General features: G+C 45.5%; 1 protein-coding gene across 2 annotated transcripts; it reads left to right on the top strand.

Annotated features, from left to right (window-relative positions):
- Positions 1 to 32,356: 32,356 nt before the first annotated feature.
- On the top strand, positions 32,357 to 48,979 carry Zfp90 (ZFP90 zinc finger protein). Of its 2 annotated transcripts, XM_045143566.1 has the most exons (5): positions 32,437 to 32,474; positions 41,468 to 41,560; positions 41,705 to 41,831; positions 42,152 to 42,247; positions 46,695 to 48,979. In XM_045143566.1, exons 3-5 carry the CDS (start codon positions 41,711 to 41,713, stop codon positions 48,332 to 48,334), a joined length of 1,857 nt encoding a protein of 618 aa, XP_044999501.1. In that variant the 5' UTR covers positions 32,437 to 32,474; positions 41,468 to 41,560; positions 41,705 to 41,710; the 3' UTR covers positions 48,335 to 48,979. The 2 variants fall into 2 exon arrangements, with proteins under 2 accessions (XP_004661718.2, XP_044999501.1); XM_004661661.2 differs by lacking the exon at positions 41,468 to 41,560 and having other exon boundaries at positions 32,357 to 32,474.
- Positions 48,980 to 71,527: the final 22,548 nt, after the last annotated feature.

The raw sequence follows: 71,527 nt of genomic DNA, 5'->3' as shown, positions 1-71,527 counted from the left end.
CTCCAAGATCTTGTCAGCCTATAGGAAAATCTTGACAATATGATAAACATCTCTAATAGACACTCATGCCAGGCAGCAATCCACTTTCTCAAATAAATACAACCCTCCACAGCCAAAATTTGCAAGATCCCACATTATAAGAAATGTCCCTGTTATAACCCGGTGGTTAAGGTTGTGGACATCAAGTTCCCAAGTCCTACTGATACTTCTCTTGTTTACTGGCTGTGAGAGCTTAACAAGTCATGGAATATTTTAAAACCTCGGCTTTCCTATCTTTAAAATAGTGTCTGCTGTACTACTGGTTTTTTTTCCTCTAAAATCTATGTAGCAGGAATGATGCCCAGTGTTCACACTCTGATCACACTCCAGCCCCATCTACTTTTCTTTTCTCTTCCTTTCCTTCCTTCCTTTGTTAACATATTTGTTTACAGGCTGGAGAGATGGTTTGGTGGTTAAGGCAGTTGCCTGCAAAAACCCAAGGACCCAGGTTAGAGTCCCCAAAACCCGCATAAGCCAGATCTGCACATGGTGGTACATGCATCTGCAGTGGCTAGAGGCCCTGGCATGCCCATTCTCTTTCTCTTTCGCCCTCCCTCCCTCTCTCTTTCTAATAAGTAAATGAATTAAAATAAAATATAAAATATATTTATTCATTTAAGAGAGAGAGCAAAAGAGAGAAGGAGTGAGAATGGATACACCAGGGCCTCTCATCCCTTCAAACAAACTCCAGATACATGAGCTGCTTTGTACCTCTGGCTGTATGTGGGTGCTAGGGGCAGTTGGAAGTCATGGCTATGCACATTTCTGGGGCAGTGGTTTCTTTATTTATTTTAAAACTTTTTTGTTGTTCATTTTTTATTTATTTATTTGAGAGCGACAGACATAGAGAGAAAGACAGATAGAGGGAGGGAGAGAGAATGGGCGCACCAGGGCTTCCAGCCTCTGCAAACGAACTCCAGATGCGTGTGCCCCCTTGTGCATCTGGCTAACGTGGGACCTGGGGAACCGAGCCTCAAACCGGGGTCCTTAGGCTTCACAGGCAAGCGCTTAACCGCTAAGCCATCTCTCCAGCCCTTTATTTATTTTAATAATGTGTGTGTGTGTGTGTGTGTGTGTGTGTGTGTTTGTATGGGTATCCATGCCACAGCAGCACATGTACAGAGGTCAGAGAACAACTTTTGAGGTATCTGTGTTCTACATATTTTATTTTTCTCTTCAAATTCTTTGTTTACCTTTTTATTTTATTTATTTATTTGCTAGAGAGAGAAAGAGGCAGAGAGAGAGAGAGAAAGAGAACGGAGGAAAAAGAGAATGAATATGGGTGCACCAGGGCTTCCAGCCACTGCCAATGAACTCCAGATGCATGCGCCACCTTGTACATCTTGCTCATGTGAGTACTAGGGAATGGGACCTGGGTCCTTAAAGGGCTTCACAGGCAAGTACCTTAACTGTTAAGCCATCTTTCCAGGCCCCTGAGAATATATTTTTAAAAGTAAAGAAACTGGGCTGGAGAGATGGCTTAGTGGTTAAGATGCTTGCCTGTATATACATACAATTGTTTTAAGCACACACCTTTAATCCCGGCACTAGGGAGGCAGATTGTTACAGTCACCTAAGGTTATGGGGAACACCTGAGTCAAACCACCACATTCCACCCCTGGCCTCCATAAACCAATATCCATACATGATGTAAAATACAATGCATTCAGTCCAACTTAAAAGCCCCATATTTTTTTATCAATCCCAATGATGTTCAAACATCCCCATAGTCCAAGATCTTTTACCTGGGCCATAATACCAAAAAGTCCCCCAAAAAACCATAGTGGCACAGAATAAACATTCACACTGCGAAAGATGGCATTTGGCATAGCAAAGAAATACTAAACCAATACAAGATTTAAAACAGGGCAAATACCAAACTCTGTAGCTCTAAGTCCAATAACTCTAGCCAGTGACAACTCTCCAAGTCCAATAATCCTAACCAGAAACAAGTCTCTGGCATTCCAATTCCACCCTCCAGCTAGGCTACTCACACTCCTGGAAAACTTCACTGGGGCTGGCAGCTTTCCTTAGCAGCCATCTCATGGTCTCATCTCAGGCATCTCCACTGGGTCTCCACTGCAAGCCACAGTTCATCCTCATGGCCCCATGGGGTCTCCATGCAGGCATCCAGCAAACCTGCTTCACACTGCCCATGGCCATTTCCAAAATACAAGACCATGTTGCAAGCTCAATGGCCCTCTTTCCAGCATTTCTTTTACTCCATGATACCAGGTAGGGTGCCAATTTGTTAATCCAGGGGGGAATAAAGCAGACTTTGAAGAACAGGACACTCCTTGAGCACTCAGGCCCCTTTAAAAGAATTGATATTCTTCCTGTTACCCCAGCTCAGGTCAGCTAGCCCCGTCTCAAAGGTTGTAATCTCTCAGTTGCAGCTGAACAGGCAACAGTTCACCCAGAGCTTTTTCTTTCTGTGCCATATTCCTCTGCTCACACCAGTTCATTTCTATGCAAAACAACCCTGCACAACTTCTCAGGACACAGGCATAATAGCAAGCTTTTTACACACACTGCTAGCCCAGTCCAAGCAAAGTTCTTTCTCACCCTCATAAGCCAAACCTCACAGTCCATAGTTCTTACTACATTCAAGTCTTTCAACTCTGACCAGAATAGTCCATCAAACTATACTTACAGCACTACAAGGCATTTCTTAGGCCAAGGTTTCAAATCCTTCCACATTCCCCTTGAAAATCAGCTCTAAAAGGCCAAAAGCACACAGTCAGGTGTCTAGCAGCAACCCCACTCCTTGGTGCCACTTTACTATTGCAGTCAGGTCCACATTACTGGTAGAAATCACCCAACCAAGAGCAGCTTGTGGGAAAAAAAGATTTATTTTGGCTTCCAGGCTCGAGGGGAAGCTCCATGATGGCATGGGAAAACGATGGCATGAGCAGAGGGTGGATATCACCCCTTGGCCCACATAAGGAGGACAACAGGAACAGGAGAGTGTGCCAAACACTGGCATGAGGAAACTGGCTATAACACCCATAAGCCCGCCCCCAACAACACACCACCTCCAGGAGACGTTAATTCCCAAATCTCCATCAGCTGGGAACCTAGCATTCAGCACACCAAAGGTTATGGGTGACACCTGAATTAAACCATCACACAGAGGTAGGAGGGTCGCTATGAGTTTGAGACCTGCCGGAGGCTACATAGTGAATTACAGGTTAGCCTGGGCTAGAGCAAGACCCTACCTCAAAAAACAAAAACAAAACAATTATTTATTTATTTGAAAGCAGATCAAGAGAGAGAGAGAATTAGAAAGGGAATGGCATACCAGGACCTCTTGCCCCTGCAAATTAACTCCAGATGCATTTTGTGCATCTGGCTTTATGTGGGTACTGGGGAATTGAACACAGGCCGCCAGGCTTTGCAAGTAAGCACCTTTCACTGCTGAGTCATCTCTCCAGCCCTGGTTGCTTTTAAAATAGGGTCTCACAGTAGCCCAGGCTGACCTGGAGCTCACTCGATAGTCCAAGCTGTCTTCAAATTCACAGTGGTCCTCGTACCTCAGCCTCCTCAGTACTGGAATTAAAGGCGTGTGCCACCATGCCCAGAATTTTTCTTATTCTTAGACATGGAAATACAACTTTATATACCCTCAGGGTATGAGTTTAGGGTGCCAAGTGTAGTTCTTGTACTCCAATCCAACCGCAGAAGTGATCCTAGGTGTTGAGTTTGCCTGCTATCCAAGTATTCTAGTGGGCTGGGAGGAACAATTTACTGGCAAATTCTAAAATTCAACTGAGCAATATACACTTTCAATAAAAACCAGCACAGAGTATGCAAGTTTGGGGATTAAAACAAACAGATAACCTTATAAGGCCAAAATTCCTAAGGGTGTGTGTTGTTCTACACCCTTAATCCTATCAGCTGGGAGGTTGAGATTTCTGTTCTGAAATGGGTTTCAAGTCAGCCTGGGACTGAATCAGACTCTGCCCCCAGTAATGGCAGAAGAAAAAGACAAAGGTCATATGAATCTGAAAGCATCAAAGGCAACAATAGTCAACCCCCAAATAAAGCTCAATTGAGCATGGTAAAGCCAACCAAGAATATGTAACCCATAACCTGCCCTGACATGGAAAGAGAGATTTAGCACTTTCAGTGCAGGCCTATGTACCTGCTTTTTTGTCAGTCGGCCTAGTTACCTTTTGGGGTGGCTTCCAGTCTCACCAATGCTCAGTGGCCACCTCGCACCCTCCGTGTTGTGCTGTGGAGCTGGTGCCCTGATGAGCTGTGTGGGATGTCCTGCCACGGGGGGCTGAACGTGTTCTCAGTTCTGATGGTTGGCGGATGAGAAAGTGCAGGAAGCCTGGAGCTGTACTGGAACTGCTCAGCTGGTCTCGCCTGTCTCCCCTTCAGGTTTCTTGACTTTGCAAGGAGTCTGATGAGGTTGGAAAATCCCCTTGTTTGTTCTCTGCTCCTGTAGCTTGGCACTGGGCCAGGCAGGCACGTCGATCCACAGAGCAGGCTGCAAGTGCCTTGGTGAGATTCAGGCCAGTTTCCACTCTTCTGGTAGATCTTGGTCTCTCCTGCTTCTACTCTGTGGCAGATAATAACCTATCCACCTTCACTTCACTTTTCAGAAGAAGAGTGTATATTTTTGTTTTTGTTTGTTTCCAGGTCAGCCTGGGCTAGAGTGAGACCCTACCTCAAAAATAAATAAATAAATAGAAGAAGAAGAAGAAGAAGAATGTATTTTGCTTAAATCCCTCCCTAAGCTGTTTTGGCATGATTCCTATGCTATCATCTTACTTGACTCTTTTTCTTTTTATTTGTTATTTTCCAGGTAGGGTCTCACTCTAGCTCAGGCTGACCCGGGACTCACTCTGTAGGCCCAGGCTGGCCTTGAACTTACAGTGATCCTCCTACGTCTGCCTCTCAAGTGCTGGGATTAAAGGAATGCACCACCATGATCATCTTTTGTTTTGTTTTGTTTTAACTTTAATTTATTTATACATCTGTGTGTGTATGTATGTGTGAGGGTTCACCAGAGTCTCTTGTCACTGTAATTGAGCACCCATCTAGCTTCACATGGGTGGCTAGGGAACTGAGCCCAGATGGGAGGCTTTGCAAGCAAGACCTTTAACCACTGAGCAATCTCCTCAGCCCTTCCACCCTCTTTGTTCAAACAGGGGCACACGCTGCAGCAAACAAACAGGTAGGCTGGCTGGCCTGTGAGCTTCCGATTCTCCCAGTGTGGACTTCCATTGTTGTAGGTACACTGAGATCCCAGATGCACACACCACTTTGCAGCCAGTTCACATGGGTGCTAGGGAATTAAACCCTGGACAGCCTTTGCAAGCAAGTGCCTTAAACACACTAAACCATCTTTCCAGCCTTTCTTTTTCTCTTAAAAAATATAGGCTTTCCCTATGGAGCCCAGGCTGGCCTTGAACTTATGATCCTCCCAACTCAGCCTCCTAAGTGCTAGGATAACAGATGTGTACCACCACATCTGGCCTAGGGTGATGATCTTTAGAAGCTCTGGTATCTCTTTGTCAATGAGCTTTTTTTTTTTTTTTTCCCCAGACTGATCTCTTGGTTCTAAGTTGAAAGAACCCTCTGGGAGTCAGAAAAAAGCCTCGGGTTGGCCAGCAAGGCTCAGCTCAGCATGCACCTGCATCACCAAGGCAGAGGCAGATTCGTGTGACACCCAGGTGAGTTCCCAAGGACGTCACAGGCATTGTTGGATGGTTCATTTGCAAGGGAGGCCAAATCTGGCCAGATGTGGCAAGGAGTCCCGGCCTCTCAAGAGGACACAGACAGTAAAGCAGGTAGTATACCCGTTTGCAAAAATGTGGAGCAACTGATTTTTTTTTTTTTTTGAAGAAAAAAAAAAAGTATTCCTCTCACTAAAAGGAGTTCTCAAGGGAAAAGAACATTGTGTCCAAGGTACCAAGTTCTTTGTCAGGAAAACGTGGGAGAGACTCTTTCTTTCAAGTCTTCACATCGAAGAGGGAAACATGCAGGCTTGGATTGATTTGTCACAAAGCATTTGTAAAAGGAAAGTGTCTGGCCTACCTCACCGTTCTGGAAAGCACCTACGGGCTCACTCTGACTGCCAGGAGAGGCTGACAGAGATGCTGAGGGGCGGGGAGGGGCTGCTCTCACTCCTGATGGCAGGGTCCTCTGGTTTTCACTCTGGCTCTGTTGTCCTATCAGCCTGCAGGATGTGCTGCTTCGGGACTCATAGTGCTTGGCCCTGTAGGCTGGCAATGACCATCCCAGGGCCCGCCAGAAATAGTTGTTCTACTAATACTTTCAGAATGTCATTCAATTGTCCCTGCAGCCCCGTGATATAAAACATGGGCATGACAAGCACCCACCGTTGTGTTGGTGAGAGTGTTCCTCTCTGGTGACCTCAGAAGGAAGGCCTGTGGGACAGGATGTGTCACTGAAGTCTCCAGTCCACTTTGTCCAGGAGGCTCAACTGATCCCAGGGTTTTCTGTGTCTATTGATTCACCCAGAGCCCCACGGACACTAAGGGCCAAACTGGCTCTCCGTGTTGCTTTCTCTGATTCCCTCCGCTCATACCGAGGGGAGCATGAGTGAGGAGCCACGCTAAAGGTGCTCAGAACAGTGCATGGGACAGGTGAGCCCCTGCTTGGAAAGCTTTTCACTGACATGCCCAGAGGAAGAGATGGATCTTTACTCTTTGGAGAGAAAAGAGAAAGGGCGTCTACAGTGACTCGTGGGGGTCTTCAGACGTCCACTTCTGCCTTGTTTTATGTGGAGATCTGCCCTTGCTCCATGCAGTACAAAACTTCCCACTCTTCCACAGCTTTGGGACTAGACCTCAACTAACTTTTGCTCCTCAGTGGATCCCATTCACCTGGCTGTATTGATCAGGGAAGGGATGGACTGATCCTAATCAACTCAACGAGTCCAGAAAGGAATTTTTCTTTTCTTTTGATTTCTCAAGGTAGGGTTTCACTCTAGCCCAGGTTAACCTGGAATTCACTATGTAGTTTCAGGATGGCCTTCAACTCACAGCAATCCTCCTACCACTGCCTCCCAAGAGGCATGGCCAGAAAGGAATTTTGATGGGCACCCAGGAAGCGACTTCCTTATCTGTGCAAAACAGCTAGAGGGCTGGGGAGATGGTTCAGTTGGTAAAAGGCTGCTGCACAAGAGGACCTAGGTTTGGATTCCTGGCCCCCATGTAAGAGTCTGACACAGCAAAACACACCTATAATTCCAGTGGTGGGGGGCAGTGACAGAAGAATCCCTGGGGCTTGGTGGTTAGCTAGTCTAGCTTAATTGGTGAACTCTGGGTTCAAGGGAAAGACCTTGTTTCAAAAATATAAACTGCAGAGCTGTGAGCAGCAAGTGAGGTCATTTGCATTTTCTTTATATACTGTTTTGCATCCATAAATTAAAGAATTAAAAATAAATAGGAGAGAGATTGAGGAAGATAGCCAATATGGACATCTAGCCTCTGCATACACACACACACACACACACACACACACACACACACACACATAACACACATGGAGCCACGTAGAGCAAAAGCTGCTGAGTCTTCAGATGGTCAGAATGTGGACCTAGGTCTGGAGCACCTTTGAGCCTTTGCTGTGTTGAGCTTGGTCAGGCTGAAGAAAAAGCTCATTGCCAAAGGCAGGCGAGAGGGGAACATTCCAGAGCAAGAAAGACAATGTCCTGCCTGAACTTTGGCTCGACCCTCAATGTCCTCTGGACTCTGATTACAAAGGCCAACCCCCCTGTATTGTGTGTGCTAGTTTGGGCTGGGTTCTCCAGAGGAGTGCCAGCTCGATGATCTCACTAAAAAGGACTTTCTTCTGCGCTCCAGCGTCATGACTGAGACAGCCTGGGTCCAACGGGAGGAGGACCAGGCAGCTGGCTAGTGGCCTTTCCTGAGAAACAGCCTTGCTTCCCCAACCCAGGCTCAATGGGGAGGTGGTGACCTCAAGTGAGCATCCTCAGAGAAACAGCAGGTCTGGGGAGAGAGTTGGGGTGGTGCCCAGGGTCTTCCCAGCTAGAGGTGCCTTTAATTAATTGCACCGTGTAAGTGTGGAGTGTGGTCCACTTGAAGAAATCCGAGCAGATGCCACTTGGTGCAGGAAAGATGTGTGTAGGTGGGTGGGGAGGAGGCGGGTAATTGTGCAGGAAAAAAAATCGTTTTCTTGATATTCTTTTGGAAATATGCGCAGAGCAGAGAGAGTAATGAGAAAGACGACAGGGAGAGTGTCTTAGCAGAGGCTGTACACTGTGCCTTGCAAGGGCGCATGTGGGCACATGCCTGCCTGACCACTACATCCTTTTGGGAGCATCAGGTACTCCATGGAACCCCCCCCCCTTGAAGAACTTCTATATGTAGGCCTTCATCTATAGATTGACTTAAGGATTTGGGGGGAATGCCTGAGTGGTGTGTGTGTGCGTGCGTGTTTATACCACACACTGGCTCTTCCTCCCCCAAGACCAAGCATAGCTGTCACTATGGTGTTTCATGTTTAGATTTCTCATGCCCTGAGGAAAGGAAGAGAATTTACATCGAGCAGGGGAGGGGGCTGTAATGTGCCAGAGAGAGCCCCACACGCCATCCCCTTGCCCCCTTAAGATCTGTCTACATATTCTGCGTACACTGCATGCCCTAAGTGGCAAAGGGGCACCCCGAACTCTTGAGAAGCAGCTCTGATCTGAGGTGGTGAACATTAGATGTGGATAATTATCCAGCTGTGAGTAATCCGAGCATTTCTTAGGGCCATTTCTGCATAATTATAAATATTTGAGGATATTAAGCTCCCAGGTTACACATTGAGGCTATTATTTGAACGGTGGTTAGCTGCAGAGCTGGAAACGCAAACATCTTTTCATTCCTCCCTCCCAGAGCACTTACAATGCTTTATGGGATTCAAAAGGGAAAAAAGTTTCAGTTGAGAAAACAACAACAACCTGGAGGCAAAGTCGGTTGCTAATATTTCTAAATGGCACTAAATAAAAAGAGAGAGAGGGAGAGAAAAATGTGACCACTTTAGTTAATTGTGGTGGATTTGTGATGCATTTTTCTCTAAGGGTTAGGAAAGCACTTAACCATGAAACAACCTACTTGTGCCTCCATTGTGATAAAATGCCTCCTCTAATGGGATCCACATGCCAAACAGCAGGTCTTTCCAGTACTCAGTGCTTCTGGAAGCATTCTTACATGGGGTGGGGGGGGGGCTCCTTTGCATGCAGTGAGAGTCGTGACTCCTGCTCTAAGCACCTGTCATGGCATATGGGGTTCTTAATAGGAGCTGGGTCTTTCCAAGCAGGGGATTGTAGCTGGGGCATCATGGAGGTTTCTGCTGCCCTGTCTTTGCCCCGTGGTCCATGTGGTGATCTGGGTCCTGTCCAGCCTCCTGCCCTTGGTCATCCCATCCTGTCCTCCCTCTCACTGGCGTCTCACTCCTCCTCACTCCCTCTCTACTTGCCATCCTCCCATCATGAAAAACAGGGACCATCTGCTACAGACTTGTCATCTGTCTCCCTTGCCATTCAAAGCTGACTCCTGATGACCACAGCTTCCCCGGAGCCTAATGGGAGTTGCTCTCTAGACCCTCCTGCACTATGCCTGGAGGCCATTGCTTCTGTTCTTAGAAACCCCCCACACATACAGCTTTTGAGGCTCCTGCATACTGCTTCCCTTTCATGGCCTTTATTCTGGCCTTAGGTAACTTCGGGGTGAATTTCCAATCTCACTCTTCCGACCACAATGGTCTCCGTTTCCTGCCCCATTAGGCCTAAGCCCCGTACAGTCTTGGCCCCTAGAGTGTCATCCCGTCGCAAGCACCCAGTTAGCTCAAAGAGACTGTTCCACAGCTCAGAGCTGGGGGTCTGTGGCCACCCTTTTGCCTCTCTCTCAACCCTGGACCCCATCTTTCCATCTTTCCTCCCCCCCCCACACACACACACAGCATTGCATCTAAGGCCTCAGTCGCTCCCCTGGTTCCATTAGCTGGCCCCATGCCCCAAAACAAACATTAAACCCCTTTCCTAGAACTTTATCACCCTGTCCCCCTGACCCCCACAGAGGGCAGCGGGCACGTGGGCGCTGTCTGGAACTTTCCAGAGAACGTTGCCTGTTTGACTCAGGCAAGTTTGCCCGCAGAAAAAAAAGGTTACAATGGCAAAGGATCAAACATCTTGTTTGAAAGCCCAAGGTCCCAAATAATGGTGAATAGACCAGGAACACATCGCAGTGGCGCTCCTCATGCAAGCGTCCAGCCTAGAGTGCCTGGCCTTTCTTTCTCCGTCTTGGGGTAGGAGTGTGGGGAGAGGACCCAGGGCCCACCGAACCAGCCAGCGTGGACCAGGTGAATCCAGAGCGCCCAGTCCGCCGCCCACAGCCTGCTAGCCGCCGGCACATCGCGGGCTCGGCGCGCCCCCTGGAGGCTGTGCGTACAACAGCAGACGGGCCACCGACTCAGGAGGGCCCTGGCATTGAGAACTTCCTGCCTGTCAACTAAATAATTAAAAAAAAAAAATACCCCTATAAAAATGGGCAAGGATAGAACAGAAACGTTTGGCATGAAACACAAATGCCTAATAAAACATCAAGCCAACGTTTGCATAGGTAGGATCTGTTGCAAGCCTTCGCGTGTATGAACTCCTTTAAATTTCACAATGCAGGTCCCAGGGAGGGAACAGGTTAGAGAGAGAGACACTAAGAGGAGAAATGACTCCATCAAGACCACAGAGTGTCAGAGCCAGCAACTGACCCAGCAGTGGGCACTAGAGTCTATGGCTTTACTACATGAGACAGTTCCCAGCAGATGAAAGAACCAAAATGTGAATTAAAATCATTCAATAAACCGAGGGAAGCCGGGCGTGGTGGCGCATGCCTTTAATCCCAGCACTCGGGAGGCAGAGGTAGGAGGATTGCCGTGAGTTCTAGGCCACCCTGAGACTCCATGGTGAATTCCAGGTCAGCCTGGGCTACAGTGAGACCCTACCTTGAAAAATAAAAATAAATAAATAAATAAATAAATAAATAAATAAATAAATAAATAAATAAACAAACAAACCGAGGGAAGCCTGGATAAGTGCACCCTGTGCCTACCAGCGGGTCAGGCGGCATTCTAGACGCCCTTGCACTTGCTCCTTGCCCAAGTCCAGAGGCTCGCTATCCTTTTTTGTGGTTTTTCGAGGTAGTTTCTTGCTCCAGCCCAGGCTGATCGGAATTTACTATGTATTCTCAGGGAGGTATCGAACTCACAGCAATCCTCCTACCTCTGCTTCCCAAATCCTGGGATTAAAGGCATGCGCAGCCCTGCCCGGCTCTTATTTTTTATTTATTTAATTTATTTAGAAGCTTGGTACCTGGCATTTGAAGTGAGCTCCCTGTCTGTGGGCTCTGGTTAGGAAAGCCTGGCTTCGAACTGTGTTTTGCACAGCCTCCTTTTCTCCAGGGACAGAAGCAAGGCCATGAGATGAGGTGAGCCCGGATTCTTTCACAGTGCTGTCCACCCTCGCCTGACCGCAGTCAGAGGTCATTCCCTTCCCATGGCTTTGGTCTCCTCAAATCCCTTAGAGACTGGCTAAACTGCTTCCCTGAATGCAGTGCATGTGCAACAAGTAGGGAGCTGTTCTGTTGTGTAGTGCTGACAAATGCCTGTTGATTCTGAGGCCAGCTAGACTCCTCAGAGACCTCTTAAGGCCACCTTAAGCAGGGAAGCACTTTATCCAGCTGGACTCTTTTGAAACTTCTTAAGGCCACGTTAAGCATGGGAACACTTGTTTGCAGGATGGATCCAAACTGGGCAGAACCTGGAATAGGAAGGAGGCAGCCTGGGATAAGGGCCATCCAACATAGCCCCAGATTCTCTTTACAAATATTTTCTCTATTAGCTGGGCATGGTGGCACATGACTTTAGTCCCAGCAATCAGGAGGCTGTGGTAGGTGGATTGCCATGAGTTTGGGGCCAGCTTGGGGCTACAAAGTAAGTTCCAGGTCAACCTGAACTACAGTGAGGACCTGCCTTGAAAAATAAAACAAACAGGGCTGGAGAGATGGCTTAGCGGTTAAGCGCTTGCCTGTGAAGCCTAAGGACCCCGGTTCGAGGCTCGGTTCCCCAGGTCCCACGTTAGCCAGATGCACAAGGGGGCGCACGCGTCTGGAGTTCGTTTGCAGAGGCTGGAAGCCCTGGCGTGCCCATTCTCTCTCTCTCCCTCTATCTGTCTTTCTCTCTGTGTCTGTCGCTCTCAAATAAATAAATAAATAATTTAAAAAATAAAAAATAAAAAAAATAAAACAAACAAAGCACGTTTTCCCTATTGGGGTTGGGGGAAAGGCTCAGTGGTTACAGGTGCTGGCTTGCACAGCTGCTGGCCAGGGTTTGATTCCCCAGAACCTACATAAAAAGTCAGACACAAAAAGTAATGCAAGCATCTGACATTTGTTTGCAGTAGCAAGAGAACTTTGTGCCTCCGTACACACACACACACACACACACACACACGCACACACATGTGCAAATAAGCACATAAATTTTCCCTGTTTATTCCTGCTTGTAGTTTATTTGCTTACTTTTGTTATTACTGCCTAGAGGCCTTTTAGGATCTTTGAGTTTCTCTCAGGCATCTAGCCTAGTACCTTGTGGGGGATTCTACCCAGAGCCTGGCAGAAGAGGTTGTTTACAATTAAACAATAACCCATTTCCTTCTCCTTCTTTAAAAAATATTCTTACTTATTTGTGCAGAGAGAGGGAGTGAGAGATTGAGAGTGGCCACAGCAGAGCCTCCTGCCACTGCAAACGAAGTCCAGATGCATGCACCACTTTGTGCATTTGGCTTTACATGGGTACTGAGAAATCAAACCCAGGCTGTCAGGCTTTACATGCAAGTGCCTTTAACCTCTGGGCCATCTCTCCAGCCCTCTTTCTCCCTCTTTAAAAACATTTTACTGACAACTTCCATAAGTGTAGACAATAAACCATGATAATTCCCTTCCACCACCCCAATTGTCCCCTCCTCCCAAATTCACACACCATTGAACCCCTTCTTTCCAATTATCTCTCTTCCATTTTGATGGCATCATTTCCCCCTCCCATTATGAAGGTTCTTCCTCCCTCTTTAGTCTCACCTTTCACTAAAGGAACAGGGGGGTGATATTTAATAAACACTATCCATTAGATTAGACCAACAGTCTTTGAATATTGCATTTCTTCCAGAAGCAGCATCGCTCCTGCCCTCACAGAAGAACATGTGGTCAGAAGGAAATTGAATAAAGTCCTTTAATCAGCCACAGTAGTATTTGAATCATTTAATTTAGGATTTGACAACCACAAATTACTTTATTTTTCAGGCCAATTTTAGCCAACCAGGAGGGCTGGCCCAGTTCAGCTCAGGTTTAATAAATGCCTGATGGTAGCAAGTTTGTGGGAGAGATTTTGTTGAGAGGGGGGATTTTAAAATATAAACAAAACCAAACACCCATGATGTGTGCACCCGCCATGAGTTCTTGGACAGGCTTCCTTCCCAGTTCTCTGTGGCTGAGCGTGAACCCTCAGGGAAGAGACGCCAGGACACCAGGCAGTAAGCTATCATTTCTGCAGCCTGGTGCTTTTTTTTATTCTTGGCTCTGAGAGCTCATGGTCAGGAAAACAAGTCAAATCATATTAGATGCCAGACGCACATTGTCTATGGCAACTTACCCTCTGCTGCTTCAGACTTCTCAGCACCTTCTAGGGCCTCTTCATTGGAAATAATGAAAGAGAAGCTCTGGTTCAAAATAGCATCCCCTGGACATGCTCAATGTGGCCTCTGCCAGTCAGGGTAACAAGGAAAATGCCAGATCTCTTCTTCAGAACCAGTTTAACATCAGCTGCCTCGCATCCCCTAGCAGATGACTCCCCTAACAACAGGCAGATATGGTTGGACCTAGAAAAAAAACCATGAGACTTCTGAGACTTCATTCTGCCCTTACTGAAAATGACAGCCATGGGTCTGTGCCAAGGGGTTGCTTTTAGGCTGATCCAGCCATTTTCTCCATCAAGTCCAAGGTGTCAGTCTTTTCTGTTGCTATAACAGTACCTGAGACTGGATAGCTTATAATGAAGAAAGGTGTTCAGATCACAGTTCTGGAGACTTGAAGGTCTAAGGCTGAAGGGCTTCATTTGCTAAGGTTCATTTTGGTGATAGGGACTGTCCTCAGAGTCCCAAAGTAGCACAGGATATCACATGGCAAGGACATATACAAGGTCCAGAGAGCCAAACTGATATAGCAAATGTATCCTTAAAATAATCTATTAACCACTAATCCACTAATCTGTGAATGGATTACTCTGCTAATGAGAGGAGAGCCCTTGTGCTCTAATCATCTTTAAAGACCCTATTTGGTCTCACCTCTTTGGGGAGAGTGAGATCCCACATCTATAATACTTCTCAGTGGGGATTAGATCTCAACATGAAAGCTGGGCATGGTAGCTTGTGTCTGTAATTTCAGCACTAGGAAACTGGAGTCATGAGGGTCAGGAGTCCAAGGCCTGCCTGTACTACATGTGATTCTACTTTAAAACAACAAGGACCAGGCAAGGTGGCTCACACCTTTAATCCCAGCACTCCAGAGGCAGAGATAGGAGAATTGTGCTATGAGTTTGAGGCCAGCCTGGAACTACATAGTGAATTCCAGGGCAGCCTGGGATAGGGATAGAGAGAGACCCCTGCAGAGACAGCTTACTGGTTAAAAGCCCTTGCTTGTATAGCTTGATGGTGGCCAGGGTTCAATTCCCCAGGACCCACATAAAAGCAGATACACAAAGAGGCACATGTATCTGGAGTTCATTTGCAGTGGCAAAAGGCCTAGCTCACCCATACTCTCTCTCTACCTCCCCTCTCTAATAAATAATTAATTAAAAAAAGTTTAAAAAGTGGGCTGGAGAGATGGCTTAGTGGTTAAGACACTTGCCTGAAAAGCCAAAGGACTCAGGTTCAATTCCACAGGACCCACATAAGCCAGATGCACAAGTTGGTGCATGCATCTGGAGTTCATTCGCAGCAGCTGGAGCTGGAGCACTCATTCTCTCTCTCGCTCGCTCTCAAATAAATGAATAAAAATAAAATGTTTCAAAAATATTTTAAAAGTTAAAAACAGGGCTGGAGAGATGGCTTAGTGGTTAAGCGCTTGCCTATGAAGCCTAAGGACCCCGGTTCGAGGCTCGGCTCCCCAGGTCCCACGTTAGCCAGATGCACAAGGGGGCGCACGCGTCTGGAGTTCGTTTGCAGAGGCTGGAAGCCCTGGCGCGCCCATTCTCTCTCTCTCCCTCTATCTGTCTTTCTCTCTGTGTCTGTCGCTCTCAAATAAATAAATAAAAAAAATTTTTTAAAAGTTAAAAACAGTAACAATCTCATTATGAGTTCTAAACTAGAGAACAGCAGTGTCAGAAGGAGTCTGGGGCACAAGTCAGGGCCTGTGGGCTTCTTGGGGACATATTGCATTCTTGGAGTTAAAGCACTCCTAAATAGATGGCACTGGGAAAAGAAGGATCTGGTACGTGCAAGGAATTGTAAATTTTTCTTTGGAATTCCAGCACCTGGAAGGCTGAAGCAGGAGAATCTTAAGTTCAAGGCCAACTTGCAATACATAGTAAGTTCCAGATCTGCCTGGGTTTTATAGTGAGAGCTTACCTCAGTGGGGCTGGAGAGATGGCTCAGCAGTTAAGAGTGCTTCCTAGGATTATGAAAACAGAACTATGAACAGCCACGTTTATTTACTTTTATTTGTTTGTTTGTTTGATTCGAGGTAGGGTCTCATTCTAGCCCAGGCTGACCTGGAATTCACTCTGTAGTCTCAGGCTGGCCTTGAACTCACAGCAATCCTCCTACGTCTGCCGCCCGAGTGCTGGGATAAAAGGTATGCGCCACCACACCATTATCAGTGAAGTTTCTAGGGATTAGTATTTCACAGCAAACAGCTACAGGAAGCGCTGAGAGACAGCCAGATGTGAGATCCCTGCCAGGCCCCTAGGAACTGTCTAGTCATAGGCAGTGTCTTCCTGGCACTGGACTTGGGCTGCTCACTTATCTCCTGGCTCTGAAAATGGAGATTTGCTTCCTGGTCCTCTTTTAAACTTGAGCTCATGCCAGTGATGTTCTGGTTCATTAATTCTGGTCATGACATTTGGGCCAAGTCATTCGAGAGCCATTATCAACAAGGCCTCCTCCAGGCCCCTTCATGGGGGACTCCAGGAGGCAGTGAATCATACAGTCTTCTTAAATGCACAGAACCACTGGCCTACAGGTACTTGTCAGGAGGCCCTGCTCAGGGCCTCCTTGGAGGGTGCTATGGCTTGAACGCGACACATTCCTTCACAAGCTCATGTGTTTGAACACTTGGTCCCCAGCTGGTGACATTGTTTTGGAAGGTTGTGGAACCTTTAAGAGGTAGAGCCTCTGTGAAGGAAGTGGGATTACTGAGTACATGCCTTGAAGTTTCTTTGCCAGGCACCACTTCCTGTCTGCTCTCTGCTTACAGTGAGGGGTAAGGAGTCCAGATGCATACTCCTGTGATCACCATGCCTTTGCTACCTTGGCAAACTGTAGCTCCTCAAACTCTGAGCCAAATAAACCCTTTCTCCCTTAAGTTGCTTCTTATCAGGTCACAGTAATGAGAAAAAGAAACAAAAAAAGGAAAAAGAAAGAGGAAAGCAGGGAGGGAAAAAAGGGGAAAGGAGAAGAGAAAAGAGGAGAGGAAAGGGAAGATGGAAGGAGGGAAAAGAGAAGGAAGGAAGGAAGGAAGGAAGGAAGGAAGGGAGGGAGGGAGGGAGGGAGGGAGGAAAGTAACTGAGCTGGGTATGGTGGCGCATACCTTTAATCCCAGCACTTGGGAAGCATTGGCAGGAGGATCTTCGTGAGTTGGAGGCCCCTGAGACTCCATAGTGAATTCCAGGTCAGCCTGGCTAGAGTGAGACCCTACCTTGAAAATCCAAAAAAAAAGTAACAATTTCCCATACTGAACAAGGAGGAGTGGTAGAGCCAGGCATGGTGGTACAGTATCGTAATTCCAGCACCTGGAAGGCTGAAGCAGGCAGATCTTAAATTCAAGGCCAAGCTGCAATACACAGTAAGTTCCAGATCTGCCTGGGTTTTATAGTGAGAGCTTGCCTCAGTGGAGCTGGAGAGATAAGAGTGCATCCTACACAAGCATGAGAGTGAGGGGCCCAAATGAAGGAGAAGCAGGAGCAAGGTAGCTTCTTACAGGCAGGCATCAGGGACAGAGGCCTAAGGAGACCACAGATGTCACCTTGCCTGCCCTGGCAGGACTAGAACCCATGTCTGATCCATTCTCATTCAAGATGGCTACACGTAATTCCTCGGTACCAGAGCTTTCTGTTCCTTCCTCAGCTTGGCACACCTGTGGGCTGGCCCCTCCTGAGTCTGCCACTTGAGTCCATCAACCAATCAGGTTGCTCCCATACACACCAGAGTCTAATAACGAGGCTCATCCCGCTTGAATGATTAATGCATACAAAGGAGCCTAACCACGTGTGTAAATCCATACATCTGAACACCAGTGTGCAAGTCTCTCCCCCCACCACTTCCCAGCCTGGCTCCTTGTCTTGGGGTGCTTTCTCACTTTGTTACATGCATGGTCTTTCTTTAAGTTTTAAGCCTTTTTTTTTAAATCTCATAATCCTCTCTGATCTCTTGGGGTCCCTTGGCTTGGGCTCTCCCACTTCTTCCGCATGGGTGTGTGACTATGCCCCGGCTTCTTCCCTGGAGATCCCTCTGTGTGAAGGAGGTTTTCTCCACCTCCCCTCCCCCTGTCCATCTGAGGAAGGGGTGGGGGGTTTCTTTGTGGGTTGAGCAATTCAGCTAGCTTTCCCTCTGCATCCTAGTCCTCTCTAAAATAAACCTCGTCATTCATAATTTACCCTTCTTGGAGTCCATATTTTTAGTTCATTGCTAACTTGGATAAGAACCAAAAGGTTGGGGTCCACAAGCCTGAGATCTCCCGTATCTCTATGGAATTGAATTCTCCCTGGACCCCAAATCCTGCATTACTGAGACCTCCTGAGATCAATTCCTCAGCACCCATGTAAATAGTTGGGAATGGCCACTCAGTCTGTAACCCCACTGCTGCAGGGAACAGGGACCAAAGAATCGCCGGGACAAACTCCAGAATAAGTGAGAGACTCCATCTGAAGGAAACAAGCAGCAGAGCCATAGGTGGAGACACTCAGCATCCTCTTCTGGCCTCTGAAGGAGCATACAGAACACCACATCTGCACATCCATGAACATATACCACACACACCACACTACACATACTACACACATGAACACACAGGAAGGAAGGAAAGAAGGAAGGAAGGAAGGAAGGAAGGAAGGAAGGAAGGAAGGAAGGAAGGAAGGAAGGAAATGAGAAAGGAAAGGAAAGAGGGGCTAGGGAGATGTCTCAGCAGTTGAGGGGGCTTGCTTAAAAGCCTGCCAGCCCAAGTTTGACTCCCAGCACCCACACCTGGATCTACAATCCAACATGCCTATACCTTGGAGGGCGGAACCTGAAGAATCTGGAGGCTCGCTCGCCAACTGGCCTGGTGCATGCGCAGTGGTAAAAACCCAACAGAGACCCTGTCTGAAAAGTAAGAGGAGACAGAAGGAAACAACTGGATGTTGTCCTCTGACCTCCACATGCATGTCATGGCACGCACACCCATGCATACCTCATACACATCCACAAACACACACACAACATTTTTGTTGTTTTTCCAGGTAGAGTCTCTATCCCAGGCTGACTTGGAACTCACTCTGTAGTTCTAAACTTGCCTATGGTATTAAAGACATGCACCAGCATGCCTGGCCACATAATTTTTTTTAAATTTTATTTATTTATTTTGGGCTTTTTAAGGTAGGGTCTCACTCTAGCCCAAGCTGACCTGGAATTCACTGTGTAGTCTCAGGGTGGCCTTGAATTCACAGCAATCCTCCTACCTCTGCCTCCAGAGTGCTGGGATTAAAGGTGTGACCACTAGGCCCGGCTCTGATTTTTATTTATTTATTTGACAGAGAAAGAGGGAGAGAGGGAGAGAGAGAATGGGTGCTCCAGGGCCTCCAGCCACTGCAAATGATCTCCAGATGCTTGCACCCCCCCCTTGTGCATCTGGCTAATGTGGGTCCTGGATAGTTGAATCGAGATCCTTTGGCTTTGCAGACAAACGCCTTAACCACTAAGCCATCCCTCCAGCCCTGGCCACACAATATTTAAAAAAGAAAAAAAAAAAAAAGACAAAAGAGATGGAGGAGAAGAAGAAGGAGGAGGGCTGGGGCTACAGAGATGGCTTAGTGGTTAAGGTGCTTGCCTGTGAAGCCTAAGGACCCAGGTTTGACTCCCAAGAACCCACTAAACCAGACATACAAGGTCACACATGTGCACAAAGTGGCGCACGTGTCTGGAGTTTGATTGCAATAGCTAGAGGCACTCTCTCTTTCTCTCTCTCTCTCATAAAAAAATAAATAAATAAATAAGGAGGGTTGGAGAGATGGCTCAGCAGCTAAGGTGCTTGCCTAAAAAACCTAATGACCCTGGTATGATTCCCAAGTACCCACATAAAGCCAGATGCATAAAGTTGCACATGCATCAGGAGCTCAGTTGCAGTGGCTGTAGGCCCTGGCATACCCATTTTCTCTGTCTCTCTCTTCTCTCTCTCTCTCTCTCTTTTTCCAAGGTAGGGTCTCACTCTGGTCCAGGCTGACCGGTAATTTACTATGGAGTCTCAGGATGGCCTCGAACTCTTGTCGATCCTCCTACCTCTGCCTCCCAAGTGCTGGAATTAAAGGCGTGTGCCACCACACCCAGATTCTTCTCTCTATCTCTCTCTTTCTGCTTGCAAATAAATAGAATATTTTTGTAGAATATTTTTTAAAAGGGAAGTACAGATGAGTATAGACTGGAGATGTGATGTATTAGAAAAAATTGGATATGTTTTGAATTGACATAAAAATAAAGTATATTTCAAGCTGGGCATGGTGGTGCATGCCTTTAATCTCAGCACTCAGGAGGCAGAGGTAGGAGGATCACCATGAGTTTGAGGCCACCCTGAGACTACATAGTGAATTCCGGGTCAGCCTGAGCTAGAGTGAGACTCTACCTTGAAAAAGAAAACAAACAAACTAAATAAATAAATAAAGTATATTTCATTAACAAAAAATAAGGAGAGGCAGGTGTGGTGGCACATGCTTTTAAAGATTTTTTAAATTTATTAGAGACAGAGAGAGGGAGAGAGTGAGAATGTGTGCGCCAGGGCCTCTAGCCACTGTAAACGAACTCCAGTTGCATGTGCCACCAAGTGCATCTGGCTTACATGAGACCTGGAGAATCAAACCAGGGTCCTTAGGCTTCACAGGCATGCACCTTAACTGCTAAGCCATTTCTCCAGCCCAGCACATGCTTTTGATCCTAACACTCAGGAGGTTGAGGTAGGAGGAGCACCATGAATTTAAGTTTAGCATGGGACTAGAGTGAGATGTTTCCTTGAAACAAACTAACTAACTAACAAGGCACCAGAGGAGGGGTGGAAGAGAGAAGGGAATTGAGGAGGGTTAACCAAACCAAAGGGTGGTAAGGAAAAGCAGACAGCAATCTAGCATTCCAAAGGCAGATGTAGAAGGATCACAGAGAGTTTGAGGCCACCCTGAGTCTACATAGTGAGTTCCAGGTCAGCTAGAGTGAGGCCCTACCTCAAAAAAAAAAAAAAAAAAAAAAAAAAAAATATATATATATATATATATATATATATATATATATATATATGATTAAAAAGAGGGAGTTTGGGCAAAAGTACCCAGTGTAGGTGAATGCTGCTGTCCCCAGAAGCCATGGGTTGTTACAGGAAAATCACAGTAGCAAAGGTACCAGCACCAGTGAGTTGTTGGTCAGGAAAGCCCCTGAAGGTCCCAAAACAATACAGGATATTGCAAGTGCTCTTGGGTTTCTACCCAAACTAGAGGATGTGACCCTACTTCTGAAGAGAGGACATACTTCAGTTATAGGACACTAAGAATTCACACTGGAACTGAGCTGGAAACCTCTTCCCTATTGGAAGAATGTTGGAAAGTGCTATGCTGGCGTCATCCATAGTTTCAACTAGGAGTGGGCCCTGGAAGCTACACAACAAACCAACCATCCAGGCAAGGTGTGCCCAACTGGTACAATAGTGGCATGACTGTTACATGGATAACCAACTGCTCTCTGACTGGATTTGAGGCCCACTGCACAGAAGGGAATAAATTCATGCCTGGTACTGAAAGCCCAATCAGAAGCCCATGGCTGGGAGGTGGGGGTGTCATAGGCCTTATGGGAAACCTACTGCTGTTGTTTATCTAAATGGATGTTTGACTCATCAAGTTGCCCTCTAAATATTTATGTTTATGCCCTCAGAAGAGCTGCTTTCACATTTGGTCAGAAAAACCTCTTTATGCAAATATCAGTGACCACTAGGGAGACTCAAAACTCATCAAAGTGCTGAGAATAAGTGACTGTTGAGTGCTCAGCACTAAATGAGACCTCCCCGTCACATCCTCAAAGGCTCAGGGAACACTGCAGAGGAGGGGTGGAAAGAAAGTAAAGCTAGGGAATGGGGAGCAGCGCTTTGAACGCTGTCTTCCTGGCATGAAATGCTGTTGTATTTCGACCCGCACAGCAGCTGTCATTACTCGCACAGGGCCCGCATGACATTGGGCCCATCAACATATAACATCACTGATAATGGAGGAGGGCAAAAAAGAAAGAAAAAAAAACCCTGCAAAGTAGAAGAGGGACTAGCTGGAAATAATAAAGGGGTCAATGGAAGGGAGATAGAGGAGATTGGGGGACAAAAGATGGTAGTGGGAGGGGATTATGATCAAAATATATTACTTATACATATGAAAATTTTCAGTAAAAAGTTAAGTTTTTTTTTAAATATTTTATTTTTATTTATTTGTTTGACAGGAAAGGAGGGAGAGAGGGAGAATGGGTATGCCAGGGCTTCCAGCCACTGCAAATGAACTCCAGACGCATGCACCCCCTTGTACATCTGGGTAACGTGGGTCCTGGGGAATCGAACCTGGGTCCTTTGGCTCTGCAGGCCGATGACTTAACCACTGCTAAGCCATCTTCTAGCCCAAAAAGTTAAGTTTTTAAAATATTTATTATTTATTTGGGAGAGAGAGAACAAAGAACATAGGGGTGCGCCAGGGCCTCCAGCTACTTTGTATATCTGACCTATGTGGTACTGAGGAATTAAGCCCTGGCAGTCAGGCTTTGCAATCAAGTGCCTTTAACTGCTGAGACATCTCTCCAGCCCCAGCAAAAAGTTTTAAAGACAGCCAGGTGTAGTGGTACATACCTTTAATCCCAGCACTCAGGAGGCAGAGAGGTAGTTGGATCGCCATGAGTTTGAGGCCAGCCTGGGATGACAGAATGAATCCCAAGTCAGCCTGGGCTACAGTGAGACCCTACCTCAAAGAAGTTTTAAAAATAAATAAGTAATAATAATAAAGAAAAATTAAGTGTGATCATGTATGCCATAGAAATGTGACTCATAAAATGAAACTACAGCTGGGCATGGTGGCGCACTCCTTCAATCCTAGCACTTGGGAGGCAGAGGGAGGAGGATTGCAGTGGGTTGAAGCCCACCCTGAAACTACATATGGAATTTCAGATCAGCCTGGGCTAGAGTGAGACCCTACCTCAAAATCTCCCCCCTCCAAAAAAGAAGCAACTACAAAACAATTTATCATTCCCCTCTTTATCCTGTATCTTTTTTTTTTTTTTTTTTTGGTTTTTCTTTTGGTATCCTGTATCTTTTAAGTTTATTTTTATTTTTATTTTTTTGCTTTTCAATGTAGAGTCTCGCTCTAGTCCAGGCTGACCTGGAATTCACTCTGTAGTCCCAGGTTGGCCTCAAACTCACAATGATCTTCCTACCTCTACCTCCCCAGTGCTGGGATTAAAGGTGTGCGCCACAACATCAAGCACCTTATTTTTAATTTTTATTTATTTACTTGCAAGGAGAGATGAAGAGAGAGAGGAGAGACACACAGAGAGAGCAAGAGAGAGAGAGAGAGAATGGACATGCTGGGGCCTCTAGCCACTGCAAACGAACCCCAGAGGCATGGACCATTTTGTGCAATTGGTTTTATGTGGGTACTGGGGAAACTGAACTCGGGATGTTAGGCTTTGCAAGCAAGCACTTGTACCTACTGAGCCATTTCTCTAGCCACCTTACTTTGTTTTGACAGGGTTTCTCACTGAACCCAGAGCTCACTGATTGGAGTAGAGTATCCAGAAAGTCTGGAGGATCTTCCTGTTTCCAACTCCTTAGCACTGGGATTACAGGAGCATGCCATCATGGCTGCATTTCATATGGGACTGGAAATCCTAACTCAGGTCCTCATGCATATGAGACAAACACTTTACACTAAGCCATCTTCACAGCTCCTGCCCAGGAGGCTTCTTGATCAAACACCAACATGATTCCAACATCCTGGTTCTCATGTTCATGCCCTACCTCTTTTTTTTTTTAATAAATTTTTTATTTATTTATTTGAGAGCGACAGACACAGAGAGAAAGACAGATAGAAGGGAAGAGAGAGAATGGGCGCACCAGGGCTTCCAGCCTCTGCAAACGAACTCCAGACGCGTGCGCCCCCTTGTGCATCTGGCTAACGTGGGACCTGGGGAACCGAGCCTCGAACCGGGGTCCTTAGGCTTCACAGGCAAGCGCTTAACCGCTAAGCCATCTCTCCAGCCCATGCCCTACCTCTTGTCTACCTGAAACAAACCCATCCTCTGCCATCTTGACCTTGGCATGCAGCCACATCCCAGTGTGCCTGGCTTCCTTGCACACAATAGAGGATTCTTACCAGCCTGTCCCTGACATTGAAATTCTCTGGTACAAATTACCCTCAACTCACTATGTCCCTGAAGCATCAAAGGACATGCATGGACTGATCTTCTCAAAGAGGCCCTCCTTTCCCTAAGTGTGAAGTGAGCGCCAGACACCTCACCAAGGTGGGGAGTGACAGCCTCAACTTGCCAAATACATTCACAGAGCCCAGCACTCCATACATGTCCGGTAAATTCAGCCCCACAGACTTTTGCTCCTGTCCCTTAGGGCCTAGGCTGAGGCACTATGGCTCCTGGACCTTGAGTCCCCTGTCCTGACCAGTCCTAAGCCCTAAGTCCCAAGTGCCCACATGACACAGTTGATACGTGGTCAAACAAGAATTCTACTCATGCCAAAGTGTACCTTTCTGGTCTTGGTTTCCAACTTTCCCTGGGGAGAAGAAAGCTCTCCATCCCTACGTTATCAGGATGGGTGATAAGGAAGATGATGTTTCAGCCATCTAAGAAACATGGCTGCTGTGGCAATGTCCCAAGCAGGCACGCAACAGCCTCCACATTGGCTGCCCTTTTATCCTTTTAAGGGCTTACTCATCAAGCCTATTCAGAGAAGAATTATGCGGCCCTTTTGTAAGTGTGACTGAACACTCCCAGAACTGCCAGGTCTGGAGGCAAAATGAAAACCATGCTCCAGGAAGCAGGAGAGGAGGAGGAAGCAGATGGAAGGGTGGCGGGTGTGACAGAGCTGAAGACCCTGAAGTCAGTGTTACCATGGGGAGAAACCCAGGGTCCAAAGGTAGCTCAAGAATCCTTGTCCTCAGGGGGAAGGGTCTGAGTTCCGTTCTCAGCATGGCCCAGGGGGAGACAGATGGTCTGAGGAGAGAAGGCCCTGCCCTCCAACATCCACTCCAGCAAGCCTATCTCAGATGATTAAATGGCAGTGGATAAATTTAACTAAACGTGAGTAATGGGGACACAAAGGGGAAGTGAAGAGAAATGGAATATTTTAGCAACATAAGGAAATGAGAAGAAAATGACTTTGCAATGAAATGTCAAACTTCTGTGCCTGGAGGAGATGTAATCTGGTCATTGCAGGCTCAGGGGAACGGGGGAGGCTGTAGTTATTTCAAGCAAATTTTAATTCACTTTAATAACATATGGCCAAATACCTTTGGGACCGTGTCAGGGTACAGGATTGGGAGTCAGAGATAACCAGCTTTGCTAACTGGGATATTTGTTACTTTACAAAAAGAAGTTGTGCTTATATTTATCCATCTATTGAGGACTGAATATTAGAGCCTAAGGTTTGAGAAAAAGTCCATCCTCTTCCAGCCTATGGGAGATCACAGCCAGCTGGAGGGACAGATAAGTGAACAAAACGTAGTAATGTAGGGCCATATCGTGATCTAACACGCGTCAGTTTGTGGAATAGAGGCATGGTTGAGGGAGTGACTATGGGATGAAACCACAGAGGCATAAACGTCAAATTGAGTCTTTAAGGGTGAATGAGTTCACCAGATAGTCAAGTAAATCAAGAGCAGTTCAGGTAGAAGGAACTGCATGTGACAAGGGGCAAGGAGCCACAGGTAACGAGGGGACAATTGTTACAATCTTAGGGTTGGGACAGATTGCCCAGGAAAAAAGGACAGATGAGAGGAGGAGAGGGTAAGGTAGGGAATTCAGGCTCAGTGGACCCCTAAGGAGGAATAGTACCTTAGGAAGGCAGACCCCAAAGAGAAAATCTCTCTCAATCCATCTAAAGCCTTCTTTCCATCAGCCGCCTCATCCTTCAAAGCTCGCCTCAGGCATCACTTATGCCAGGTAGTCTTTCTGCCTGGCTTAGGTAGGGTGGGCTCCTCTTCTCCTATGTGGTGTTCCCAACACACTCCATCATCGGCCTTGTGTTTTGTTGGGTCATGAGTCTGCCTGCCCACCTCTGCACCAAGGCTACAATACCCATCTCTAGTGGTGTGCCTCCAGCTCACATCCATGGGTTGCTTCCTTAAGTCTGTCCTGACTGAGATCCAATCCCAAACAGGTCCTCCAGAGAAGTAGCTCTGGAATCTGAGGGCTGAATCAAAGGTTGCTATGGGTATCAGTCAGTGGGAAGGGTATTTTCTTTTTTTAAATATTTATTTACTTATTTTGGCTTTTCAAGGTTAGGGTCTCACTCTGGTTCAGGCTGACCTGGAATTCATTCTGTAGTCTCAGGTTGGCCTTGAACTCATGGCACTCCTCCTACCTCTGCCTCCCGAGTGCTGGGATTAAAGGTGTGCATCACCACACCTGGCTAATATTTATTTGAGAAAAGAGAGAGATTGGAAAAGAGAATGGCAGAGAGACAGAGAATGGGCATGCAAGGACCTCTAGCCACTGCAAATGAACTCCAGATGCATGTGCCTCTCTGTGCTTCTGGTTTTACTTGGGTACTAAGGAATAGAACCTGGGTCCTTTGGCTTTGCTGGCAAGCACATTAACCATGAATCCATCTCTCCATCCTCCGTTTTAAAATATTTTTATTTACAAGCAGAGAGACATGGAAAGGAGAGAGACAGAAATAATGGGCACACCAGGATTGCCAACCTCTGAAAACGAACTCCAGTATGCGCCACGTTGTGTATCTGTCTTTTTTATGTGGGTGCTGGGGAATTGAACCCAGGTCATTATGCTTTGCATGCAAGTGCCTTACCCACTAAGCCATCTCTCCAGCCCAAGGAGGGCATTTTCTTGGTGGACCAATGAGTGTGTTAGCTTTACTTCCAGAACACAGGTGAGGCAGCTCCATCACTGGGAAGCCCAACCCAGCATGGGTAAGGACTCATGAAAGTTGGTTGCATCCATGAAGCTTGCTGCAGGACTTGCCAGCTACACTGGTTGAAGGTCTTCCCTCCTCAGTTACATAACACTCCTTAACTTCCTAGGACCCTGGATGGAAGGAGTAAATGTTTAACTTGGGCAACAAAGCCAGAAACCTGGCCCCGGACAAAAAAGCCAGAGTAGGGCTGGAGAGATGGCTTAGCGGTTAAGCGCTTGCCTGTGAAGCCTAAGGACCCCGGTTCGAGGCTCGGTTCCCCAGGTCCCACGTTAGCCAGATGCACAAGGGGGCGCACGCGTCTGGAGTTCGTTTGCAGAGGCTGGAAGCCCTGGCGCGCCCATTCTCTCTCTCTCCCTCTGTCTTTCTCTCTGTGTCTGTCGCTCTCAAATAAATAAATAAATAAATAAATAAATAAATAAATAAATAAATAAATAAATAAATAAATAAATAAATAAATAAATAACAGCCAGAGTATCTAGACCAGAGCAGCGAGAAGAGGTACAGGGGCCCAGTACCTGATCCACTTCTTTGGACAGAACAGTGGTTATAACACGTACACCCCAAGGAAAAAGACAGAGCGCAAGTTCCTGAATGTCCGCTAGAGGGCAACAAAGCCCACACCAGCCAGTGATCACCAAGGTAACGGAGGAGCTGATGCTGCATTATCCCAAGATCCCGCTGGGCAAGTGTGGAGAACGTCCTGGGTACTGAGGCGCTACAAGGAATACGGCTATCAGCTCCAGTCAAGTCCTGAGCCCAGGCCAAGAACAAAACAGACAAAGGAACCGGCTGACTCATCTTCATGATTCCTCACCTCTGGGCAGGCCACATTTTCTATTTAAAGCCAAGCACAGCAGTTGAAAGAGAAGCATAAATGGGGTTTTGCATCAGTCAAATCAGCATTTTCGTTGTACAGATGAAATAGAAATCCAGAAAAAGACAGACAGTTGAAGACCACACAACTGTACTAGAATCCGAGCAGAAGACAGTGGAATAGAAACATGGTGGCCCACTGCAGTCTTTCTAGTACTTGGGAGGTGGGGACAGAAGGATTAGCAGTTCCGGATCACCCTCAGCCTCAAGGCCAGCCAGAATTACATGAATATATACATGTGATGTCAGAATTACACACAAAGTCATGTAGAAAGACTGTGTAGAGATCTAAATAGACATGTGGGCTACATCATTGTATCAATATCAATTTCTTGGTGTTTTGTTTTGTTTCTTTGAGGTAGGGTTTCACTCTAGTCCATGCTGACCTGGAATTCACTATGTTGTCTCAGGGTGGCTGCGAACTCATGGTGATCCTCATACCTCAGCCTCCTGAGCACTGGGACTAAAGGCATGCATGACCTTGCCTGGCTTCATAAATATTCTCTTTGTGAAGATGAAAAAAAAATTTTAATGAGGTGATAGGTGGCTGGAGGGATGGCTTAGTGGTTAGGGAGTTTGCCTGCAAAGCTAAAGGACCCAGGTTCAATTCTCCAGGACCTACATTAGCCAGATGCACAAGGGGGCTCATGTGCCTGGAGTTCGTTTGCAGTGGCTGGAAGCCCTGATGGGCTCATTCATTCTTTCTCCCCCTTTCTCTGCCAAATAAATTTTTAAAATATTTTTTGTTCTTTATTTGTTTATTTGAGAGTGACAGAGACAGAGAGAGAGGAGGTACAGGGGCCCAGTACATGGGTCCTGGGGAATCAAGCCTCAAACCAGGGTCCATAGGCTTCACAGGCAAGCGCCTAACTGCTAAGCCATCTCTCCAGTGACAGAGGAGTGCTCAGCATTGAATCATCTCTACCACACCATCTAATGCTCAGGGTCCATTGCAGAAGAATTGACAGAAAGAATGAAAGATCCAAAGGAAGGGTAGGACTCCTTACAACGTGCTCCTCCAGACACAAAATGGTCTGGTTATCCATGACCTCACAGTGTCTGACACTACCTACACAAGACCATCATAATAGGAAGAAAAGATCATAACATCAAAATAAAAGAGAGACTGATTGAGAGGGGCAGGGGATATGATGGAGAATGGAGTTGCAAAGGAGAAAGGGGGAGAGAATTACCATGGCTCATTGTCTATAATTATGAAAGTTGTCAATAAATATAAAAGAATAAACAAATCTCCACATTCCTTAGACTTCCAAACCCTGGTTCTATCAAGCCCCAGCCTTCCTGGCCTACTCAACTCACTCTTCCATGCCTCACTCTGTTATGTCTCCATTAGGCACCTGTTTCTAAAACATATCAAGTTATTTCCACTTGAAAACTTTTTTTTTAATTTTTAATTTATTTATTTGAGAGCGACAGACACAGAGAGAAAGACAGATAGAGGGAGAGAGAGAGAATGGGCGCGCCAGGGCTTCCAGCCTCTGCAAACGAACTCCAGACGCGTGCGCCCCCTTGTGCATCTGGCTAACGTGGGACCTGGGGAACCGAGCCTCAAACTGGGGTCCTTAGGCTTCACAGGCAAGCGCTTAACCGCTAAGCCATCCACTTGAAAACTTTTGTACCTCCAGTTCCTTCAGCCTGGAATTCCTCTCTCTCTCTCTTGGTCCAGCAATTGCCTCCTTAAGTCATAGTTACTAACAGCCTTAGAGTGGCCTGCCCAGACCTACTCTAATTCATATTTCTGAGTCACTAATACTGAATGTTATTGATAATGCCTAAGTACTATATTCAATATGTAATGGGAGAAAGGACTAACTTTAAAAAATATTTAAATCAGCCGGGCGTGGTGGCGCACGCCTTTAATCCCAGCACTCGGGAGGCAGAGGTAGGAGGATTGCCATGAGTTCAAGGCCACCCTGAGATGACAGAGTTAATTCCAGGTCAGCCTGGACCAGAGTGAGACCCTACCTCGAAAAACCAAAAAAAAAAAAAAAATTTAAATCAGTTTTATTTTTATCTGAGGGTGACAGACAGAGAAAGAGGTAGAGAGAGAGAGGGTGAGAGAGAGAGAGAATGAATGGGTGCACCAGAGCCTCCAGCCACTACAAACGAACTCCAGACGCGTGCGCCCCCTTGTGCATCTGGCTAACGTAGGTCCTGGGGAATGGAGCCTCGAACCAGGGTCCTTAGGCTTCATAGGCAAGCGCTTAACCTCTCAGCCATCTCTCCAGCCCAGCATTAACTTTTAAGAGTCTTTTTTTTTTTTGAGGTAGGTTTTCACTCAGGTCCAGGCTGACCTGGAATTCACTATGTAATCTCAGGGTGGCCTTGAACTCACTGTGATCTTCCCACCTTTGCCTCCCAAGTGCTGGGATTAAAGGTGTGCACCACCACACCTGGCTTAAGTTTCTGTTTTCTTGATAAAGTAATGTAATGTCAGGTGAATTTAGTTACTGTCATTTTCTATTTTATAGCTGTGTGATGTTCCTATCAAGAAGTCAAGTCTATCCTAGGGAGATGGCTCAATAGTTAAAGGCTCTTGCTTGCAGTGTGTTCCTGCCCAGTTCAATTTCACAGTACTCACATAAAATCAGATGTACAAAGTGGCACATGCATCTGGAGTTTGTCTGCAGCAACAAAAATGCCCTGATGTGCCCATTCTCTTTGTCTCTCCTTCCCTCCCTCTCTCTCTCACACACACACAAATAAATAAAGAATATTTCAAAAAAGAATTCGAGCTAGAGAGATTTCTCAGTGGTAAAGGCACTTGTCTTGAAAGCCTAATGACCTGGGTTCAATGTCCCAGTACCCATGTAAAACCAGATGCACAAAGTGGCTCATTCATATGGAGTTTGTTTGCAGTGGCTAGAGGCCCTGGTGTGCCTATTCTCTCCCTCTCTCTCTCTGTCCTTGCAAATAAATAAAAAGTATCTTTTAAAAAAGAATTCTAGTCTAAGTCTAGGAAGTTTAGAATAGTTCTGTGATGTACTGTGACATGAATTTAAGATCTGAATCTAAGTGTCCACCATTTTTGTGCTGAAAATTTCCATTAATTTTGGCCTACCTTAAGTATAACATCATGAGCCATGAAATAGCCATAATAAAATAACACAGTAGTAGCAGTTTGCTGGGAGACAGATTTATATGGTTTCTTTTTTCTTCCCTTTTATATCATTTACTATTTCATGGAAGAAATTGTAATAGGTGTAAACTTGGAAATCACAGTCCACATCTTTGATGGTGATCTGTGGGTGAAGACAGCCGAGGAGAAGCACCATTCTCAATGTCCTGCCATGTCTCATTTCCTTCATTTCATTCCTGTTTGTTTTAGACAGTCTCCTTATGTAGCCCTAGGCTGGCCTCAAACTCGTGGCGTTCCTGTTTCAGCTTCCCCAGTGCCGTAATTACAAAAATGTACCACCACCATGGCCTCCTAGCCTTTTAAATAGATATGTAATATAGATGTGGCTTTTTTATTCATTTGCAAGGGGATTGAGAGGGAGAGAAAGAGAATGGGAGCGCCAGGGCTTCCTATCACTGCAAACGAATTCCAGCTGTATGCACCACTTTGTGCATCTGGCTTTACATGGGTACTGGGGAACTGAACCTGGGTCATTACGTTTGCAGGCAAGCATCTTAACCGCTGAACCATCTCTCCAGCCCTCCCCCAAAGTATGTATTTTTATTAAAATTTATTTATGAAGAGAGATTGACTATGATGTCAGGGCCTCTTGCTGCTTGCAAACGAACTCCAGATACATGTGCCACTTTATGCATCTGGTTTGACATGGGAATCAAACCCAGGTCTACAGGTTTTGTAAGCAAGCTCCTTTAACCACTGAGCCATCTCTCCAGCCCTAGTCCTTTTTTTTGTTTTGTTTTGTCTTGTTTTGTTATGTTTTTGTTGACTGAGGGAGGGTCTCACTTTAGCCCAGATTAACCTGAAACTCACTCCGTAGCCCAGGCCATGCTCCTACCTCAGCCTCGTCAGTGCTGGGATCACAGGCGTGAGCCATGACACTTTCTTATAACTAAAGCCAAGACCTATAAGTATCTTGTTACTATGTTCACATTTTTGTTGTCCGCCTCATCTTCAAGCGCCCAAGCCCAGACACGGGTGTCCACAAGCAACCTGCCCCTTGGCCCAAGAGAGGTCACTACATCCACACTCAGGCTTGCCACCTCCGCGGCCCTTACAGGGGATCTCACCACTAGGGGGCGTACGGAGGCGGTGTCTGCGAGGCCCGCACGCGGGGGCCTCTGGGAAATGTAGGCCGCGGGCTCCCGGGAATGGGGCGGGGGGGGAGCGCACACACACACACACACACACACACACACACACACACACACCCCAGTGCGCAGGCGCACTTCTGCCTCTGCCCCGCCACTGCGGCCATTGTGCGACCCCGCTGCGGCGGAGGCCGGTTTGGGAAGCTTAACCGTCCTGCTGCAAAGAGCCGCAGGCCGCAGAGACGGGCGCGGGAGCGAGAGGGGCGGTGGCCCTGAGGCGCGGCGCGGCGCGGGCCCGTGGTCGCGAAGCTGGAACGGCCCCGGAGGTGGTGATCGCGAGCGCGGCGGCCAGCCTCGCCCACCGTCCCGCGGGCGGGGCGGGGCGGGGCGGGGCCCGGGGAGGCGGCCGAGCCTTTTAACTTGGGTGTCGGGCGGAGGGAAAGGCAGGCCGGGGCGGGACCAGCGCTTCTCTCCACCTTCTCCACCCCAGTAGCTGCGGGGCGGAGGCGGGTCGGCGGGCAGGCTGGTTGGAGCTGGCTCTGCAGCCTGGTGAGCGGACCCGGTCCTGTCTACGCAGCCCGCGACCCGCAGCCGGCGCCCGCACGGGCAGGAATGTCCCCGAAGCCTCCGGCCGCCGCGCCCCAGGTGAGCCGTGCGTTTTGGAATCGCCCGGAGCATCTCATCCAGCGAGGACCCCTAGAGCATGCATGGATAGTCATTGTTCTAGAGACGCCCATGCTTAATTCGATGGACCGCCTCCCACTTCCAGCCTTGCGCAGATCCCCGCCCCCACCCCACCCCCAGATTGTTCAGAGCTGGATGGGGGGAGCGGGAGTTGGGGTTGAGAGGACTTGGATGCACTGCCAGGAGTTTGAACTTTTTGGTTGTTGTTAGGAATGGAGAGGGTAGGGAGGTGACAAGCTAGAAACCCGTAGAGAAGGAAGTCACCATCAGTGCGAGGGGAGCCGAGCTTCGGATCCAGGGGGTCGTGGAATGACCAGAGCGGGCTGAATACACCTAGGATGAAGCTGATTCTAGCCCTTCTTGGGCAAGGAGAGGACAGCAACAAATCCAGTTCGGTGTGCCCCGAGCTGTTCTGTCCTTTTTTGCTATAACAAATGTGCACACCCTCAGAAATGCAGCTTTCACTATAACTGATAAGAGGTTTCATTTTGAGTCCACTATTCTTAAGGCAAAGGAAGCATTTTCTATAAATACCATAAGTCTGAGGTTATCTTGACTCATATTGAGTATATTGATGAAAATATAAGAACCAGGTGGTATGAGTATCTTAATCTTCACTCTCTTTAGAATTAAGCAGTTGGGACTATCACTCAGTGATAGAATCCTTGCCTCACATGCTTCATGCTTTAAGTTCAATTCCCAGCACCGAATTAAAAAAAATTATTAGACAATATCAATCCAGATAAATATATTAAGCAATGTCCCTTAAAAACAGTTTAGGGGTGGGAAGATAGCTCAGTGTTTAAAGGTGTTTGCTTGCAAAACCTGTCAGCCAGGGGTCAATTCAAGTTCAATTTCCAAGTCACCAAGGTAAGTCAGATGCAGAAAAGTGACACATGCGTCTGGCGTTCATTTGCAGAGGCAAGAGGGCCTGGAGTTGTGTGCCCATACACACACATGCAAATAAATAAACACATAAAAAATATATATATTTTAGGGCTGGGGAAATGGCTTAGTGGTTTTAAGGCACTTGCCTGCAAAGCTAAAGGACCCACATTAGCCAGATGCACCAGGTGACACATGCATCTGGAGTTTGTTTGCAGTGGCTGGAGGCCCTGGCGTGCCCATTCTCTCTGTCTCCCCCCCACCACCACCTCTGTCTCTGTCAAATAAAAATGTTAAAAATAAAAATTTAATTAATACATTTTTTAAAAATAATACATATTTTAAAATAAAAAGAAAGCAATTTTAAGGGTGTGTGGATGTACCTCACTTGGGACAGTACTTGCCTAGTGTGCACAAAGCCCTGGGTTCAATCCCCAGCACATGACTGATTTACCCAGCACTTGGGAGGTGGAGGCAGAAGAAATTCAAGGTCATCCTTAGCTTCATAGTGAGTTCAAGGCTAGCGTAAGATAAATACAACCTTGCCTTAAACAAAAGCTACATATAGTAAATTAAGCTCATGAATTTTACTGCTTGTTAACTGTTTTCAAGGAATGACCCTTAAGTAACATGAGTAATACTAGAACAAGACAGTTATTTGATTTGAAGATAACATTCTCACTTATCACCTTTACTTCCAAAATGTTCCTTATTAAACTGAGAATTAGGATAACTAGCACCTCATATAGGACATGGGCCTTTTTACTTACTTTTTTGTGCATGCATGTGTGCGTGCATGTGTACATAGAGTATTGTGTAATGTAGTGTGTGCATGTGTGTTTGCAGATGTACACCCCTTGGCCGTGTGGTGGTCAGAAGAGACCACTGGGCGTCCTTCTGTTAATGCTCATCTGTGTATTTCCTTGACCCTCAAGGTGCTCTGTCAGAGAGCCCCAGTAATTCTCAGGTCTGTGGCTCTCTGCCCTACAGTACTGGGGTTAAAGTGCATGGCCATGAACTCTTGCTCTTTAGGTGGGTTCTGGGAGTGGAGGAAATTGGTGGTCTTTAGACAAAAAGGGCCTCATGCTTAAGTTGCAGGAACTCTTACCACTGATCATCTCCCCAGCCCTGGGCATGGTGGGTGCTTTCTGAAAAAGGGTTGCCTTTTTTTAAATTTTTTATTTTTTTTTTAAATTTTATTTATTTATTTATTTATTTGAGAGTGACAGACACAGAGAGAAAGACAGATAGAGGGAGAGAGACAGAATGGGCAGGCCAGGGCTTCCAGCCTCTGCAAACGAACTTCAGACGCGTGCGCCCCCTTGTGTATCTGGCTAAAGTGGGACCTGCGGAACTGAGCCTGGAACCCGGGTCCTTAGGCTTCACAGGCAAGCGCTTAACCGCTAAGCCATCTCTCCAGCCCCCTTTTTTTTTTTTTTAGGTAAGGTCTTGGTCTCACTCCAGCCCAGGCTGACCTGGAATTCACTGTGTAGTTTCAGGCCGGCCTCCACCTCCTCCTACCTCTGCCTCCCAAATGCTGGGATTAAAGGTTTTACACCACCATGCCCAGCTAGGGGTGCAGTTTTTTTTTTTCTTTTCAAAAATTTTTTTATTAACAACTTCCATTATAAAAGACATCTCATGATAATACCCTGCCTCTCACCCCCCACTTTCCCCTTTGAAACTCCATTCTCCATCATATCCCCTCCCTATCTCAGTCAGTCTCTCTTTTATTTTGATATCATTATCTTTTCCTCCTGTTATAATGGTCTTGTGTAGCACTGTGAGGTCATGGATATCCAGGCCATTTTGTGTCTGCGGGGAGCACATTGTAAGGAGTCCTACCCTTCCTTTGGCTCTTACATTCTTTCCACCACTTCTTCCACAATGGACCCTGAGCCTTGGAAGGTGTGATAGACATATTGCAGTACTGAGCACTCCGGTCACTTCTTTCCAGAACCATGATGCCTTCTGAGACATCCCAAGGTCGCTGCCATCTGAAAAGAGAAGCTTCTCTACCAAAAGTGAGAGTACCATTAATATAAGGGTATGAACATTAAGAGAAGTACTTATCAGGCAGTTTGATAAGCATAGTATATACATTTAGCCAGACAGCAGCAGATGTTACACACCTAAGGGCTCATGACTACCCTTGCTTAAGGTTTTCAGTATCAGGGATGTATTCCCTCTCATGGAGCGGGCCTCCAGTCTAATTAGAGGGCAGTTTGTTTCCACCATGACAGATGTGCCACTATGGCACCCGTTGGCTCATTTGGCCTGGCTGGACAAATATAAGGCTTGCAGTGTCCACTGTTGAGTATCTCCACTGGTGATTTCTCTCTCTCCCATTGAACTGCATGCAGAATGGCTTCTTCCAGCTTTCTGTCAGCTGGTCTACATGGAGGAGGTTTTCAGCTCAGCTCCAGCAGGATTTCTCAGTGGCCTTTCAGCCCAAGTATGTAGAGTCTTCAGCAATATGGTCTTACCATCTATTCCTGGTGGGAAAACAAGGGCTTAAGGCAATGGCCTATAATGTTTTGGGGGCATCCGGGACCTCCCTGGCCAACAACTCACTGGAAGGTATCCCATCTAGGGGTGCAGTTTTAAATAATGTGGCCAACTTTATCCATACTGAGATGGTGATATCTGCACAGACTTGGAGTTGACCAAGTTAAGGACATACATATGAGGACGAGTGCAGTGGGTAGAGGGAACAGTGTAACAGCAGAACGTCTATCTGCATGTTCAGTGAGCAGCCAGGAGGAGCCATTATAGTGTGACTGATGGTTTTGGGTAGGAAACTAATAGGACTTTTTTTTTTAATTTTTTTTTATTTTTTAAAATATATTTTTTTAATTTTTATTTATTTATTTATTTGAGAGCGACAGACACAGAGAGAAAGACAGATAGAGGGAGAGAGAGAATGGGCGCGCCAAGGCTTCCAGCCTCTGCAAACAAACTCCAGACGTGTGCGCCCCCTTGTGCGTCTGGCTAACGTGGGACCTGGGGAACCGAGCCTCGAACCGGGGTCCTTAGGCTTCACAGGCAAGCACTTAACAGCTAAGCCATTTCTCCAGCCCGGACTTTTTTTTTTTAAGTCTTTTGAAGCAGGTACTTATTGTAGCCCAGGCAGCCCTTGAACTCGGTGATCCTTTCGACTCAGTCTCCTAAATGCTGGCATTAAAGGTATGCAGCACCACACTGGGCTTTGACTTCTTTAATATTGCTATGCAGGAAGAATCAAAAGAAAGAGCTTTAAAGCTGGAGCTCAGGCTGGAAAGATGGCTTTGTGGTTAAGGCATTTGCCTGCAAAGCCCAAGGACCCAGGTTCGATTCTCCAGGACCCACGTAAGCCAGATGCACAAGGGGGTGCATGTATCTGGAGTTCATCTGTCCTGGCACACTCATTCTCTCTCTTTTTCTCAAATAAGTAAATAAAATATGTTTTAAAAAAAGCTGGAGCTGGGCTGGAGAGATGGCTTAGCAGTTAAGCGCTTGCCTGTGAAACCTAAGGACCCTGGTTCAAGGCTTGATTCCCCCGGACCCACGTTAGCCAGATGCACAAGGAGGCGCACACGTCTGGAGTTTGTTTTCAGTGGCTGGAGGCCCTGGCGTGCCCACTCTCTCTCTCTCTCTTTCTCTGTGTCAAATAAATAAATATAAAATATTTTTTTAAAAAAGCTGGAGCTCAGGCTGGATAGATGGCTCAACGGTTAAAGCATTTGCCTGCAAAGCCCAACAACCCTGGTTTGATTCCCTAGTACCCACGTAAAGCTAGATGCACAAGGTAGTGCGTGCATCTGGAATTCATTTGTAGTGGCTAAAGGCCCTGGCACACCTATTTGCTCCCTCTCCCTCCTTCTCTCCCTCTCTGCTTGCAAATGAATAAAATTTTAAAATATTTTTTAAAAAGTTGGCTCTCTTTGCAGAGATGTGTTGTTGAGCATAGTAAACAGAGAGTTGAAATGGGATATGGGATTACCTCCTCCCATTAGAGTGGAGAGCTTCTGTAGAATTGTTTGTTACCTTATCTATGTAAATCTCTGCATATTTTGGAGGGTGGTTTAAAGTAGGATCTCAGTGTAGCCCAAGGTGGCCTAGAACTCATTCTAGTCCAAGGGTGGCCTTGAACTCACAGTAATCCTTCTACCTCTGTTTCCTGAGTGCTGGGATTAAAGGTGTGCACCACCACACCCAGATATATTGGGCTTTTTTTAAATATATGTTTTATTTATCCATTTGAGAGAGAGGAAGAGAGAGGGAATGGGCACGCCAGGCCCTCCAGCCACTCCAAACGAACTCCAAATGCACGCCCCCCCCTTGCGCATCTGGTTTACATGGGTCCTGGAGAGGCGAACTGGGATCCTTTGGCTTTGTATGCAAATGCCTTAGCCACTAAGCCAACTCTCCAGCCCCTACTCTGCATTTTTAAAATTTTTTATTTATTTGTTTGTTTGAGAGAAGAAGAGGCAGAGAGTGTGGTTACATCAGTAGCACTGTAAATGAACTCCAGACACATGTGCCTCTTTGTGCATTTGGCTTTATGTTTGTACTGGGGAATTAAACCTGGGCTGTCAGACTTTGCAAACAAGCACATTTAACAACTGAGCCATCTCTCCAACCCTACATGGCATCTTTGATCATCCTTTCTTCATTACACATGGACTACATTTTCAGTTGAGAGGTGGTGGTTTCTATTTTTAAAATTGAAGCCTGAATGGAGGTTTGATGTCTTTCCTCTGTTTTTCCAGATTATCTATGCATACTGCTTGTATTGTTGGTCCATGGTTATGTGGATCTGATAAAATAATTGCTTGAAACAATGAGATTTGCAATAAATTGGGCTGGAAGATGCCTCAGTGGTTAAAAGAGCTTGCTTCCAAAGCCTGGCTAGATTCAATTCTCTGGTAACCATGTAAAGTCAGATGCATAATGTGGTGCATGCATCCAGAAGTTTCATCAGCAAGAGGCCCTGGTGCATCCATTTTCTCACTCTCCCCTTATAAATAAATAAATTGTTTACATTTAAAAAGAGGTAGAGCCAGGTGTGGTGGCACACACCTTTAATCCCAGCATTTGGGGAGCAGAGGTAGGAGAATTACTGTAAGTTTGAGGCCAGACTGAGACTATAGAGTGAGTTCCAGGTCAGCCTGGCCTAGAGTGAGACCTTACCTTGGGGGAAAAAAAAAAAAAAAAGACAAGGGCTGGAGACATTGCTTAGCAGTTAAGGTGCTTGCCTGCAAAGCCTAAGGTCCCAGGTTTGATTCTCCAGGGCCCACGTAAGCCAGATGCACAAGGTGGCACATGCTTCTGGAGTTTGTTTGCAGTGGCTAGAGGCTCTGGCATGCTCATTTTCTCTCTTTCTCTCTCTGTCTCAAATAAAAAATTTAAAAAAAAAAAGCAAAGAAAGAAAGAAAGAAAAGAATTAGAAGTGGATCCAGGTGTGATAGTGCATACTTTTAAGTCTAGTATTTGGGAGGGAGAGGTAGGAGGATCCCTGTGAGTTCAAGGCCAGCCTGAGACTATACAGTAAATTCCAGGTCGGTCTAGAGTGAAACCCTACCTTGAAAAACCAAAACAAGAAAAGAAAGAAATAGAATTGGGTATGGAGAAATGGCTTAGTAGTTAACAATGCTTGTTTGCCAAGCCTGTTGGCCTAGGTTTAATTCCCCAGCACCCACATAAAGCTGGATGCAAAAGTGGTGCATGCATGGCACATGTGCACCACTCACACACACACACACACACACACATTTTTTAATGCAAAAAGAGATTATGGGAAGCCAGGTATGGTAGCGCACACCTTATATCCCAGCAGTCAGAAGTATTGCTGTAGAGCTCCAGGTCAGACTGGGCTAGAGGGAGACCCTATCTTGAAAACAACTAAAAAAGAAGAGAGAGAAGGGATTAAGAAAGATTGTGGAGCTGGGGAAATGGCTCAGCAGTAAAAGACACTGGCCTGGGCTCAGTTCCTATTTGTGTACATGATACTGAACCAGAATAGAGACCGTGGCACACCCATAAACACACGTGCACAAAAATATTGTTTTTAAAGAAATAGAAGTGATGTGTGTTATAACTAAAGTTTTCTAGTAGTCACAATGTAAAAATAGGGGAAATTAATCTTAATAATACATATGACTTAATGGCAATATATCTGTAATTTTACTATTTTTTGGATCATCAGTATTTTATTTTGAGACAAGCCCAACAGACTTAGCTTTTTGTGTGTGTGTGTGTGTGTGTGTGTGTGTGTGTGTGTGTGTGTTAGAGAGAGAGGGAGTATTTGTGTGCCAGGGCCTCCTACCACTGCAATTGAACTCTAGATGCATGTGCTCCCTTGTGGGCATGTTTGACCTTGCATATTTGTGTCACTGTGTGTCTGGCTTATGTGGGATCTGGAGAGTTGAATATGAGTCCTGCAAATTACTAAGCCATCTCTCTGGCCCAGTATTTTAAAATTACTGGTGGAGGGCCGGAGAGATGGCTTAGTGGTTAAGCACTTGCCTGTGAAGCCTAAGGACCCCGGTTCGAGGCTCGGTTCCCCAGGTCCCACGTTAGCCAGACGCACAAGGGGCGCACGCGTCTGGAGTTCGTTTGCAGAGGCTGGAAGCCCTGGCGCGCCCATTCTCTCTCTCTCCCTCTATCTGTCTTTCTCTCTGTGTCTGTCGCTCTCAAATAAATAAATAAGTAAAAATTTAAAAAAAAATTACTGGTGGAACATTTAACTTTTTGGTACAAAATGTGAAAGTGTATATAACATTTATCACACAAGCTTGATATAGTCAAGGAATAGCAATATCATGGTGGCTACAGCCTAGTGAATGGTTGGGAAGCTGGAATTCTTTTCTTTTTTAAAAAACTATTTTATTTATTTATTTGAAAGAAAGAGAAAGAGGCAGAAAGAGAGAATGGGCATGCCAGGAACTCTAGCCACTGCAGACCAACTCCAGATGGGTGTGCCACCTTGTGTGACTTGTTTATGTGAGTCCTGGGGAATCGAACCTGGGTTCTTTGGCTTTGCAGGCAAGCGCCTTAACTGCCAAGCCATCTATCCAGTCCCAGAATTTTATTCTTAGTATGTTGGAATGCTGCTGGTCTTAGACAGTGGATATCCTGTGATACAGCTATGCTATTGGGGCACTGAAACAATTCTAACCAGTAAGGTGAAATTATATGTCCTACTGTGGAAAGATCTCCATGATACATAGTCAAAAAAAAAAAAAAAAAGAAAGAAAGAAAGAAAGAAAAGAAAAAGAAAAAGAAAAGTTTTAGGACCAGGAATCTAGCTCAGTTGGTAGATTGCTTGCCTAGCCTGCATGGAGCCCTGGGTTTGGTCTCCAGGACCTCATAAACTTGGTGTAGTGGCACAAACTGCTCATCCCAACACTAGGATAATGGAGGCAGGAAGATGAAAAATGCATGCTCACCCTTGGCTACATAGCACATTCATTCCAGCCTGGGTTGCATGAGACTCTGTCTCAATAAATAAAAGCAAATTCTAGAAATATGTATATATATATATATGGTGTTTAATAAGACAAGGTGTGTATGCATGTAAAACATGGACAGGGGACTCTTAAGTACACATACCACACTACTGAGAATGATTGTATCTGTCAAATAAAGGGGTGGGTTTGTTAGGATGATGGTGTATTTGTATTATAATAAGAAAGTGAATACTCAAAATGGAAAAGGGAAAAAAAGGACAATGAGAGATGAGTCATTGTATAAAAAGGCTTAACTTGGAAAGAAAACAGGAAGATAGCTAAATGAGAATTTAGTTTGCAAGGTGGCACATGCTTTTAATCCTGGCTCTTTGGAGGTAGAGGCAGAAAGCTGTGAGTTCAAGGCCATCCTCAGATGCATACAGAGCAGAGGCCAATAATCTGGGATATATGAGACCCTGTCTCAGAACAACAAAAACAAAAAGCACAAGATTGTGGGATTAAATTGCCCCCTTTGACTTTCTTGACAGGCGTACTAGATCCTTAACAATGTTATTAAAACCAAAAATCACCCCCGCAACACACACACACTTTTTTTTGAGATGATCTCTCTCTCTGTAGCCCATGTGGTCCTGAACTCACTATGCAGACTGGGCTGGCCTTAAAGTCGTGGTGATCCACTTGTCTCAGTCTCTCAGAGTGCTGGGATTCCAGGTATGAGCCACCACACCCCATCTTCTCCTTTGAACAGCAAACACATAATCACTACTTCTAATAGATTCCAAAGTATGTTCCCAGTATTGCTGTGGGAGCATTTATGGGGTTGATTTCTAGTTGAGCAGGAATGTGATCCCACAGGAATCCATGACATTCAAAGATGTGGCTGTGAGCTTCACCCGGGAAGAATGGCACCTCGTGGACCCTGCTCAGAGGAGGTTGTACCGAGAGGTGATGCTGGAGAACTATGGCCACCTGGTTTCTCTGGGTAAGAATGCACCCCCCGCCTCGAGCCTCACTTGGTGGGTTTTCCCTCCTCAGTTACTAAGGTTGCAGTGCCAAAGGTGAGGATGTCCAGTGCTTGTTTGTGTCTTTAGAACTAAGATTTCTGGGGGTTTTGAGCCTGCTCTTTAGGTGAAAGATCTTGATTTTCAGAACTACAAATAGGCACTTTGTTTGCAGGACTGCTTAACTTGCACTTTTTTTTTCTTCAGAGTTCTTGAAGATCAAGGAGTAGTATTGACTTATAGGAAGGTTCTTTGTCTACTTGCTCAAACACCCAAATCTTGTGTATTTACCCATGGACAGGGTATCAAGTGTCCAAGCCAGAAGTGATCTTCAAATTGGAGCAAGGAGAAGAGCCATGGATATCAGAGAGAGAAATTCAAAGGCCTTTCTGTCCAGGTAAATGAGTAAGAACCCTGCCCATAGGAATCAGTGTGCTCAGTGGCACAGCTTAGGGGAAGACAACTTTATTTAACAGCCTAGCTTGGGAACTTCCCAGTGTGTGGAGGAAGCTGAAGCCATTTCTGGGCATGTGTCTCCCTTCTAATAGGATGCTCCTGCTGACAGTATGTCTCCGAAAAAATTCAAGTTTTTCTTGTCTTAAAAAGTAGCCTTTTCAGTTAAGGTACTTGCCTGCAAAGCCTAAGGACTCAGGTTAGATCCTCCAGTACCCACATAAGCTAGATGCACAGGATGGCACACACATTCATTTGCAGTGGCTAGCTCGCCCATTCTGTCTGTCTCTTGGCCAGTGCCCCCCCCCCAAATAAATAAAAAGTAAGGGACTTTCTATAAGAAATTTACAACTGTTTTTAAGTTTACTTTATCTCTCTATGCTTCTGTGGCACTACTAACAGAAAAACACTCTCAATATTGATGTTTAAATTTAGAAGTGCTCAATACCAAGTTTGTAAGAAAATTTCTATTGCTGAAATCTACTTAAATATTTAAAAAATGTGTTTCAGGAAAGTTATAAAAAAAGTTCCAAAATCAATAAATGATAAAATCTATATGTTTATTCTGGATAAATAGTATAAGTCAAATCTGATCCCTTTGAAGTAACTTTTGTCCTTGCTATGGAGAGCTGCCCCAGCCCGAGCAGTTTTTCTCCAGGTTCTAGTATCCCATCCCTGGGGAACACAATGGGACAGCATAACCTCCTTAAAAAAAAATTCCAGGGATAGTTTTGAACTTCCCTTGGGGCTACAAGGCAGCTTCCTGATCCTTCCATTTTACAACTCTTTAAGAGTAGGAGAATCTTTCTTTTTTTCTTGCCTTTGATCTTAATTACTTTTAGTGTTCCTTTTGGGGAACACTCAACAGTAAAAGTTGGCGATGCCATCTAGTAAGTACAGTGGGCTTGGTGGAGAACGTCCCCCACAATGAAATGGCACTGCTCAGAACAGAAATCATTCTGCAGCCTTAATTCATTCAGAAGCTATGCATTCCCATTTAAAATTTTTATTCTATTTGCAACTCTGGAGATCAAAATCAAACCTTGTTACCAGGCAGGGGGTCAGGAGAGGCTGAGAGAGCTGAGGGAGCTGGAGTAGCTGTTGGGGTGAAATCATCTATAGTGTTGGGATCAAAAGCAGAGGGTGAGAGAACAAGTATGGGGGAGGGGTTGAATTAGTGTGCATTCCTGAGACCTTGGCTAGAAGGACCTGGTGAGAAAAGCAGGTAGAGCAGAGAGAAGGCCATGCATGATGAGTTAAAAATGCTTGAATACAGGGTATTTTGGACCACCTGCCTGTACATTGGCAGAAGGTGTCTAAATTAATGAGAATTTGGAAATCAGAAGTACCATCCTCAGACCATTTGGATCCCCTTTCCAGCTCATATTGTGGCCAAGGCAGAGTTGCAGAGAAAGATCAGACAATGAGGTTTGATGTCATCTGAGAGTCATAGAGGCTTTAAGTTCTTAAGGAGACAGGAAAAGAGCAAAACAAGGGTGAGAGAAAGGAACCAGAGCTTAAGCTGGGTTTGTACAGAACATCAATATGACCCCCTGGCCTGTTAGGGTGAATGGTTCCTGTATCTCCCACATGGGCAGAGGCCACACAGATCAACTGGCAGCTTTTTAGCCTGTTAGTGGGCAAGGCTTGCGGCTGTGCTCCCAGTGGCATAAGCAGATAGATGGCAGTGGAAGATAAGACCTCAGGAGGGAGAGGGACAGTGTCCTGAGATGGTGCAACTGAACCAAAAGGCGCCCCTTAGGGTGCAGTAGACCAGGGAATACTGACTATAACACCTATAAGTCCGCCCCCAACAATGCACTGCCTCCTGGAGGCGTTAATTTCCAAATCTCCATCACCTGGTACCCTAGCATTCAGAACACCTAAGTTTATGGGGGACACCTGAATCAAACCACCACACTAGGCAAGCACTATACCAGCTGAACTACACTCCCAGCCTTATATTCTTTTAAAAATAATTTATTTGCTGGGCATGGTGGTGCACGCCTTTAATACCAGCACTCGGGAGACAGAGGTAGGAGGATCGCCATGAGTTCGAGGCCACCCTGAGACTACAGAGTTAATTCCAGGTCAGCCTGGACCAGAGTGAGACCTTACCTCGAAAAACCAAAAATAATAATAATAATAATAATTTATTTATTTAATTGCTTATGCTTGAACAGGGGAGTGGGTGTGTCAGGGACTTTTGCTGCTGCAAATGAATGAATATCTGGCTTTATGTGAGTGGCTGGGAAATTGAACTCAGGCTGGCAGGCATTGCAAACAATGCTTTTTACTCACTGAGCCATCTCCCAGGCCACTGTGTTCTTTATTTTAGAGTGAATGTCATGTACAATGAACTGTTCACCTCTCATAGATAACATTTAGTTGGTTTTGACAAATGTGTCCACCCAACATAAATTCTTACCTATCAATATGGAACATTTCCATTACTCAGAACAGCTTCCTGTCCTTAGATTTTTTGTTGTTGACATTGGTGTTCTTGGACAGGGTCTCACTATATGAACCCATGCTGGCCTTGAATTCACTTTGTAGCCCATAGTGGGCTACATATTTAATCCTCTCCCTCAGTTTTCTAAGTGCTGGGAATATAGGTATGATCCACAGGACCCAGCACTTCTTTGGTTTTTAAGAGTTACCATTCTTACATCAAAATAAAAGAAAAGCCAGGCATGGTATCACACACCTTTAAGCCCAGCACTATGGAGGCAGAGGTAGGAGGATCACCATGAGTGCAAGACCACCTTGAGACTGCATAGTAAATTCCAGGTCAGCCTGGGCCAGAGTGAGACCCTACCTCAAAATAATAATAATAATAATAATAATAATATAAAAGAGAGACTGGTTGAGAGGGGATATGGTGGAGAGTGGAGTTGCGAAGGGGAAAGTGGGGTAGGGGAGGGAATTACTATGGTTTGTTGTCTATAATTATGGCAATTGTTAATAAAAAAAATTTTTAAGTTGCCATTCTTAAGCTGGCCTGGTGGCACATACCTGTAATCTCATTTCTCAGGAAGCTGAGGTAGGAGGGATTACTGTGAGTTTGAGGTCAGCCTGGTCTACAAAATAAGTAATGTCAGCCTGGACTAGAGTGAGACCCTACCTCAAAAAGGGGGGAGGGGGCTGGGGGCTGGGAAGATTGCTCAGTGGCTAAAGATGCTTGTTTGCAATGTCCAGTGGCCTAGGTTCAATTCCCCAGTACCCATGTAAAAGCCATATTCACAAAGTAGCACATGTGTCTAGAGTTTGCAGCAGCAAGAGGACCTGTTACACCCAATATCTGTCTTGCTCTCCTCTCACAAATAAGTAAAAATATTTTTAAGTTACTTTTTTTCGAGGTAGCGTCTCACCTGTAGTCCAGGCTGTACTGGAATTCACTATATAGTCTCAGGCTGGCCTCAACTCACATCAGTCATCCTACCTCTGCCCCACAAATGCTGGAATTAAAGGTGTGCACCACCATGCCCAGTTTAAGGTACTATTCTTAAAACCTAGAAATTAATTATCTGGTATTAGTATTCTGAGGTTTTAAAAAATGTCGATTTATCAAACAAATTGAAACAGATCTATCATCAAGATAAGTGATTAATATAGCTCAAGTTAAACTGAAACACAAACATGCTTTTCCTCCTGAAATGTTACTTTTCTTCATTTTATATAGCCTGTGATTTCCAAGTATGTCAAAAACATTTTTTGGGGCTGGAGAGATGGCTTAGCGGTTAAGCACTTGCCTGTGAAGCCTAAGGACCCCGGTTCGAGGCTCGGTTCCCCAGGTCCTACGTTAGCCAGATGCACAAGGGGGCGCACGCGTCTGGAGTTCATTTGCAGAGGCTGGAAGCCCTGGCGCGCCCATCCTCCCTCTCTCCCTCTATCTGTCTTTCTCTCTGTGTCTGTCACTCTCAAATAAATAAATAAAAATTTTTTTAAAAAAACATTTTTTAGTTAGATCATTGGGTAGTATTTAGAGACCTGGGGCTTATAAGTAACTAAAGAAATCATGAAATTAATGTATTAGGATGATAGGTTTTGTTATGTCCCATTAAACAGGGAAGGAAATGAGAGGAGACAGAATCCTGAAAGATGGGCCTGTTCCATTCTATCTACCTAATACTCTTGTGCTTACTTGTTCCTTTGTTTCCTATAAGCCACCTGCCTGGGCTTTCCTCATTTTCTGGACTTAGCAGACAGTTTGGATTGGCAATCTTCACTATCACCTCACTCTTTCCTTCCTGTAGTTTGGGTCATCTGCACAGACTACAGGATACATTTTAAAATTCAGTCATGTATAATTTATTTTTATTTGTTCATTCCTAGTGTACCACTTTGTTTCATTTGCAAGGAATATGAAAATGTTTGCACTTTTCTTTCAGACTGGAAGACCAAGCCTAAAGCCAGATCACCAAGTCTTCAACAAGGTATAACTGAAGTACTCTGCAGCACAGATGATGTGTCATGTGCCACATTAGGAGATACCTGGGATGTTAGTAACCAGGTAAAGAGGCATCAAGACAATTGGAGGAAGCATCTGAGACCAGAGGCATCTGCCCAGAAGAAAATAGCCACACCAGAGGAAAGTTTTGAGCAAAATAAATTTGCTGAAAAGGCAGACCTGGCTCCACAATTGAGCAGTCCTTCAAAAGTTAGGCCCAGTGAAAGTGAAACGCTTGTGAGCAATTTGGGAAACAATTCAGAGTTACTTACTCGTAGTAGTATCCTTGCAAAAAAGAAACCCTATAAATGTAATAAATGTAGGAAATCATTTATTCACAGATCATCACTTACTAAGCATGAGAAATTTCATAAAAATGATGCTTTCTCCAATGGTGCAGATCAGGGAGTTTATTCTGGAAAGAAACATCACGAGTGTACTGACTGTGGAAAAACCTTCCTCTGGAAAACACAGCTTACAGAGCATCAGAGAATTCACACTGGAGAGAAACCCTTTGAGTGCAATGTGTGTGGAAAGGCATTCAGACATAGCTCATCCCTAGGTCAGCATGAGAATGCTCATACTGGAGAAAAACCCTACCAGTGTAGTCTCTGTGGGAAAGCCTTCCAGCGCAGTTCCTCTCTTGTTCAACACCAGAGAATTCACACTGGAGAAAAGCCCTATCGATGTAATCTCTGTGGGAGGTCCTTCAGGCATGGTACATCCCTCACGCAACATGAAGTCACACATAGTGGAGAGAAACCCTTCCAGTGTAAAGAATGTGGGAAAGCCTTTAGTAGATGTTCTTCCCTTGTCCAACATGAGAGGACTCATACTGGAGAGAAACCTTTTGAATGTAGCATATGTGGGAGGGCTTTTGGACAGAGCCCATCCCTTTATAAGCATATGAGGATTCATAAAAGAGGCAATCCTTACCAAAGCAATGACTTTAGCGTAGATTTTGAACACAGCCCTTCACTTACTCAAGATGAAAGTATACTGATTGAAGTAAAGTCCTATCATTGTAGTGACTGTGGGAAAGACTTCAGTCACATTACAGACTTCACTGAGCATCAGAGGATCCATACTGGAGAGAGCCCCTATGATTGTGAGCAGGACTTTAGTCAGCAGTCTGTGTCTCATCCTGGAGAGAAACCCTATAGATGTAATGTATGTGGCAAAGCTTTCAAAAGGAGTACAAGTTTTATAGAACATCATAGAATTCATACTGGAGAGAAGCCCTATGAATGTAATGAATGTGGAGAAGCCTTCAGTCGACGCTCATCACTTACCCAACATGAGAGAACCCACACTGGAGAGAAACCCTATGAATGTATTGACTGTGGAAAAGCCTTCAGTCAAAGTTCGTCTCTTATTCAGCATGAGAGAACTCATACTGGAGAGAAACCCTATGAATGTAATGAATGTGGGCGTGCCTTTCGAAAGAAAACCAACCTGCATGATCATCAGCGAATTCATACTGGAGAAAAACCTTATGCTTGTAAAGAATGTGGGAAAAACTTCAGTAGGAGTTCAGCTCTTACTAAACATCAGAGAATTCATACTCGAAATAAATTGTAGAACTTTAAGGAATGTGTAGAAAGTTTTGGCTAAAATACTATTTAAATTTATTATCAGAGGAAAAAAACTGAGAGTGTAATTATGTGTTTGTTTGTAGGCTGTGTGTGTGGAAAAAATTATACCACTAGACAAGTTTTTAAAAAAATTAAAGCAACATTCTGATATCTAATTACTTTGTAAAAAAACTATAAACACATATGTATCCATTTGGAAATGATATGCAAAGATATTGGACTTAAAACTTTTGAATGAATATAGGAAATCAGCAAATTATGACAGGTTGGTATGTAACTACCATTGTTTACATTCTTTTTTAAAAAGAAAGAAAACTCATGGTATTGACCAAAGGTCATTTTAAATATTGATGGTTGCACTCAACTGCAACTCTTACATGGAGATGGAAACTGGTTCCACCTCCAAGAATTCACCATTCAAAGAATTAGATCAACTACTCCAACCACTTTTTTGTACAAAGATGACTGAAAGCCAAAGATTTTAAGTAGGTTGCACGGTATTGTATAACCTATAATGGCAAAGCTGGTGGGAAATTCCAGTTTCTTAGTTCTTTAGCCCCATACTGTTACTACTAAAATGTATTTTTCAGTTCAAAGGGCTTTGTAATAAAATTTAACATAAATACATAAACGTAATGTTCACCCATGCTTTGAACAGTTTGGAATGCCTAAAAGCAGTAAGATATGCAGATTTGTTACAAACTTACTGAAGGCAACTTATCAGGAGCTTATAAACTAAAAGCTTAACAGAAACTGAAGAAAGTTGAACTGGTGGCTTCATTTTCTTTTCTTTCTTTTTTGGTTAAGTTTTTACGATAGAGAAGTATAAATCCAATTACCCATTGCCATAAATTCTTTGACTCCATTTATAATAGCATGCTTTGGCTCATTTATGAAGAAAGAAATAGTTTGCCACTTTAAAAATCATTTTAAGGGACTAGTAATGGCTTAGTGGTTAAGATGCTTACTGACAGTCAAAGAACCCAGGCTCAATCCCCCAGTGCCCACATAAGCCAGATGCACAAGGTGGCGCATGTGTCGCGTTCGTTTGCAGTGCCTGGAGGCCATGGCATGCCCATTCTTTCTGCTTTATCACTCAAATACGTAAAATATTTTTTAAAATCATCTTATGGCTGGGGAAATGGCTTAGCAGTTAAGACATTTGCCTGCAAAGCCTAAAGACCCCATCTTGATTCCCCAAGACCCATGTGAGCCAGATGCACAAGGGGGCACACGCCTCTGGAGCTCGTTTGCAGTGGCTAGAGGCCTTGGTGTGCCCAGCCTTTCTCTCTGCCTCTTCCTCTCTTCCCTCAAATAAATAAACCTAATTTTTTTTTTGTTTTGTTTTTCGAGGTAGGGTCTCACTCTGGTCCAGGCTGACCTGGAATTAACTCTAGTCTCAGGGTGGCCTTGAACTCACGGCACTCCTCCTACCTCTGCCTCCCAAGTGCTGGGATTAAAGGCGTGTGACACCATGCCCGGCTCAACTTAATTATTTAAAAAAAATTATTTTAGGAGGCTATAGAGACTGCCTAGTTGTTAAGGCTCTTGCTTGCAAAGCCTAAGGGCTCACGTTCAACTCCTCAGGTCCCACATAAGACACATTAATAGTGACACAGCATGCAAGGTCATGCACAAGGGGGTGCACGTGTCTATAGTTGATTGTAGTGGCTGGAGGCCCTGTTGTACCAGTTGTCTGTCTCGTTCTCAGTCTCACATACAATAAAAGGCAGTCTCTTGGGCTTGCCTCAAGAAAACTAATGTTAGAGGCTGCAAAGATTGCCTAGTGGTTAAGGTGCCTGCCTGTGAAGCCTAAGGACCCAGGTTCGATTCCCCAGTATCCACGTAAAGCAGATGCACAAGGTGGTGAATGCACTGAGTTTGTTGGCAGTAGCTGGAGGCCCTAGCCCACCCATTCCATTTTTTTTTAAACTTTATTTTTGCTTTATTTGAGAGTGAGAGAGTACGAGGTAGAGAGGAAGAGAATGAGCGCGCCAGGGCCTCCAGCCACTGCTAACGAACTCCAGACGCGTGCGCCACCTACCAGGATCCTTTGGCTTTGCATGCAGACGTCTTAACAGCTAAGCCATCTCTCCAGCCCTAGCCCACCCATTCTATCGGCCTCTTTCTCTCCCTCTAAAAAATTAAATTTTTTTTTAATCATTTTAGTTGGGCATGGTGGCGCACACCTTTAATCCCACCACTCAGGAGGCAAAGGTAGGAGGATCACTGTGAGTTACAGGCCACCCTGAGACTACATAGTGAATTCCAGGTCAGCCTGGGCTAGAGTGAGACCCTACCTCAAAAAAACAGAAAAAAAAAATAATTTTAGCTCTGAAGTATTTTGCCATTGGCAAACCATGAGGTTCCCTAGTGCCTTCCATAGTCTGTCCTGAAGTAATTTCCAGAACCTTCTTTGGTTTATTAATACCAACAGTGAAGACAAATTTGGGAGCAACTGTAAACATTGATCCTTATCCAAGGTGCTCCCTAAGAGGCCAGTTTCCCAAGCCCTGAGGATGAGTTTCTGAAAGGGGTGTTAGCCGTTCAGAGAAACTTTTTTAATGACTTCATGCTTAGCACACACATGCTTGTGTTGTATGATAGAATTTGACAATGTAATTCTATTTAGATTCTTTCCTAGCCAATGGTTGTATACCTGTCTGGAACTTGGTGCTGAATGTTGGAGATCCCTATGTTGGACTGTTTGGAGGAAATGGCAGTTAGGTACTGTTTATGAAGGTAGTTCCAGAAGACCTAAAAGCTGTCACTAGTTAGTGTGTGGAATTTGGTCTTACCATGACCCTCCAGATCTCAGTACGTCTTCATTATCCGGAAGCCCAAAACACGCTTGTGTCTAATTGAGCAGAGGGTTTTCCTAGCACAATAGGTCATGCACTGTGCACTTAAGAATGTCAAATTTTTTCTTTTTTATTCACAAGGAGAGAGAATGAGTTTACTAGGGTCTCTTGCCACTGCTGATAAATTCCAGATGCGTGCATCACTTTGGCAGTTCTATGACACATGGAATATCCTTGTTAACATCATTGTATTCTTTCAATAAATAGCCTTCTGATTGGAATAGAAGTCAGTTTCTCTTTTTCAGTTTTCAGAACTTGCTGAGATTAAAGGATAACACGTCAAGAAAGATAGATTAGGGGCTGGAGAGATGGCTTAGCGGTTAAAGTGCTTGCCTGTGAAGCCTAAGGACCCCAGTTCAAGGCTGGATTCCCCAGGACCCACGTTAGCCAGATGCACAAGGGGGCGCACGTGCCTGGAGTTCGTTTGCAGTGGCTGGAAGCCCTGGCGCACCCATTCTCTCTCTCTTGCTCACTCTAAAATAAATTAAAAAACTTAAAAATAGATAGATTAGGGCTAGAAAGATTGCTTAGTGGTTAAGGTACTTGCCTGCAAAGCCTACAGACCCACATTCGATTTCCCAGTACCCATGTAAGCCAGATGCACAAGGTGGCACATATATCTGGAGTTCATTGACAATGGCTAGGAGCCCTGGCATGCCCATTCTCTCCCATCCGCCTCTTTCTCGCTCAAAGAAAGAAAGAGTAACTGATTAATTCTTCACAGCCAGGTAGGTTATTAACCACTAGTCACTACTATTGTGTTTACTGTGGGGAAGGCCGTTGTGCTGGACCAAGGGGTGGTTTAGTGGGTAAAGTGCTTGCTATGCAAGCATGAGGATCTAAGTTCAGATCCTCAACACCCATGAAGACACCAGGTGAAGGAATCCCGGGAGGGGGACCCCACGCTCTGCCTGGATATGGCGACACCCCAAATCACTCACGAGAAGCGGTCTTGATGCAAACTGCAAGAGGATTTTATTCCAAGTGCGCTGGGGCCCACAGTCGTACACCTCACAGGGGTAGAGGACTGCAGAGCCCCAAATGCAGGAACAGGACAGTTTTTATAGGGTTTCTAACAAAGCCTGTGCATTAGACCAATCACTTTTTAATATCAGGAGCCTGCAAGGTGTTAGCCAGTCAGTTTGTGCCACCCCATAGTTTCTAAGCCAATTAGTTTATGACCTTGGTGGTCCGCATTTGCGCAGGTCCTTGGGTGGGAGTAGCAGAGTGTGGTACCAGTCTCCTATGACCTTGGAGGTCAGCCTTTGCGCAATTCCTTAGGTGGGGGTAGCAAAGTATGGTATCAGCCTCCTGTGACCTTGGTGGTCTGAGGCAGGCTGCTACAGCTTATGGTGCGAGCTACTAAGGCTTACAGTGTGGGCTATTAAGGCTTATAGTGTAAGGCTTATAGTGCAGGCTATTTACAGAAACCAAATAAGTGGTTCACTTCATTACTCATTTCCCATCCTTGAGGGCTATCTCATGCCCTTTTTACCTAGTTTTATATTAGGAGCAGGCTCTGATATAATGAAAAGAGGGATTCTTTACTTGCTTCCAACAGAGAGTAAAGCCTGGAGTTTGAGGTATGCAGGGGGCCCGCTTAAGCTCCCCTTGGAGCGTGATAGTATTTCTGAGCTTCTGAATTCTTGGGCCTTTCACAGGCATAGTGATGTGTGCTTCTAATCCCAGACTGGGGAAGTGGAGGATCCCTAGGGATTGCTAGCTAGCTACTATGGCTGAATTAGCTCTAGATTCATTGACACCCCCCCTCCCAAATAAGATATCTCAAAAAATAAGGTGGATGGGCTTTGGGATGGTGGTGACTATATGCAGCATACGAATGCCTGAGTTGCGATCTCTAGGCCCCATGGAAAAAAATGGGCATGGCAGTGGGTGTCTGTAATCCCAGCATACCTATGGCAAGATGGGAAGTGGAGTCAGAAGAATTTCCTGGGAATTTACGGACCAGGTGGCATGGCACATGCAGTGGAGAACCCTGCCTCAAAGTGGAAAACAACTGACATTTGAGGTGTTCTATGACCTTCACATGCATGTCAGGGAACACATACGTCTGTAAACACAAACAGAAAATAAGGTGGGCTGGGTGTGGTGGTGCACGCCTTTAATTCCAGAGGTAGGATCACCATGAGTTCAAGGACACTCTGAGAATACATAGTGAATTCCAGGTCAGCCTGGGCTAGAGCGAGACCCTGCCTCAGAAAAAAAAAAAAAGTGGAAGGTGAGGAAAATATAAATACCTGACGTGTACCACTTGCCTTACACACACATGCACACATACACAAACATGCGTGCACGCTATATATACAAGAACATTGTGTTGGGTTTCTCTTTCATCATTGTATTTAATCCTCACAACTGGTTTAGAGATCTGTGGTAGTTCTCATCTTTGTTTACCTACCTTCCCTCACCTTCTTTGAACAATTCCTGCTTGTGCACAAGAACACAAGGCAGGCCTAAGAGAGATTTTTAGGGGCCGGTGTGTGATCTAATTCATCCAATCAAAGTTTGTAATTAATTACAAGTTTTTCTTTAGTTTTTATTTGCACTTGGAGGGGAGGGGGCATGTCAAGGCCTCTTGCCACTGCAAACAAACACCAGATGTTTTTACCACTTTTTTGCTTCTGGCTTACTTGTGTGACTTGGGAATTGAACTTGGCCTAGTAGGCTTTGCAAGCAAGTGCCTTTAACCAGTGCCCCCTTTCTTGCCCCATCAACTACAAGTTTTTCAAAGTATGACTGACAGAACTTTGTTTTTTATTTGCTAGACAGGAATCGTCAAGGCCTAGGGTCTGGTTCTTTTTATTTCTTTGTCTTTTTGTTTTGTTTTTTTCAAGGTAGGGTCTCCCTCTAGCTCAGGTTGACCTGGAATTCACTATGTATGTAGTCTCAGGGAGGCTTTGAACTCACGGCGATCCTCCTACCTCTGCCTCCCAAGTACAGGGATTAAAGGCGTGTGTCACCAGCGGGTCTTTTCTTACCACAGATGTGAGGTGTGTTGTAGGAAAGGATGGAACTATTCTTTGGGCCTGGCTTAATTTCTTAAACTCTCTGGGATTCAAAGAGTTCCCTTTAACAATCTAGCAAACCCTCCCCACTTTCTGAGGCGCAGTCTCACTCTAGCCCAAGCTGACCTGAAACTGAACCATGTTGTATTTGAGGAGCTTCATTCATGCAACTCTGCCCTTTGGGGGTGAAGGGATACAGTGAATGACACTTAGGTTGGAAGCTGAACAGAGATAAAGTAGTGAAGAACAATTGAGCGTTTTTCCTGTTTTGATAAATTAAACTAACTTCAGCCGCTACTTGCACATGTTAATGTATCTATAATTTACACTTCCCCTGTGATACATAAATGAAATCATGAATATAGTCCATAAACTCTTATATTATACTTTTTTGTTGTTTTCTTTTTGAGGTAGGGTCTTGCTCTAACACAGGCTGACCTAGAATTCTCTGTGAGGTTGAACTCATAGCAATCCTCCTGCCACTGGCCCCTGAGTGCTGGGATTAAAGGTGTGTGCCACCACACTGACAGACAGAGGAGAGAAGGAGAGAGCACAGGCTCCAGGGCCTCTAGCCACTGCATATGTACTCCAGACACATGTGCCACTTTGTGCATCTGTGTGGATACTAGGGAACTGAACTTGGGTCATTAGGCTTTGCAGGCAAGTAACCACTGAGCCATCCCTTCAGTCCCCTTGTATTACACTTTTAAAAATCTTTCTCAGAAGTATTTTCCATGTCACTATATAGTCTCTGGTTTATTTATGTATTTGCATGTGTGTGTGTGCACACATGCACGCAAGTGCATGCACAAACTTCATGGCCTCTTACTACTACAGACACCATATGTTGCATCACATTTTTCTGTCCAGTTTTACCTGGGTGGCTTGGGAATTAAGCCCAGACCACAGGCTTTGCCAGCAAGTGCCTTTACCCACTGAACTATAATCCCAATATCTAGTCTCTTAATTGCTATGTCCTTTATTTAAGTTGATTTTTTGCTAGTTTTTATAGCACACTGAATATTTTTTAAATTTTTAAAAATTATTTAGTTGATGGGGGGGAGAGAAAGAGACAGAGAGAGAATGGGAGTGCCAGGGCCTCCCAGCCACTGCAAACAAACTCCAGACATATGTGCCACCTCATGCATCTGGCTTATGTGGCTACTGAGGAATTGAGCCTGGGTCCTTAGGCTTTGCAGACAAGTGCCTTAATCACTAAGCCACCTCTCCAGCCCATACTTCTTATAGTTTCTTGTAGATTTTTTCTTAAAATATCCAAAATGGGCTGGAGAGGTGGCTCAGTGGTGAAAGGCACTTGCATGCAAAGACTGATGGCCCGGGTTCAATTCCCCAGTACCCATGTAAAGCCAGATGCACAAAGTGGTGCATGTGTCTGGAGTTCATTTACAGTGGCTACAGGCCCTGGTGCACCCATTCTCTCTCTCTGTCTCTTTTCTTTTCACCTTTCCCCCCTCCTCTTCCTTCTCCTCCTCCTCCTCTCTCTCTCTCTGCTTGTAAATAAATGAATAAAAATACTTTTAGGGGGCCAAGTGTGGTGGCGCATGCCTTTAATCCCAGCACTCGGGAGGCAGAGGTAGGAGGATTGTCATGAGTTCAAGGCCACTCTGAGACTACATAGTTAATTCCAGGTCTAAAGTGAAACCCTACCTAAAAAAAAACCAAAGCTGTGTGTGGTGGCGCACACCTTTAATCCCAGCACTCGGGAGGCAGAGGTAGGAGGATTGCCATGAATTCAAAGCCACCCTGAGACTACAGAGTTAATTCCAGGTCAGCCTGGACCAGAGTGAAACCCTACCTCGAAAAAACAAAAAGGGGGGGGGGAATGTTTAAAAAAAATAGCCAGAATAAGGAGTCTGGGGAGGTGGTTCAGTGGTTAAAGAAATTTGCTTACAGGGCCTGCTGGCCTGGGGTTGAATCCCCACATAAAGCCAAATGCAAAATATGGTGTTCATTTGTAGCAGCAAGAGATCTTGTGCATATGCATGATGCATACACAAAAAAAATTTTAAATATGCAAGGCTGGAGAGATGGCTCAGTAGTTAAAGGTGCTTGCTTGCAAAACCCTGACAGCCTGGGTTCAATTCCCCATGCCCCATGTAAAGCCATACACACAAAGTAGCACTTAAGTCTGGAGTTTGTTTGCAATGGCAAGAGGTCCTGATGTGCCCATTTTCTCTCTCTCCCTCCTTCCCTCCCTCTGTTTGCAAATAATTATTAAAAATATGTCTTGGGGGCTGGAGAGATGGCTTAGCGGTTAAGCGCTTGCCTGTGAAGCCTAAGGACCCCGGTTCAAGGCTCGGTTCCCCAGGTCCCACGTTAGCCAGATGCACAAGGGGGCGCACGTGTCTGGAGTTCGTTTGCAGAGGCTGGAAGCCCTGCCACGCCCATTCTCTCTCTCTCCCTCTGTCTTTCTGTGTCTGTCGCTCTCAAATAAATAAATAAATAAATAAAAATTAAAAAAAAATATGTCTTGGTTTTTCAAGGTAGGATCTCACTCTAGCTCAGGCTAACCTTGAACTCATTCTGTAGTCCCAGGCTGGCCTCAAACTCACAATGATCTTCCTACCTCTGCCTCCCGAGTGCTGGGATTAAAGGTGTGCACCGCCATGTCCAGCCAAATAAAAATATTTTAATTTTTTTTTAAATATCCAGAATGGGATAAAATATCCCAAGTGAGATTAAGGTTTCAGCATGCAGAGAGTCTAGTCAGCTGTATGAGACTCATACAAGAGTAAGTTTGATGCAGTGGTATTACAGGCAGGGGTAATAGTCTCAGGACTATAAAAATGAGCCAGGAGAAACTCCCCCGTATAAGCCAAATTTCACAGTCCTTGGTTTTCACTGCACTCATCTGAGTGCGCCTGAGTGCTGGGATTACAATGTAAACCATCATGCCCAGCTTTCTGTCCCTTCTCTTTCTCTTTCTCTCCTCACAAATAAATAAGACTATTTTAAAAGCTGGTTAAGTAATTGCCTCTAATTCCAACACTCAAGAGACTGAAGCAAGAGGATCTCATCCCACGCTACATGGGGAGTTGGAAGCCAGCCTGGCTTCCCACAGTAAGACGCTGTCCTAAAAAGCCACTAGAAAGATGTTGGTAACTTTTCTACTACAGCTAAGGTAGTTTTCAGCCCTGAACTCTGTAAGCATTGATCAGATTATTTGTGCACCCAGGTGCTTTTTAGAAGGAGTGTGAGAAGTGGAGCAAAACTGTGTAGGCCTTGTGCCTTCAAATTAGGAAGAAAGAGCCGGGTGTGGTGACGCACACCCTTAATTCCAGAACACGGAGGTAGAGGTAGGAGGATCGCCGTGAGTTCAAGACCACTCTGAGACTACATAATGAATTCCAGGTCAGCCTGAGCTAGAGTGAGACCCTACCTCAAAAAACCAAATAATAATAAATAAACAAACAAATAAAAGAACTACCTCGCTACTTCTGCCTCAATCTAACACTCCCTCCAGTTAACTCAAACGCTTAGCCATTTTCCCATTATGTCCTTTCTTCAAACATGTCCAGACAATAGTTCATGGAAGATACAGTTCAAATAATAGCAAGGATAATTATGGAAGTGATTAAAAATGATAAAACCTTACATTCATTTCTTTACAGTTTGTGATTGCCTTGCCTGTTTCTTGTTTACCATAGTGTGGGGTCTTTATGGCCCCACAAAGGCCTGTGTATTGAATAATTGGCTCACAGTCTGTGGCAGTGCTAAAAGATGAAGGAAACTTTAAGCGGCCTACTGAAGGGGATTAAGCATTGCCCCTCAAGGAGACATTGGGATCCAATGCCTGGTTGTACTTTCCTAGCCACCGTAAGAACAGGTCTCCCCTGCTACACACCCAACGTGGTCAGTGCTGCCTCAGGCCCGACACAACAGAGCAGTAACCATGGACTGAACCTGTGCACCAAAACAAACTTTTCCTCCAATGAAGCTGATCATCTCAGGTGGTTTTTAATTATTATTTTTCATTTTATTTTATTTATTTATTATTATTAGTTTGGCTTTTCAAGGTAGGGTCTCACTCTGGCCCAGGCTGTCCTGGGATTAACTATGTAGTCTCAGGGTGGCCTTGAACTCACAGCGATCCTCCTACCTCTGCCTCCCTAGTGCTAGAATTAAAGGCGTGTGCCACCATGCCCGGCTCTCGTTTATTTATTTTAACAAAGGTAATCATCTTATATCCACTCCCCCTTCAACCCACTTTCCCTCAGGGTTCTCCTCAGTGGAGTTACTGGTATTTATTATGGGGTATTGAAGGTCTGCATTAATCTCTGGGGGTGTGCTGTGCTTCAGGATATTTCTACCCACTCTGAGTCTCTTTTTTTTTTTTTTTTTAAATTTTATTTATTTATTTCTTTGAGAGCGACAGACACAGAGAGAAAGACAGATAGAGGGAGAGAGAGAATGGGCGCGCCAGGGCTTCCAGCCTCTGCAAACGAACTCCAGACGCGTGCGCCCTCTTATGCATCTGGCTAACGTGGGACCTGGGGAACCGAGCCTCGAACCAGGGTCCTTAGGCTTCACAGGCAAGCGTTTAACCGCTAAGCCATCTCTCCAGCCCCCACTCTGAGTCTCTTAAAATCCAACCCCCATCTACAGTGTTCCCTGAACTTTGGCATGTCTGTTAGGAGTTTGGTTTAGTGTTGAGTTCTCTGTAGCCTCAAGGTTTCTGCTTCAGTGTGTTTTGTTGATTAACCACAGTGTCTGTCACAATTTCCCTGGAGCTTGTTGTCAAGCTAGCAGTGGGAGCAATACTCATGTCGCTGCTTCCTCTGCAAATTTCCCCTGGGTCACAGTAGTTGTGGTATAGGTGCCACATCTGGTAGGCAGTCAGGTATCTTTACCTGTCAAATTGATGGACCTTGGTTCTCCCCAGTGTTCTCTGCTATCTGTACAATAAAACATTCTCCAACCAAGAGTTAAAGCAGCTCTGATTAAGAGGATATGCATAGTGATTTGAGAGACTTCTTGAGGTGTATGCCCACTCTATCCATAAAGCAATGGGGGGCTTATGTTTAGGGTCAGTGAGTTTCTTGGGCATGGTGTTCTGACTTGGTTCCTAGAACCAGGTATGAGTTCTCTTCCACTGAGCAGGTCTCATATCCAATCAGAGGGCAGGTGGTTACCTGCGCAGCTGTGTGTAACTATTGCATGGGTGTGTACTTCTTGCCGGCTGGTTGTTTGCATAGCTGGCAGGAACCCCTGCTTATTCACGCTGTTGGTGACCATTATCCCCCAGTAGCTCGCATAGCACTTTCCCACACCATGTACCTCAGGTGTTTCGTCACAGTAACAGAAAGCTGAGTGACAGTGATGCAAGCTGGGAGAAAAGGGGACATGTGTCAGGGGAGGAGCTGGGGGCAGAATCCCCCAAGTGCTCAGTGCCGTTGCAGCCACAGCACAGGGGTCCTCACCACACAGAACCTCCTACATGGCTACTCCTCTCTGGGCTTTCTTCCAGGCAAGGAAAGATTGGGTCTCTGACAGGGGTCTGGAGGACCCAAGTCTGGAACCTCCCCCCCAAAAAAAACAAGTGTAGCAGCAAGACCTGCCTCAGAGGGAAGGAGCAGCCTTGCCCGAGTGTGGAGGTTGGAATGACCCCAACCTGACCTGGGGGGAGCTGAGCACCCTGCCCTGGCAAGACCTACCATCTGCTCGCTGCTCCATTCCAGGCCAGAGGCTAGAACTGGAAGAGCTGCTCTCAGGTGGCCATTATGACATCCTCTGAAAATCAGACTGAGTTGCCAGAGTCCTTCTCTACACACAGGGATTCTAAAACTTTCCCAGAAAAGCCACTTCTTTTCTGAATTTCCCAGGAGAATGGAAGCAGTCTTGCGTTTCTTGAAAGTACCTGTTTTCAGCCAAGCCTTAAATTAGGATTTAACAGTGTGTTACATCTGCTGATGGAGTTCCAGTGGAAATGTTTATCCTCACTTAAGCTGTCTCCTCCCCTCCCAGAAGTGGTCAGTTGTTCGCATTGACTTCTATTTCTGGCTGATGTGGATCTTATTTTCAGGAAGGCACTTTTGTACAGAGATCAGGTTTGCCCTCTGTGGGGTTTTCTTTTTCGTTTCAGTAGCATTGTTTGTCTTTCCCCCTTTCTGCTTGCCCAGGTCTTCTCCCTCTGAGCCACAGTCCTCAGCTTCAAGGCCCAGCACCTTCTGGGTGCCCACTTACCATGAATGAACAGAGCAAATGGACGAGGCGAGGGTGCTTGCCCAGTTCTTGCTCAGTACTGTTTGCTCCCTGAGGGACTCAAGAGAAATTTCTGAAGGTCTTTGTACCTCAGTTTTCTCAACTAGTGCATGGACATATTGTACCACAGTCGGCTGGTGTGGACTGAGTTTACGTTGCTCACTGTGTCCGTAGCGCCGTAGATGTGACCCCCGGTTCTTCTGTTAATATTACCATCGTCACGGTAGCAGGTGGACTGTCGTGGGGACAACCCTGGACCTGTAATTGTGGGAAGATGACACTAGCCATGCAACCTCCTCACATTGCCTCACCTCTCCCCAGCTCAGCCTGTAAAATAGAAACTACCAGAGCCTCACCTAAGAGGGCTTATGTGGGGATTGAGACAATATATGTAAAGTCCTCAACACAGTTTTGCTCATAATAGATACTCTTTTTTTTCTGAGGTAGGGTCTCACTCTGGCTCAGGCTGACCTGGAATTCACTATGTAGTCTCAGGGTGGCCTCGAACTCACAGTGCTCCTCCTACCTCTGCCTCCCAAGCGCTGGGAGTAAAGGTGTGCGCCACCACGCCTGGCTGATAATAGATACTCTTAAAAGTGTGCAGACCAGGGCTGGAGAGATGGCGTAGCGGTTAAGCGCTTGCCTGTGAAGCCTAAGGACCCCGGTTCGAGGCTCGGTTCCCCAGGTCCCACGTTAGCCAGATGCACAAGGGGGCGCACGCGTCTGGAGTTCGTTTGCAGAGGCTGGAAGCCCTGGCGCGCCCATTCTCTCTCTCTCTCCCTCTATCTGTCTTTCTCTCTGTGTCTGTCGCTCTCAAATAAAAAAAAAAAAAAAAAAAAAAAAAAAGTGTGCAGACCTAGGGATGTAGTGAAAGACTCAGAAACCAGACTGGCGCCATGACAGGCTTCAGTAAGGCGCTGCCCCAGCTAGGGCTAAGTTTCAAATTCCTGCTTAGGCAGAGGACCTGAGTCAGCCCCTAGACATGTCCAGGCAGGCCCAAGACTTGTCCCTTCTGCCTCTCTCCTCCAGCCAATCAAAAGATTACAAGTACATTTACTGTTTAAACCAACCAATCATGTAACCACCTCCAATTTCTTTGTTCAAATCCCTATAAAAACCTTGCTCCCCTGCTACTCAGGCATCTTGTACGGTTCTACTGAGTTGGTGAAGTCAAGAGTCTGAGCTTAAGCCCGAAATAAAGCTCCTTGCCTTCGCATATGTGCTTGGTTCTCCTTGGTGGTCACTGGGGGTGCTGAGAACTGGGCAGAACAGCAGCTCAGTTGGTAGAGTGCCTTTCTAACATGGATAAAGTCACGGGTTCAATCCCCAACAAGACATAAAACCCTGGTGTGGTGGAGCATGCCTATAATCCCAGTGTTTGAGAGCTAGAGGCAGGAGGATCAAGAGTTCAAGGTCATCCTTAGCTCTTTTGAGGTCAGTCTGGACTACATGAGACTGGGTCTTAAGATAAAAGTAAGATAAAATAAAAAAATGTGGAGTTGGGGGCTGGAGAGATGGTTTAGCAGTTAAGTCACTTGCCTGTGAAGCCTAAGGACCTAGGTTCGATTCCCCAGAACCCATGTAAGCCAGATGCACATGTTCATGCATGTGTCTGGAGTTGGTTTGAATGGCTAGAGGCTCTGGCACACACATTCACTCTCTGTCACTCTCTCTAACAAATCAATAAAGATAAAATATTTTTTTTAAAAGTGGAGCCAGGGCTGGAGGGATGGCTTAGCAGTTAAAGCATTTGCCTTCAAAGCCAAAAGACCCAGGTTTGATTCCCCAGGACACACGATAGCCAGATGCACAAGGGGACACATGCATCTGGAGTTTGTTTGCAGTGGCTGGAGGCCCTGGTGCTCTCTCGCTCTCCCCCTCTCTCTCTGTCAAATAAATAAATAAAAACAAAATAGTTTAAAAAGTGGAGCCAGGCACTCGGTAAGCAGAGGTAGGAGGATCTCTGTCAGTTTGAGGCTAGCCTGAGACTACATAGTGAATTCCAAATCAGCCGGGGCTAGATAAAATGAGACCCTACCTTGAAAAACCAAACTGAACCAAAACAAAACAAAACGATAAAAAGTGGGTTGGCGAGATATCTCAGTGGTTAAAGCTGCTTGCCTGCAGAGCCTGACAACCCTGCTTGGATTCACCAGTACCCATGTAAATCCAGTTGCACAAAGTGGCCCATGCTCCTGGAGTTCATTTGCAGTGGCAAGAGGTCATGGCATGCCCATTCTTTCTCCTTGCAAATAAATAATAAATAAAATTAAGGGCTTGCTGGGCATGGTGGCACATGTCCTTAATTCCAGCACTCAGGAGACAGAGGTAGGAGGATCACTGTGAGTTCCAGGTCAGCCCAAGACTACATAGTAAATTCCAGGTCAGCCTTGGCTAGAGTGAAAAAAAAAAAATTAAGGGCTGGGGAGATTGCTCAGATTGCTCACTTGCTTGCAAAGTTGGCTGGCCCAGGTTCAATTCCCCAGTACCTAAGTAAAACCAGATGCACAAAGTGAATGCATGCATGTGGAGTTCATTTGCAGTTGCAGGAGGCCCTTGAATGCCCCTGTGTTCTCTCTCTCAAATAAATATACAAAATATTTTTTAATTAAAAAGAAAAAACTAGCTGGGCATGGTGGCACACACCTTTAATCCCAGCTCTTGGAGGCACAGGTAAAAGAATCGCCTTGAGTTCGAGGCCACCCTGAGACTGCATAGTGAATTCTAGGTCAGCCTGAGCTAGAGTGAGACTGTACCTCTAAAAAATACAATAATAATAAAGTAATGTGGGATCCAAAGTGATCAGGGAGAGGTTGGCCTGCGGAGAACTTTCCCAGGCACATCCAGGAGGGTTGGCAACACCTCGCTCCCTCCAGGTGCGGCGCTGTGTGTCTGCCTGGCGGCCACCAGGGGGCGGTGGCGAGTCGCAGACCACGATCCAGACCAAGGAGCTCAGCGGCGCGGAGCCTGAAAGAGGCGAATTTAGTCCAACTTCCTCTCGCTGTGTCTTTCTTTCCTTCTTTCACTCCTTTAAATGATGTTGGGATTTTACCTTCCCTCAGGAGATTCCCTTCTCTCAGAAATTACCATGGATGAATCCTGCCCCTGAGAAGAAGAAACCTGGTGCATCCGGCTGGTCCATCAGCGTCACAAACGAAACCCACAAACCCGCGGGGTCCCCGGGGAAACTGGCGCCGCAGCGGAGCAAAGCATTCGGTTTTGCTTACAACAAATTACTTGGATTGCTTTCTTTTTCTTCTTCTTTTTCTTTCTTCTCCTTTTTTTTTTTTTTTTTTTCCTCTCTCTTGTTTTTGTTTTTCGAGGTAGGGTCTCACTCTAGCCCAGGCTGACCTGGAATTCACTATGGAGTCTCAGGGTGGCCTGGAACTCACAGCGATCCTCCTATCTCTGCCTCCCGAGTGCTTGGATTAAAGACCTGCGCCACCACACCCGGCGGGATTTTTAAAATATTATTTATTTATTTGTTAGGAGAGGGGGCGATGGGCTTGCCAGGGCCTCTTGCCACTTTGTGCACCTGGTTTTATGTGGTACTCTGGATTTGAACCATAGCCCCCAGGCTTTGCAAGCTAGTACCTTTAGCCATTGAGCCATCTCCCTAGCCCTACTTAAAAAATTTTCACAGCCACAGAAACATTTCTAAATTGAGTAGTCAACAAACACCTTTGTCACCTTGGGATTCACTAGTTGCCAACCTTCCCCCTCCCACTTCCCCCTCCCCCATCCCACCCTTACCACGTAGGGTCTCCCTCTAGCCCAGGCTGACCTGGAATTCACTATGGAGTCTCAGGGTAGCCTTGATCACACAATGATCCTCCTGCCTCTGCCTCCTGAGTGCTGGGATCAAAGGTGTGCGCCACCACATCAAGCTCTTTTTTTATTATTATTTTTTCAAGGCAGTGCCTCTCCTTGTCGCCTTGGCTGGCCTCCAATTGGTGATCCTCCTGCCTTAGCCTCTCCAGTGCTGGAATTACAGGTATGCACCGACAGCCCCACCTTTGTCTTATTTATTCTATGATTATATTCACACATCACTTTTTCTTTTAATTTTTATTTTTTATTGACAACTTTCATAATTGTAAACAATATTCCATGGTAGTTCCCTCCCTCTCCCTACTTTCCCCTTTGAAACTCCACCCTCCATCATATCCCCTCCCCCTCTCAATCAGTCTCTCTTTTATTTTGGTGCATCTATTATATCTATTATGATGGTCTTCACACATCATTTTGATAATATTGCAAAGGTCATATTACGTGTTTCGCATTGCATCATCAGAAGGTCTGTTGTGTAGGCTTGTAGCATACTGGTGACCTTAAATTTCACCATGGGGTCATGTATGAGTTCCACGGCCCTCTGTTCCACCACCTCTCACCCCAAACTTATCTGACACCCCAAAAAGCAACCAGTTAAATCCAGGATGTCAGACAAATGGTTCTATTTCTCCAGCAAATCCATGGTAACATTGGCATCCCAGAGTCCTTTTTTTTTTTTTTTTTTTTTTGAGGTAGGGTGTCACTCTAGCCCAGGCTGACATGGAATTCACTATGTAGTCTCAGAGTGGCCTCAAACTCAAGACGATCTTCCTACCTCTGCCTCCCAAGGGCTGGGATTAAAGATGTGCACTGCCACTCCCAGCTCTCCCCAGCATATTTTTTAATGTTTATTTATTTATTTATTTATTTGAGAGCGACAGACACAGAGAGAAAGACAGATAGAGGGGGAGAGAGAGAATGGGCGCTCCAGGGCTTCCAGCCTCTGCAAACGAACTCCAGACACGTGCGCCCCCTTGTGCATCTGGCTAACGTGGGACCTGGGAAACCAAGCCTCGAACCGGGGTCCTTAGGCTTCACAGGCAAGCGCTTAACCACTAAGCCATCTCTCCAGCCCTCTCCCCAGCTTTTATTTTTCTTTAGAGAGAGAAAGAGAATTGGCGTGCCAGGGCCTCAGCCACTGCAATTGAACTCCAGACGCTTGTGCCACCTAGTGCACATGTGTGACCTTGCACTTGCCTCACCTTTGCGCAGCTGGCTCACATGGGATCTGGAGAGAAATCGAACATGGGTCTTTAGGCTTCTCAGGCAAGTAAGTGCCTTAATTGCTAAGCCGTTCTCCAGCTCAGCTTTTTTATTTTTTGAAACATATCCCAAGTTGGCCTCAACTTGGCTATGGATAAAGGATGGCCTTGAACTTCTGACCTTGCTGCCTCCTGCTGGGATTTCAGGTGCACTACCACATGCAGTTCTGTAGTGCTGGTGATGAAACACAAGGTTCTGTGCAGTTTGGCAAGTACTCTACCACCTGAGCCACACCCCCAACCCAGAAATTGCATTTTTTTTTTTTTTTAAGATAGGGTCTCACTCTAGCTCAGGCTGACCTGGAATTCACTATGTAGTCTCAGGGTGGCCTCGAATTCATGGGAATCCTATCTCTGCCTCCTGAGTGCTGGGAGCCACTTCTGTCTACATTGCCATTTTCTGACATGTCATATAATTTACTTATTATACTTGCCATCTGTCTCCTTTTTGTCCCATAAGAACAAGCATTTTTCTCTGCCACATTCATTGCTGCATTTCCAGCATGTCACACAAAACATGACACATGGCATAGGCGCTTGACACATATTTGCAGAGTGAATGTATTGTTTAGTACTGCATTACAAATTGCCCATACGCTTAGCAACTTGAACTACACAGACTCTCTCCTGTCCTGTGGTTGCTGAGGGTCATGAATGTAGAGGCTGCTTATCTGGGCAGCTCAGGGTCAGACCTCCCATGAGGCTGCTGCTGTTGGCCAGAGCTGTAGCCACCTGCAGGACTCTTCAGGGCTGCAGAACCCACTTCCAGCTTTACTCATGGTTGTTGGCAGACTGACAGTCATTACTGGCTGTTGGCTGAAACCTTCAGTTCTTAGCCTTATACTTCTCTCCATAAAGCTGCCCCTTGCTGTAGTGGCTGCATTTGGCTTTCCTCAAAGAGATGGGGAGGGTGTAGGAAGGAGACATCACAATCTTTTCATCGCCTGATCACCCAACACGATGTACCTACCTGTGGTAGATAGAATAATGTACTTTCCTTCAGAGATGTCCTTGTCCTAATCCCCACAACCTGTAAATATGTGACCTTTATGGCAAAAAAGGATTTGCAGGTGTGACTTGGTGAAGGATTTGAAATGGAAAGTAGTTTCGCCTACACAGGTGGTCCCAGTGTAATCACGTGGACCCTCTTAAAGAAAGAGGAAGCCCAGGAGAATCGGTCAGTGATAAAAGGAGAGATGTGATGGTAGGAACGAAAGTTGGAGTGATTCACTTGGAAGATGGAGGAAGATGATCTAAGGAGCACAGGCAGCCTCAAGAAACTGAACAAGCCAAAGAAACAGATTGACCCCTGGAACCCCCTCAGCCTTCTGAGACACAGCTCAGTGATGGAGTATTTGCCTAACACGTTAGGATGAGTAAGGCTCTGGATTTCAGCTGCAGCACTGTAATAATAATATGGGGGAGGGGTGGAGAGATTGGGTCAGCGATTATAAGTGCATTCCTGGGTTCAATTCCCTAGCACCCATGTAAAGCCAGATGCACAGTGGCACATGTGTCTTGAGTTTCTTTGCAATAGCAGGCGGTCCTGACATGCTCATATTCACCTTTCTCTCTCTCTCTCTCTCTCTCTCTCTCTCTCTCTGTGTGTGTGTCTCAAATAACTAAGTATGTTTCAAGAGAATAATTTTTAAAAAGGAAAATGTAGGGCTGGAGAGATGGCTTAGCGGTTAGGCGCTTGCCTGTGAAGCCTAAGGATCGCGGTTCTGAGGCTCGATTCCCCAGGACCCACGTTGGCCAGATGCACAAGGGGGCGCACACGTCTGGAGTTCATTTGCAGTGGCTGGAGGCCCTGGTGCACCCATTCTCTCTATCTGCCTCTTTCTCTCTCTGTCTGTTGCTCTTAAATAAATAATTTTAAAAAAAATTAAAAGAAAAGAAAGTGTAGTGGTTTGGTTATGGAATGTTCCCATAGACTCATGTTTTCATGTATGTGTTTCCTCTTTTCGGGAAGTTTCTGAAGGCTTTAAGAGGAAGTGTGTTTGTGGGAGTGAGCCTTGTGATGTTCTGTCCAGCCCTTCTTGGTGTTCTTTAGCTTTTCTGCTTCTTCCCTGGTGACGTGAAGATGTGATGTCTGCTCCTGCCATGCTTTCTCCACCATGAAAGACATCCCCTCAAAACTAAGCTGAGGGCTGGAGAGATGGCTTAGTGGTTACGGCGCTTGCTGGAAAAGCCAAAGGACCCAGGTTCAATTCCCCAGGAACCCACCTAAAGCCAGATGCACAAGGTGGTACATATGCCTGGAGTTCATTTGCAGTGGCTAGAGACCCTGGCACACTCATTCATTCATTCATTCTCTCTCTCTCTTTCAAATAAATAAAAAATTTTTTAAAGCTAAGCTAAAGCGGGGCATGGTGCCACACGCCTTTAATCCCAGCACTCGGGAAGCAGAGGTGGGAGGATCACTGTGAGTTCGAGGTCACCCTGAGACTACATACTGAGTTTCAGGTCAGCCTGAGCTAGAGTGAAACCTACCTCAAAAAACAAAATCAAATAAAACCTTATCCTGATGCTTCTGGTTAAATATTTTGTCCCAGCAAGGAGAAAGTAACTGCTTCTCTTCCCTGCACTGTCTCCTCATTCTTCATGTCTTTCTTCCTGAGCACTTTCTGTCTGTTCTGAGCTTTCTATCTGTTCACCCCATTCCATGCATCTCATTGTTTACCTTCTACTATCTGTTCCCATGACTCCTATCCCTCATCAGGATGGGAGCTTTGCCTGCTCTGCTCGCTGCTGTGTCCCCAGAGCTGGCACACAGTAGGTAATAAATTAGTATCCGCAGGCTGGAGAGATGGCTTAGTGGTTAAGGCATTTGCCTGTGAAGTCTAAGGACCCTGATTTGATTCTCCAGGTCCCATGTAAGCCAGATGCACAAGGTGGCGCATGCGTCTAGAGTTCATTTGCAGTGGCTAGAGGCCCTGGTGCACCCATTCTCACTCTCTCTCACTCTCACTCCTCTCTCTGTCACTAATAAATACATAAATAAAAATAAATCTTAGGGCTGGAGAGTCAGCTTAGCAGTTAAGCACTTGCCTGTGAAGCCTAAGGACCCCAGTTTGAGGCTTGATTCCCCAGGACCCACGTAAACCAGATGCATAAGGGAGAGCATGCATCTGGAATTTGTTTGCAGTAGCTAGAGGCCATGGCGCGTCTGTTCTCTCTCCCTCTCTCTCTCTCTATATCTGCCTCTTTCTCTCTCTCTCTGTCACTCTCAAATAAATAAAAATGAACAAAAAAATTTAAAAATATAAATCTCTTTTAAAAATTAATAAATGATATATATGTAAGTACAATGATTGAGATGGGGAGGTAATATGATGGAGAATGGAATTTCAAAGGGGAAAGTGTTGGGGGGAGGGAGGGAATTACCATGGGATATTTTTTTATAATCATGGAAAATGCTAATAAAAATTTTTAAAAAATAAATAAATGTTTGAAAGCCCCCCAAAAAAGAAAAATAAATAAAAATTTAATATACAAAATGGAAAAAAATTAATAAATGAGTATTTGCTAAATGAACGAATGCCTTCTCAGGCAGTTTACACAGATAAACACAACCCACTCAACTCAGTTCTCTGGGTATCTTGAAATAACAGTTCATACCTGGCAGAGCTTATGAGGATTAAAGGAGATAAAAGCAGTGACAAGGCCTAGAGACATAGGACATGTTTTTTAAGAAATGAGAGTTTCGATTCTCCCACCAACATCCTGGACCAGGGGCGTTCACAGGGAAGCACTCTGAGAGTCCTTTGTCTCTTCAGCCTTCTTCCTCAGGCTGTCAGAAAGGCTGAGTAAGGCACCAGGACACGATTTGGGTAATAACTGACTGTTTTCTCCCCAGGCTGGCTCTGCTGATCCCCACTCCTTATGCCCCAGGCAAAATCCTGAGCCAGAAACTGCAGCTTTCTGAACACTCGGCAGGTCATGCTGACTTAATGAGGGTGTGGCTGGCAGACAGAGGGAGGCTGGATTCTTGTGGTCCTGAACAAGGAAACAGTTGTCTCAATCTCTCCCTCTCTCTCTGTGTGTGTGTGTGTTTGTGAGCACACATGCACTAGAGTGCCAAAGACTTAGATATAAAGGATTACATTAATTATATCAATTTATAGCCCACTGTGGCTGGCTTCAAAGTCACCATGTGCCACCTTAAGCTGATCTCAAATTTTTGGTGATCCTTCTGTCTCAGCTTCCTCAATACTGGGATCACAGTCAACTCCACTATGTCTGTCTCATTCATTGCTTCTTTGTTGGCTTGTTTGCTGAAACAGGGTCTCATGTAGGCCAGGCTAGCCTTGAACTTGCCATATAGCTGAGGATGGCCTTGAACTCCTGATCCTCCTTACAGCAGTGCTGATGTGGCCAGTGGCCATCTTCCGAGGGCTGGGGTCACAGACGTGCGCCACCACGTCCAGGATCACTGAGCATCACTCGCACTTACAGAGCTTCTTTCCTAGCTGGGTGCAAGCTGTCTGGAATGGTCAGGATTTAGCATGTCTTCAGCTGTAGTTGCAATGGTTGAAGTGTCCTCAGAGTGACTACAAAGTGTCCTAAACAGCAGGCATAGGAAGGATCTGTCAAAAGACAGCTCTGGACAGTTTTAACCATTCCCAGAGAGCATTAAAAGGGCGTTTACAATAAATACTTAACAAAAGTTCAACACAGAACCAGCAATTCTAACAGAATTTAATAGTACTTAGCAATGCTTAGCTCCTGCCCCAGAGCCCCAGGGTGACACGAGCCCCTCTGACCTATCTTATCATGTAGATCAGATTCTTTTCTTCCTGTGCTGTCAGCCTACCAAATGGCTGTCATAACTTTGAGTTTCTCAGATGGATTGAATGCTGTGTCCTTGCAAGGCTCATCTATCAAAGCCTTCATGAATGGGATGAGCCTTCAGGAGGTGATTAAGTTCAGATGAGTTCATAAAAGTGGAAATCCATGGTGAGATTTATGCTTGTTTTTTGTTTTCGTGCAGTCCAGGCTGGCCTATAATTTACTCCTATGTAGCTAAGACTGGCCTTGAAGTCCTGCATCTCCTGTGTTCTCCTCCCAGGTGACACCGTGCCTGACTGCAGATTTGTGCCTTTATAGGAAGAGACCATGATGCCAGCACTCACTTTATGTGCATACAAAGAAAAGGCACATGAGCACACAGACATGGGGAAATCCACAGTCTGGAGACGAGGTCTCAGGGTGAATCCTATCTCACTGATCTTGAACTTCCCATCCTTCTGACTGTTGAGAAATAAGCTTTTGTATTGAAGCCGGACGGCCTGCACCAGTGTGTTTTGGCAGCCCAAGCAGATGAAGGGAGTCTGCTGTATGAAATATAGTTGCCTTTTCTATCAGGGACAGTGGTATGTGATTTCCAAGGCTAGGTGATAAATGTCTTCATCATTTCCTCCTGGCCCTGTCTTGGATCACCCACTCTGGAGGAAGCCAATTTCCATGTCTTGATATTCAAGCAGCACTGTGAAAAAAATCTAAGAGGAAAAACGGCCTCCTGCCAACAGTTAGCTGCAAATTCTGAAGTCCCAGATACACCTTAACTGTATGAGGGATGCCAGGTCAGACCCACCCACTTGAGCCTTCCTGAATTCCTGACCCACAGAAACTATGTGAGATAAGAAATGTTTATTTCTCTTTCTCAAGTATATATATATATATATATATATATATATATATATATATATATATATATATGTATATGTATATGTATATGTATATGTATATGTATATGTATATGTATATGTATATATATATTTTTTTTTTCTTTTTGTCAAGACGGCTCAGTGGATAAAGTACTTACTGCTCATGCTGGAGTACCTGAGTTTGATCCCTAGAGTCCATGGAAAAAGCCAGAAGCTACAGTGGGTTTCTGTAATCCCAGAATGCTGACATTGATGGAAAGATGTTAGGCAAGGCTTAGAGAGATGGCTCAGTGATTAAGAAGCTTGCA

This window comes from Jaculus jaculus, chromosome 1 (genome assembly GCF_020740685.1).
Source record: "Jaculus jaculus isolate mJacJac1 chromosome 1, mJacJac1.mat.Y.cur, whole genome shotgun sequence".
Taxonomy (NCBI): domain Eukaryota; kingdom Metazoa; phylum Chordata; class Mammalia; order Rodentia; family Dipodidae; genus Jaculus; species Jaculus jaculus.
The sequence above is the reverse complement of the archived record's forward strand: the minus strand, read 5'-3'. Positions and strand labels throughout refer to the sequence as shown.

What these genes read in the sequence shown, in the direction of transcription:
- Zfp90 (XM_004661661.2), top strand. Translation starts at nt 32,442, where the DNA reads ATGTCCCCGAAGCCTCCGGCCGCCGCGCCCCAG. An exon ending in CTCCGGCCGCCGCGCCCCAG is followed by an intron (nt 32,475 to 41,704) that starts GTGAGCCGTGCG and finishes GTGATCCCACAG; the next exon opens with GAATCCATGACATTCAAAGA. An exon ending in TGGCCACCTGGTTTCTCTGG is followed by an intron (nt 41,832 to 42,151) that starts GTAAGAATGCAC and finishes ACCCATGGACAG; the next exon opens with GGTATCAAGTGTCCAAGCCA.